At 41.3% G+C, this 71,059-nt stretch overlaps 2 protein-coding genes across 7 annotated transcripts; one reads left to right on the top strand and one right to left on the bottom strand.

Moving 5' to 3' along the window:
• Positions 1–22,203: 22,203 nt before the first annotated feature.
• PM20D2 (peptidase M20 domain containing 2) lies at positions 22,204–39,878 on the top strand. Of its 4 annotated transcripts, none has more exons than XM_041412393.1 (8): positions 22,204–23,212; positions 23,288–23,436; positions 26,997–27,139; positions 30,221–30,375; positions 32,743–32,878; positions 34,431–34,537; positions 37,149–37,256; positions 37,804–37,936. In XM_041412393.1, exons 1-7 carry the CDS (start codon positions 22,775–22,777, stop codon positions 37,224–37,226), a joined length of 1,206 nt encoding a protein of 401 aa, XP_041268327.1. In that variant the 5' UTR covers positions 22,204–22,774; the 3' UTR covers positions 37,227–37,256; positions 37,804–37,936. The 4 variants fall into 4 exon arrangements, 2 of the variants coding, with proteins under 2 accessions (XP_041268327.1, XP_041268326.1); XR_005953249.1 differs by lacking the exon at positions 34,431–34,537 and adding an exon at positions 34,616–34,751 and having other exon boundaries at positions 22,209–23,212; positions 37,804–37,824; XR_005953248.1 differs by lacking the exon at positions 34,431–34,537 and having other exon boundaries at positions 22,208–23,212; positions 34,616–37,256; positions 37,804–37,844.
• Positions 39,879–44,949: 5,071 nt separating this feature from the next.
• LOC121340045 (gamma-aminobutyric acid receptor subunit rho-1) lies at positions 44,950–57,627 on the bottom strand. Of its 3 annotated transcripts, none has more exons than XM_041412425.1 (9): positions 57,392–57,627; positions 55,984–56,051; positions 53,967–54,190; positions 51,645–51,704; positions 50,572–50,654; positions 49,256–49,396; positions 48,642–48,794; positions 46,744–46,940; positions 44,950–45,918 (listed from the first exon to the last, which is right to left on the bottom strand). In XM_041412425.1, exons 1-9 carry the CDS (start codon positions 57,408–57,410, stop codon positions 45,631–45,633), a joined length of 1,233 nt encoding a protein of 410 aa, XP_041268359.1. In that variant the 5' UTR covers positions 57,411–57,627; the 3' UTR covers positions 44,950–45,630. The 3 variants fall into 3 exon arrangements, with proteins under 3 accessions (XP_041268359.1, XP_041268360.1, XP_041268361.1); XM_041412426.1 differs by having other exon boundaries at positions 51,645–51,701; XM_041412427.1 differs by lacking the exon at positions 51,645–51,704 and having other exon boundaries at positions 57,392–57,625.
• Positions 57,628–71,059: the final 13,432 nt, after the last annotated feature.

Raw genomic sequence — 71,059 nt, 5'->3', positions numbered from 1 at the left:
AGTGTTTAAATAAGATTAATACTAGGAAATATGTAACATTTACATAAGATAGAAAAGCATTCTTGAGTTTTTGGATCCACCAAAAAAAAAAAAAATACACTGTCTGTACGTGGTGTCCTGGGAGAGGAGAGGCAGGTAGGAAGAAAAGGGCTGCTTGTGTCCGGCTGAGGTGGCTCCCCAGTGCGGGCAGCCTCTCCGGAGATGCAGACTGAGCAGTTAGGTGTGTTCAGGCTGCACGTGCTGCAGCTTTGGTCCAGAGCATCGCTGCATTCCACGTGGGACAATTGGCAGGATTCATTAGTACAGCCCTGACACGAGCTTGGACAAAAGCTTAAAAACTAAGGATTTTTTGGCTTGCTTGTGGATGTTGGTTATGTAATTGTAAAATTAGGCTATTTAGTTATAGATGCTCTAAACTAAGGGTTGATAAAAAATTTTTGGTTTACCTCAAAGAATTAGAGGTTCACTGTCTCGCAAAAGAGGCTGGTATTGGTGTACTCGAGGTCAGTGTGTGGCTTCAACAACCCAGTTTCCTGCCTAATCTAAATACTCTCTAATTTAGTGTCCCCCATCTTCTATTCTAAAAATGAACAAAACCCCTCCTGGTTTTCTGTTTGTGGGATTTTTTTAAATAAACAGTATTAGGGCGAAGAAAAATACCACTGGAATCTCGCCGAGGATGACTCAAGGAGACTGTAAGTCCGAGTTTGCTATATTTGGTAAAGGCTGTATTGATCTGCCGTTGTGCTTTTTTTTTTGTTCCCTTTTGCTTGAGTGTCACCCATGTGCAAAGCAAAATGCCTAAACAATCACCCATAGCTTTAGGCAATGGTTAGTTTTGTCTGGTCCCCGTGAATCTTGCTAACTAGCTTGACAAGAGGGCGTTTCCATCAGCCAGTGGGTTGGCATTGTTTGGAAGGATGTGTCCTTTATCCCCCTGATTATTATCTCATTGCCAACAGCCTCTTCCTTACCTTTCGGAGCTTACTGAGTGAATGCTAGCTCTGATCCTGGATAAAATTTATCAAAGTCACATACCTCTTTGTTCCTGCCCTGATTTGCCAACACATCCCTTAGGGTTAAGGAATTCATTAAATGTTAATTGCTAGTAGTTCTCAGCTCCTTAGTCAATTCTTTGAGAGCTGGTGGTTGAGACTTCTTAAGCAGTCGGGAACTTAAAACTTCCCATAACTTGTTGGACCGTAAAGGGTAAGATAACAATCTGGTCTTTCTGAACAGTAGCAAAAACCCTGAAGCTTATTTAGCACATGTCTGTGTCAATGATCCCGCAGAAGTGTTGGAGCACTTAATGTTTCTGTCTTCCTGGGATCTTTGGGCTGATTCCCTTCCTGCACAATGGACAGGTTTGTCTATTAGGCCTATGGGCGACATGCACTTCAACATGACCAGCTGAAAAGAAGAACGTGGCCATCATTTAGGACCGTATTCTGGACCTTACTTGTCACTTTCCTGCTTTTTTTCTTTTGTGTTTCCACAATATCATCTTATAGGGTTTTTCACTCTCGAGATTTCCTTCACTTTTACAGATTGCTTATCCCAGTTTCCCGAAAAGGAGCCACTCTATTACATGAACGTACTCTTTTTTGAGTTCAGAGCCAGCAAAACATTAGTGTCATATTTGGAGGGCTTGTTTGCAGTGTAATATAAAATTATGGAGTGACACTTAAGGAGTGACCAGCCTTTAAGGAAGAAAATGAACAAAATTAGTGGATGTGTTATCAGCTACTCATGTGTTTGCTGTACAGGAATTAAATAAATACCTTATTAAACTGAGGTCATTAAGGAGACTGAACATTATCTCCTCAGATAATGGAAACCCTTTCTGTTTGAAAGCCTAGTGAAATGCTGTGCAGAACTGCAGGGGAATCTACTGAGAATTAACTACCACCTTACTTTTAAACAGTTAAATGTTATGCGTTGATGGTCCTGAAATTTAGCTCTCATGGAGGACAGAAGTATCTGTTGTTGGGTTCTCATGCGTGGCTAAGGCTCAGCCCATTAGGCAGCTTCATTAATAATGGCTGGCTTGGTGCTCTAAGGCTGAAATGTTTCTGCCTCCTAATGCAACAGGAGCTAGAAGTCCTATGTGCATTTGAACTCTGTTACACCAGGATCTCTTCAGAGATTTTGCTGAATTCTGCTGAATACTTAAACAATCTGCATATGAGACTGTAAATTTAATTTAATTCTGTCTGATTAATATTTTATCCAAGGCATGTAATTTTACACAGTACTTTAATTATTTTCAGATTATTTTTTTAAGATTTTGCATTATAAAACTTTTGATAACTGTCACACGAGGATTTTTTTTCTTATTTAGACAGTTTTGAAACCAAGTAAAAAGCTGTGTAGATTATATAAAGCCTGAAGATTATAGATGATGTTCCATTGCAATTTTGAAAATAAGTTTACCTTTATTTTCTACATAGAGTCATAGAATCATAGAATGGCTTGGGTTGGAAGGAGCCTTAAAGATCACCTAGTTCCAACTCCCTTGCCATAGGCAGGGACAGTCCTCTAGACCAGGTTGCTCAAGGCCCCATCCAACCTGGTCTGGAGCACCTCCAGGAATTGGGCATCCCCAGCTTTCTCTGGATAATCTGTTCCAGTGCCTCACCATCTTTATAGCAAAGAACTTCACCCTAATAGCTAATCTAAACCTACTCTCTTTCAGTTTGGAGCCATTCCCCCTTGTCCTGTCCCCATATGGTCTTGTAAAAAGTCTTCTTTCCATCTTTCATATAGGCTCCCTTCAGGTTCTGGAAGGAAAGTCTTGACACTTCCATTGTGCAGTTAAACACATTCCTTATTTTCTCCTACAACTTCTTGTGCTCTTTGAATTTTGATTTTACAATGTGTTCTTTAAATATTTTCTTTCATATTATATGCTTGACTGAACTTTTCAAGGGGATTTTATTTTTCTGTTGTAATTTCTAAGATGGCTTTCTGTTAGGAGTCTGCTGTGTTCTGGGTACAGTTCCTCCAAGACAGTCATTGTGCCATTCTTAATGTCATAAAGCAAAAGGTTTTGAGGAGATTGCTGTTTGTATTAAAGATGCCATGTGCTTCTTTAATGAAGCAGTGTGCTTTCATCAAGTAGGCCTTTGAACCCTTTAATTTGCCAATGTCCTTACAAGTGATGGCAATGGCCATCAAAATAAAATTTACTTTGTTTTTCATTTCCTGAAACAAGACCTAGAGCTATATTTAATAAAGGGCTTAATATAGAGAGTGAGGCTTTCCTCTAGTTTCTCTCATCACCTGATTCTTGTGTCCTTTATTGCCTAGACATAGCTGCACAACAAAGAATAAGGTGTGCCCTTACTTAAAATATGTAATTTGAGATCTGTAATTTGCTTCTGTGTGTATATAGCATGAAGCTTTTGTAAGTTTCATTCCTAGCATCAGGATATACACAAATTGTATGTTATCGTATTTAGAATAGCAATAAGTTATTGTGGGAAATAATGAAGTTGTAAATTGATGGACCTTGTCCAAATTTTAGACATTCTTTGTATGCAAGTAATAAAAAAGGGATGATTTTTTGGTACCCTTTCTCCTGTGTACTGGGAGTGAAAAGGGGGGAAAAAATGGTGAGACAGGGAGAAAAAAATACCCTGAAAAACAAGGTCAACTAAGACATGAGAGAAGCAGCGTAGATGTCACCATTATTTAATGCTGGAAGAAAACATACTGCAAGAAAAGATTATCTTCTGAGGTAGCTGATATTACTGCAAATTTAAGGAATTTTAATGGCTAGATGTATCTCATTTTGCTTCTACTTCTTGACTGGGACCATCTGGAGAATGACCATATGAGATGGCAGATACTGTAACTGACTTTTTCTCTGACTGCTCAGTACCTACTGTTCATCTCTAGAAATTACACCTTGGTGCAGCATTCTTAATGGTTAGCGCTGCTTCAAGTGTCACAAAATTCTGCAAAAGTGCTTACTGCTCTCAGGTTTTCATAATTTTTTAGAAGTAGCCAGATAAAGTATGTACATTACTGTATGTTAGAAGCCTACTGTATGTTTTACAGCTGGGAATACAGGCATGCTAGAAGGGAGCTAGCTGGCTTGAGGTCCCTCAGTAGGCTGTTCATTCACCCAGAAAGTGAACCACAGTGTCTGGAGGTCCAGCCATGTTTTGCCTTTGCCAGTACATATGGTTTGTTGTGTGTGTGATCTGCAAGTCTTCCTTATCTCACTGTATAGTATGTAAAATGCAGTTAATACAAGGTTCTGCTTAGAAATGTTTGTAGTTTGATAGGGCTGGTGAGATAAATCAGGATGCACCTAGGTTTCGTGTTGTATACAGTTTTATTACACAATAGTTTTAGTAATTTGCACAATAAAGATGACTATTACACTTTTCTCTACCGTCTTTTTGGCCCTTTAATGCAATGTATAATCTATACACACCACTGTCCTCTCCCCATGACCAGCAGTGGGGTGGCTGATGGTAAGTCAGCAGTTTCTGTTCATTAGCTGCTGCTCTCCACTGCTGCACAAACATGCTGCAGCCATGGACATGCACAGTAACCTCATAGTTCCTTGAGTTTACATTTGCTTTATCTTTTGCCTTTTATTAGATCCTGGAAGAAAGAGAGAGGCCCAGTCTTTCCCAAGACAGAACATTTTCCACCAGGAGGACAGAACATGCAATTTGCAACTGATCCAGTTTTTGTCTACCACCAGCCAGTCCTTCTTAACACCTCTAGTCTTCCCATCACTTTCCCCAACTGTTTTCTTTACTTTTCACTGCAGCTGTGTCTTTTTTCTTGTATTTCCTCCCAAATGCATTTAATTGTTCTCAGGTTCCCTCACTTCTGGGCAAATGTTAATACATGTAGTTTTTTTCACCCGAAAAATCAAATTGAGTGTGCCACATTTAGTCTGCTGTGTTCTGGGTACAGTTCCTCCAAGACAGTATGCACTTTTTCCTAGAGGATAGTTAGATTTTTACAAGAGGCAATGATTCTCTTGAGATTTCTCCTGTCAACCTGATATGAATTGACTTGTCAAGCCTTGATAACTATAACATACCTCACTTGATATCCTGGAGGACTAGAAACAGCTGGTGTACTGGTCCACACAGATACCACAGAATTAATCTGTCAAACACAACTCAAAACCCAAAACAATTGAAGTTTAAGAAGACTTTCCTTAGAGATCAGAAAGTCTAAGAGGTCTGACATGGACTGGTCACTGGCAGGAGGACATACAGGAAGATGCAAATGCAGTCTGCAGCTCTGACCTTCATGAACCAAGACTTTTAATCTAATTTTCTAGGCTGGGTCTGCTGTTTGAGAGCCTGCCACATGTACAGTCTGCTTGTTGCATGTGTCCAAAACTCAGCCTCCTGCTGTAGGACAGTGGATGTCTGAGTGTTCAGTGGTAGTTCCATGGTTAGCCAACACATTTCTGACCTGGTTGTGTTGCAAGCAATTCAAGGTAAGAGTTTACACTTCTCCTTTGTGTTTTCTCTCATTTTGGTCAAGGGTAGTCTTTCAAATTTATAACCATTGAGGCTGAATTCAACAGCAGCCCTGTGACTTCTTGCTGCATGTAAGTTAACTTTAATAAAGAGAAACTGGTAACACAGGTGCTATTACTTTGTCCACAGAGATAACTCTGATCAACTAACTGTGCCTGTGCACTGTTAGTTCAACTCAACTCCTATTTTCAACACTTTTCATTTTCCCTCTTTTCAGTTATGAATTTTTATTTCTTTTATTTTTCTGACTACAATGCTGTTGGGAACACATGCTGAAGCTCTGGAGAGCCATAGCTCAATACACAAAAATGAACAAGCAACATACATATTGAAATTTCTGTCTTTAGGAAGTGTTGGGGTTAAAAAGGGTTCAGGTTAGGACCCCCAATTCTGGTGAGCCCCCATCTGGATCACATAGCCACCAGCCTCAGTAATGTTCTGAAACATGCCAGCTTTGATGGCTGTATCAGTGTATTTCAGAGTGTTTAAAGAAGGCAGCCTTCCAAAACAACCCAAAAACTGGTTTTCCCTTCACAGCCCCAGAAGTAGCACTCAGTGAGAGGGCAGCCCACACCCCTAAATAGCCTTCAAATGAAACAGGAACTTCTACACGGGCAACACATCCTGATTTTATCCCCTCCCTGTGGCAACACTGAAGACTTAACGTGTATTGCTGTTACAATTGGTTATTTCCAGTCTTCCAAACTGTTATATGTTTGTATGACTTTTAACACATATATGACCTACTTTTCAAATACTATGGGAAAACAGTGTGAAGATGTGGGGGAAGGGTAAAAGTAATCTTGATCAAGTCTTGCAGCCTTGATCCAAATGCCATCTTAGTCACAATTTTCTTAGGAAGGGCTTTGCTCACTTTTAACACTGCTGAGATGGTGATGTGGGCAGTGCTCTTGGGACTGGGAAGGATGTGCTTTGCCTCTGGGCTTCAGTGAGATATGGAAGAAGGTGAAGGAGTGGGAAGCTGAGACCTGATGAGGAAATAGCTCTGCTGACATAGAAACCAGCCTCCCTGACATTGCTTTTTAAGGAACTCTAGCCCACCTCCACCCTTCCTTAATTTCCGTGCCAGAAATGCAAGAGAATGCATTTTACACACAAAGTAACCACGGACACAATCAGTAACTTTTTGGTTCACATCCAGGGAGCATTGACACCGGGTGGACACAGAGGTGACAAGGAAAGAAAAGAAATGACAGAAGTTAAAAACCCACATTACTGCTGAGAGAAAAGATGAAAGGCGCCCTGTGCATACGGAACGCAAAAGAACACTGGTACGTTTGTTCAGCAGATGGAGTTACTGCCGCAGGTGTCTTTAAAGCACATGCATATAGCTTCATGTGTGCTATGCTTAAGGGTCCAAGGAAGTGAGTAGTAGGGAAAACCCAGAGTCAAGGCCTCGTAGGGCATAGGCTGAGTTCCCTCTAGTGGCTTGCTTTGGCATTCCACAGGGGTGGCCCCGAAAGGACCCATTTGGGGAGCAGTAGCTCATCCCTCCTCATTACAGCCCTGCCCTGAACCCATGCTTGCATTAGGCAGCTGGAGGGTATAATCACTGAGTAATTCTTGGTGAGGGCCTAATTGCAAGTTAATTTAAAGTCAGTTATGTAAACAGATTAAATCAATCCTTCCCTGTATTTATTTTTCATCACAGGCAGACTCAACCACTCTTAAAAATTCTCTATCTGCTTTACTCTGCTGTTTCACGGAGTTGATGTCCACTGCTAATATTTGCTGCTGCTAATACCTGCATTAGGCAGAGGCTTTGTGAGATCACAGTGAGTCAGAATAATCTAAGTGATGTCGTCAGGCAGTTTGGAGAAAGGCTCTGCAGATGGAAAACACAGCCAGCAGCAGCTCAATCTGTATTTGTGGCTCAGTGTAATGTATTTATTTGTAGCAGGCAGTAATTTATTAGGCAAAAATATTTTTGAATTATTGTGATACTGGTGTGTCAGAACAATGAAAGAATAGCAACGAAAAAGAATAGAAGAAAACCAACAAAAAAGTTACTGTTTTTGGTTTTGTTCAGCTTATGTTTTACCAAAAAGGCAGCTGGAGACTAGAACAAGAATTAGGCAGGAAACCTTAATTTCTAAAAGAAAACATCCAGTGCACTTTTGGCACCATGTACAAAATACACTAGAAATAGAGTCTTTTGTAAAACACAAGCTCATGACATATTGACTGCATCCCTGGGGTTTTAACAATTTAGAAAAATCACATTTCCTTCTGCAAACTTATGAACTTTGGAGGAAATTTCAATAAATAAAACTGTGTGATGTTGCTTTCTATCCTGTCCTTTTATCACAGGATAAACAGTGTAGAATATGTCATAATTCAAGGGCCTAAAAGTTAGATACATTTGTCTAACCCTAGCTTCAACTTAACAGTCAGCAAACAGGAAGGGACATGTATATTTCTGCAACTATTTTTACACATTTAGAGGACATTATAAATAATTCTGTTTTTCAGAACTTCACTAGTTTATCTAGGCTGGTACACATTGTCAATACTAACCTAGTCAGAGCATAGAAGAAATAGGTATCAAGTCATATATTTCCAAAGAAATCTGTAAGCTATTAGAGAGTACTGTAAAACACAATGATTTTCCATTTCTCTTTCAAACTTGCAGTTTTAAAAAATATTTGCAATTATTTTGATTAATTATGTTATTTATAAATGTAAATAAGTTACAGTACTTTTCAGGCCTGATGGATTTGAACTTTAGCAGCATTTTTCAGCAGTACATTTTGTAGACTAGATGTCCATTAAGTGACAAATTGAATATTCACTGCTACATGAATGTACAGGCAACTTCATGGCTAATGAGAGCTATTGCTCAATTGGCAAAAATATTTAAGAAAAAAATGAGGCCTTTTAAAGTTTCTTTTTTATTAAAAGCATCCTAATTGTTGAAAACAACTTATTTATGATATACCATCTCACTGAATTTAGAACCAATCAAATTGTATGCTTGGAGTGTGCTCATACTTTATAACCAACACCAGTTAAAACATTTAACATTTCAGTTAAAAGCCTAAAAGCCATACATTATCACAACTGAAAATACTCCTCCACATACGATAAAACCAAAAAAAAAAAAAACAACATTACAGCTTATCAAAATGTCCCTAATACTTTTAACTGAATATACTTAATTTTGACTTTTAAAATAGAATTTCTATATGAGATACCAGATGATTACTTGTCTAATTTACCTGTGCATCACCTTTCACTGTGATTAACCTAAGCCTTTTAACAATACCCCATGAAAGCAACCCAACTGTTCACCTGACCCAAATGAACTCATTTCATTGCACTTCAGAGTATGGATCCTATTTCATGCTCACTCAGCCTGGCCTTTTGTTTTTTTTTTTTTTTTTTTTGTTTTTAAATTAGCAAAGCTTTTGACAGGTTTTGTAAGACTTGACAGTTTAGCCTCAGCTTTGTTCTGGAGGTGCTCATGACATCACTTGAACAGCATCTAGGTGCAGAACATCAGAAACTGAAGTTCTCCTTCTACTCTGCTTCCTCACATGAACAGTCACTCTGATTTAATGCAGGTCTTGGTGTGTCACTGTACCAGGACAGATTTTCTCTTGACAATGGAAACACCAGTTCCTGAACCTGACAACCTTTCCTGAGAGCTTGACACCAATTTTTCCACATTCTTTGGGCTTTCCTGTAATGACTCAGACTGTGACTTTGCCCTTGATTACCCCATTAATATGCAGCATCTTGGAAATGATCTGGAGTGGAACTGAGACTGTCATCTCAGTTCTCAAATCTCAGCTGTGGAAGTGTCACCTATACTCTGACAGGCAAACCAAACAGACTATTATTACAGCACTTCTTCAGGAAAACTAAAGTATTTTTTATAGCAGAAATTACATCTTAGTCATGCATCCTTGATCTGTCTTGTCAATTCTGTAAACAGTGTTCCTATATATTGCTGGGTCTTATATCTAGGTACCTCACAACACTGTTTTTCATTTTTAAGGATAGTTTTTTTGCATTCAGATTTCTGACAACTCTGGATTTGTGCTACCAAATTAGTCATGTGAAGAATAAAAATATTGCTGTGAATAGAGTTATATCATCAGCAGAATAAATATAAGAAAACATTTAAAAGACAGCATTATCCATACCATCTCCTCAAAAGAAAATAGTGCTGGCAGGTTTTTGTGAATCTAGGCCTTTGTTCAAAGTAATTTCATAAGAATTTTTCTATATTCTACATGTAAACTGTCTACATGTCTACCTGTCTACATGTCTACTGCCTACTACTTTCCTGTCTAAGCACAGAATCTGGAGGAGATAAAAGCAAATGAGATATGTAACAGATGAAAATCTAGGGACATCCTGACCAGGAAGCTAAAAAAGCCTCATTAAATATTTAGTCCTTCATAATAATGGATAAAGTGCACCTCACACTGGAGCATTTACCATGTGTCTGGACAGTTCTCATTCTTTAGCTTTTTAACTAAGTGTGGGTCTCCTGTCCAGACAGCAGCACTTCTGCATTACTGAGGAGAGGACATTCAAAGTGCTGGGAGAGATTTCTGAGAAAAAGTAAGTACAAACATGCACACCAAATGAAATCAGTCACAGAAAATGTCACCATGGGTCTAAGACCTGACTTTACAAACACACTCATGCTTATTTTTTCTATTAGAGATTAGTGATTAGACTTAGTGATGTGACAACTCAGAACAAAACTGAGCAGGTACTAAACCTGTGTTCCTGCTCAGGGCCTTACCAAAGGTCCATGTTTGCACACTAGCCATGAAGTTACTAATAATTTCCCCACAAACTCTACACATACCTTCATAATTTTCATTCCCTTACATAATGTGTATCCCACTAGGAGCACTAAGGAAGCAAACAAGATGGATGGTGGTCACCCCATGGACCAGGGTGAGACCTGCCTCGTGAGAAGGACGCGTTGTTCCTATACCATCACCTCAATGCTGTGATCATCCAAAGGGCTGTTTGTGCATCCTTTTGAGGCAGGAAGAAACATGTTGAGTGCTGTAGGCCATCGAATAGATGGTCTCTAACCCTCCCCAGCCAAGGAGGTGGCATCAGATCTGCTGCCAGGGGAGGGCAGCAAGGATTTGTGCCTGCTTGATGGGAAGGTCTGTGCATAGCACGATGTGGTGGCAGTGCCCATGTGCCTCCCTGGGACCTCCAGTGGCCATGGCTCATGGCTTGTATTAAGTGAAGGAGCAGAAAGAGATGTCAGCTGTTGTAGGAAGTGAGATGTATATTTTGAGGATATCAATGAGTTATAAAAATTTCTTCTTCTCTTTCAAGGCAGGTGTGTGGCTCCAAGGTGGGGTACCTGAGATGTTTCTCATGTAAGCTGAATACCTACACCACAGGGAGAGCTGCAGGTCTATCTGCACATTTGGAGGTTTGGAAAGTTCCTCTGGCACTCCAGAAAAATTGCTTTGCTAAGGCTCGCCGTATTAAAGTCTAATGCAAACACTAGCTCCCAACACCTGACCATAGGTAATGCAGGCTGGAAGGGACCTCAGGAGTCTTCTGGTCCTGCCTCCTGCTCACAGCAGGGGTGACTGCTAGGTCAGGCTGGGTTACTCAGGGCCAGTTCTGATCATCTGAAATGGAGCCTGGCAGAGGGTTGAATGGCTGAATGCCTTCAGCCTTTCCTGTCACACGGGATTCTCCCTGTCAGACAGTATAAATATATCTCCATAATGCTAACAGGTTGGGAAAGCTTTAAAATCAATCTGTCCCTGTTACCTGTATATTGAGTTAAAAGGGCTAAAAGATATAAAATGTTTAAGAATGAACAGGATTAAAAGAATAAGCAGATTAAAAAAATCACAATGGGTCTTGTGTAAAATGTTTTGATTCTTCAACTGTCATCTAAAATCAAATGGTTATTTAGTCTAGTGTCCCTTGAGAGGATTTGTCCCAGATCGATGGGAAAGCATATCCTTATGTTACAAGCAGGGTGTCAAGAACACACACTGTATTCATAACTGAACTGAATGTTTATATGCATTTAAATTATAAAAATTTGAACAGATTAAAAAAACTTAAATTATCCATACTACATAATTAATTGGTTATATTGTTCTACAAACACGGTGCTCAGTGGGCTTAGATAGCTCATTCTCTTTGCCAGGTAGCAAATGGCAGTTTTGCTTTAACTGTCCATAAAATCAAGTGAATACATGCTGGAACTGTGAGCTTCACATGCATGTTACTCCACAAGCAGAGCTCAGTAAAGCATCTGACCTGTCTGCACATTTTGTCTCACAATAGACAATGTTATCCAGTTTGTTTGGGTTTTTTTTTCTTTATGCTTTTAGAAGGATTTATATGCTCCTTTTTAAAGGGACATTCTGGAAAAGGCTGGATACAATAATGAAGACAGGCGAAATTTATAAAATAGCAGATGAGGAGATTGAGGACACTTGATGCTATAGAAATAACACAATTCAGAGATGTTCCCATTGAAATTAGCAGTAGTAATAATAGATGGTGTATACCTTAAAGCAAATATAAGAGGAGAGTTTAAAAATCTGACAATCACTTTTATGTGTGCGGTGCTGATTGAAAGTACTGGGCTGTATTCTTTTCTTTGGAAAATGAAGTCTTTTATTGTAAGTATCCTTTAAAAGAAAAAGGTGATACCATAGAATCAGTACCCAGCCTGACTCCAGAAGAGACATTGCTAGGGCTGGAAATTTAATTTTGCTATTTTGAGTCACTCAAACCTTGGACTTTCTGCCAATCTGCAAAGTAATCAGGCTAGAAAATCTTATGATAGAGGCACCTGCTGCTAGGAAACCCAGATTAATATTACCAGCACATATTGAGTAGGCTACTGAACAGCAAACACATACTAATGATGCCTGGGCTGCGAACTCAGCTGGCAGCCTTGAGACACCCCATTGTTGGTCCCTGAGCTCTGCAGCTCCACAGCTTCCCAGTATCAGCACAGACCCTTCTTGACAGAGCAACTTTACCCTTTCTTTTTAAATTTATTTATTCCAAAGTAGGTCATGCCATGCCATCTGCTGACACTTAAAACCCACAGAGGTTTCCAGATTCCCTGTGGTCTCCTGCAGTTTAACATGTATTTTTAATACCCTATTGCTCTGCCTAGCTGCTGGATGTACTGAGACTACTAATCACAACAGCTTGTTCAATCACATAGTGCAAAGGAGTGCAGGTCTTGAAGTAATATACTAGAGGTGAGTATGGCTGACAGGGGAGGGAACACAACAAGAAGGGCCTGGGTTTTTTTGCTGATGGTGAATCCTAGGCAATAGGGCTTTCAGCAAAGAGGTGCTCATGTCCACCTGCTTTCTGCTTCTCCAGCAGCCTTGTTGAAAGCTTAGGAAAGCAGTCAGTCCCCAGATAGGTATATAGTGGGTTTTTTTCAGGCTGCAGTTAAATTTGCTTCTTTTGTTCTCTAACTGTGGGTATGTGAATTGAAGAGTATTTCACATCCACAGGTGTCTTTAAGTTCCTTGCACAGCACTCTCAGGTCTCTGCCATGTGCCTGTTCCTTGTGAATTACCCACACACTGTGAGGATGATTTTTAAAAAACCCAAAAACTAGTGCTCCTGATTTCAAGTAATGACATTCCAGTTATCCACTGGAAGATTTCTGGAAAGGCACATGTCCATATGGGCGCAACACTGGCATGGCACACAACTCATACAAATATCCTTGGTATGTGGTACAGGAAGCAGCATTGGTAAGGAGAAGGGAGCTCACGTACATGTAATATAAAACCTACATAAAACATTGTGCAGTGTACACAGATATTGGTACATGAGCATTGTGCCTGAGAATGTAGGACACGGGCATTTAACTACAGGAACTGGCCCTGACCACCTTGCTACTAACTGGATGTTAGTAAAGCACCCCAACAAACTGCAGCTCAGGGTCTCTAAAATGCGCTTTAAAAACAAACAGCTTAAGTCTAGGCAACAAGAAGCAGGCTGAGGTAGCTAAAGATCAAGCTCTCTTGGGCTAGAAGCAACTAGAACACATTACCTGAGTTTGCCAGACATCACTGGGCAATGTATGATCACCTCGAAATCATCTTAACCATTAGTGGAAACCAAAATGGATTGGACTAGCTTGTTCAGTAACACAGTTTGACCTCCACTATGTGCAATTGTCAGTTCTTGTTCACAAGTTTCTGGATATACTGGATGCCTTTTTTCCCTTGAATTTTAAAAATACAAAACTTTGTTTCATTTCACAGTGATGATTTCACAAGTTCAAAATGACCCTGAAACTCTGGCAAAGTTCTGCACATGCATTACATTGATTTGAAGAAATCCAACTCTCATGAGTTATTTGTACAAAATTAGCAAAGTTCATAGTATTGTAAATTAGAAATATGATTATTTCGAGTAGCCTTGTAGACAAATATATTTTTTCCTTTTCACCTTTCTGCTTAATTTTTCCCAGAAAACTGATATAATTGCCAACAAACCTGCACATTCATTATACCCATAAACCTCTTTTTGTCAGCAGTAAACCCAGAAGTATACATGGTGAGAGCAAACATACTCTGTGTTTACTTATATTTGTGATACTACGAATTGAATTTTAAAAAACACTAAAAAAATCATAGTATGCTATAGTAGTTATAGCTACTGTGTTATTGCTTCGTATATTCCCACTGTGACTAGATAAAGTATGGGTTAGAATGTATTTTTTTGAAATTAATTAGGCAAATAATTATTAATGAGCACCCTTAAGGCTTGTTGTGTTTGTATTTGCATAATTGGTACAAATCGAGAACAAAAATAATTACTCTTTTTAATGTAATTTCCCAGGGTATTGTGGAAAATGTCACTACTTAATACAAGTGTTTTTATTATTATGCAATATATCATACTTCTGATTTTTAAAAAATAATAACATAAAATCTTTGAGGGTAAAGGTATTTTCAATTAGACACAGTAAGCTGCTGGTTCTGTCTTAAGAGCTCCTCAGTACCACTAAATCCACAACAAAGTATTTAATAGCAATTTTGATGTCTAACAGATGTAATCCATTTAAGATTCCTGTGGATTGCAAATATATAATAAATTTGCTGTCTATCTGCAAAATAGTGTACTCATATGAAAAAACTAGAGGCTTTTACATAAATTTTTTGAGAAGAAAATGTCCATCTATATTTAAATATAAATTTTAAATTAGAAAATTGTATATTGAATTGTTTGAATTGAGTAGTCCTCTTCTGTATGTTTAACCCAGAAATACATACTGTCTGTGAACAAACAGCTGCAATACTTCAAAGGCTCACTGTATTAAAAATAAAGAACTTAAAGAGCTGCAAAGTACGTTCTTCCTCCAAGGGAATAAAAGAGCTAGGACCTAACTGTGGTTCTGTTTGAATCAATAGCAAAATTAAACTATTTCTAGCAGTATAGAATGTAAATAACTAGTGGCATAACTAAAGGGTCATTTTAACATCAGGAAAGGTAAGATTTTTTTCATTACTTTGAAAAGTTTAACACAGTCTATATTTAGTTTTTCACTCACATTTTCAAATACGAAAAATGTTATTAACCATTTTTAAACTGGGAGCTGAGAGAAGTAATTAAATGCGTGGAGAATTGTGTAACAATTTTTGACTTTGTTTCAGCTCCACCAGGATTTAGCAGGGAACACATTTTGGTCTTGTGTGTGCAGGGATGGATTAACTCTCTTTGAGAGGTGGTGGGGGGGCAGCTAACACCAATGGACAGAAAGGCTGCAGTTTGTGGCCATAACACACCTACCTGTGTTCTCTGTCTGTTTTCTGTGCTGTGGTCTATGAGTCAGCCAGCACACGCACAGGGGGAAAGCTGCAGTCCCTGCTCATTGCCGTGCTCCTCTCCTCCCAAAGGTGAGCTACCTCAGGCTTTCAAGAGGAGTTGGCAGCCACAGAGACTTAAGCTATCCACATCTCATCATCAGTTTTTCCTTCCACTCTGGGCTGTTAGTGTTTGTTGCCCAGTTAGTAAGTCATGCTGATGCCAGAATAATTTTGGCTTTTATATTTCTTATATATCTATTCATAGCTCTGTAGACTATTGTTGGATATAGTTCCTAGCTAGCTCCAGTACTTTTCCCTACCCTGACAGGCAGAAAGACAAAACATACTCCAGAGGCTCCAAGCCCTGAGGGGTCCAAGGCCCCTATCCTATCTTGATTCTTTATGGGAGCCAAGGTTGAAGATCTGAGCCAGACATATTTTCATGTACAAAGTTTGGCATCTTGATTCTTTATGGGAGCCAAGGTTGAAGATCTGAGCCAGATCTTTGAGACATATTTTCATGTACAAAATTTGGTTCCTATCTAAAGGGAGGGCTACAGAAGAGGTGGAACCAAAAGGGAGCGATTATTTCATCACTTGTGCTTCTAATTGGGGATTCTTGTCAATTATGCTAATTTGCTAAACTTATAAAACTGTATTCACCCTGTGCAGGGTATGCATTTTTCTATATCTGTCCCTCAGAGGCCTCCAGTAAAGACCAGTCTTTATATTACTCCTACACTAATACTGTCTCAAAAGTATATTATTTCTAGGTCTGTAAGGCATCAATGCTATGAAATTAAGCATTGAATTTATCTGACATTAAATAAGAAAAACCTGCTCTTAGAGGAAGAAAGGAGCTAAGCATCTAAGCTACAACAAAATATAACAAATAATATAATACTTAAATAAATAAAATGAAAAAAGGCTTATATTGTCAGTAATGGACCTGATTTAGCATCAAGTGTCTTGAAGAAACACATATGTGATCAGGCTACTTTCATCACAAATCTTTTCAAACTGGGGTAGCAATATGACTGCATTGATGCTGCTACTACAGAAATGATACAAATATAACAATTGACCTATAGTATAATGTGAAATAATTACCATATCACAGATTAAAATACATATGAAAATGTAACAGTGTAAGAAACAAAAGAGCATAGTTGAGGCAGGATTTTTTTATTGGAGGAGTGAGGATTCAAAGGCATTTTCTGCTGAGGTAAGATCTTTGATATTTGACACTTTTCTTGCTGTTACAAAAGTAAAATTTGAGTATGAAAGAGAAAGCAAGCAGTCAGTAAGTTTGTGTGTCAAGAGTCTTGGATATCAGTAATTTAATTCCCTGTTTACATTAGGCTGCGCATACTTCTAAGAGCCTGGTAGTAGCTGATAAGTTTTATGTAAGTCTTCACAGAGACAAACCAAAAAAAGAAATCTAAGTTTATCTAGCTCTACCTTTTTTACTAGAGCTATCTGCTCTAATTGGCAATGTTTAAGTCAGGCAATTTTTGAACTTTTCTTGGAGTTAACTGCTGTTCCTTGTTGAAATAATCTCACCCCAGTTGGGGAAAAAAAAAAAAAAGGCAAAAATAGCTACAGCTAAGCCCTTGCTGCATTCTTGCGGCTTTCAGAGTGCAAATGAAAATCTGCATCAGATAGAAAAGTACTGTTTGTTAAACCAGTCTAAAACTGGCAAAGCTTATACAGCCTCTGTGGCTAATGGTGCATGAAAGTGATTGTTTTGAAAATAACTGTGTCGGTTTAAAATATTATTGCCTGTCTCCCAGAGGATACCACCCACATAGTGGAGTCAGCAGACTGAGAACACAGATAACTCTTAAGCTGCTTCAGGATAAAATCCAGTGTTAAAAGCATAAAATGCCAAGGGGGGTGGGGGCAGCTTGAACCAAGCTTTTGGACTTTGCACTGAAACAGCTCGGAAGCAATTGTGTCTCATTCTGCCACCAGAGCTGGGGCAGGCATCTTTGGCAGGCACAAAGAGCTGGGGCAGCAGCAAACAGCCAGAGCTGCCTTCTCAGTGAGGGTGTCTGAGCTCCCAGCACCTCTTACCTTTCTGCTACAGGCTCACAGCATTTGGGCAAATGAGGCCTTACCCACTAAGTTAAATAGTTAATAAAACACACCGTGTGAGGGGTTTCAGATTTAATTCTGAGTATTGTGCATGATGTAACCAGACATTACGAAGGAACAATAAACTCATGTTTTCTGTCTCAGTCTGCTCTGAGTTTTTGACTTCACTGTGGTTGACTCTTAAGTGGTGGTAATGATATGTCTACAGGGAGAAGATTTCACTTTTCTGAACCCACCTACCCTGCATTTTTTCCCTTAATAAGAAATGTATAAGATGTGTAGTGGCATCCCTGATCCAGTAATGGTTAAAAGAGACAGTATGCTTCAGTGACTCAAGTTGTTTCTCTTCCTGAGTTCCTAAAAATTCTTCTGCTCTGTGTTGATATTGATACTGTGATCTAACCAAGGAAGCCCTTACCATGATTTCTTTTTAAACACAGGATTCACTATTGTAGCATTGTATGTCTTGATACATACTGCCTAATATAAAGGTATTTGTATACCAGGCTGGAATGTTATCTTAGGCAGGTCAGTGTATAGCTCCTACACACAGCAGCAGCCTACTTTTGTTTTTAATACTTACTGTGCTCTTGTTTTTAAAGCTTTGGAGCTTGGCTTCAAATCCAGGCCACCTGGAATTTAACAGCAAAACTTTTGCCGAGTTCAGTGTGATCAGGATTTCAACCTCAATGCCTAATGTTGCTAATGTGGGATGTGGTAAACTTGATCATCCAGTTTTTTATGGCCACAACAGATGTTCCTTCTTTTAGACCAATGGAAAGCTACTGAACTTCATCCACCCTCCAAAACAAAAATACAAGCATTTGTTTACAGCCTGATTCCAGGAATATGAATTGAATTAGCAGCTGTGAGGTTTGTTCTTGTTTATTTATGAACAAATATATGCACAATTCTTGCTTTTCCCAAAGAAATGTTTCCCAGATTGTATTTCCTCTATATGTAGTAACAGTATTTTAAACAGCCTAATGGTCCATTATAATTTGTTTAGCACAATCAAAATATCATAATAGTATTTTTTACTTTGTTTTTTAAAAATGGACTAGTAATTTTCCTCTGTCTTAGAAAACAACATGTCATAGTTATATGTTTTTCATTTTGTAGACTTATAATTTAGATTGACTGTAATACAACATTTATGTAATCATGACCCAAGGCACAACCTATAGAAAACAAAGGCACTGAATATAAATGTTTTTTTCCTCTTGAACATATTCAGTGAATTTTCAAACCAGTATAAAAAGTTAAAAGACTGATGCCTTCCCCTAAATTAGAAGAAAATACATGATAAAGTAATAACTGAGACCTGAAATTTTCTAGTATAAGGAGCAAGAAAATGATTGCCAATTTGAAAGGTACCATCCCATCTCTGGGGTAAATATCCAGTGGTTCTTCCACTCGAACAACAGAATAGGAACAAGAATGGGAGTGTAAATGCTCTTTATTAAAGGAATGGAAGCCTATTAACATGCATCTGTTTCTTTAATTAAAGAATTTTACACCTTTTCCTTTCTCCTTCCTGATTTGGACTGATTTCAGGAGTCACAGCACTATTTTTATTGTGTCAGATTAAAATTTCTTGTGGCCTTGCTTAGTCTTCAGCTTGTGTGAAGATGTTTCTTTGCTTTGCTCACAACCAAGGCCCCCACTTTGCTTTAATACGTGCTGCAGCTGTGTTTATTTTTAGTTCTGTGGGCTGTCCTTGACAGTGATGCTCCCAGCAGCTCTCTCAGGGTAGGATTTATCAGGGTGGCTGAGCTGACTAAGCAGTTCATGCTTCCACACATCTAGTCTCACTACAACTTCCTTGTCCTGGCTCTTTGTGGACCTTTGCCCAATGGTGAGCCTTTGCTCACTAAACCAACAGGAAATTACCTCATTTTTTGAACAAGCCTCTTTTGGTGCCATTTTAGTGAATTGCATCAGCTCAGGTAAAGGTCCCACAAATACCCAAAGCAGCCTACTGAGTGGCACAGATTCTTGGCTGGATGAGGGAAAATCATGATGGAGCTGTGAACTTTTGGAAGCAGAGATCTATTGTGTGTCTTGCAAAACTTGTTTCCAGATGAAAAATATCCATTTTTCTTTTCTAAGCATATTTTTACTGACTGAACTAGGTCATTGAAGACAACACAGTTGCTGGACCCACACAGGAGAAGCAGCAGCAGGAGCACATTCCAGGAGGTATGGAGGGAAACTCTCCGGTCAGCAAGTCCCTCTCAAGGAACCACACTTGCAGCTTGTACACAAAGTGTGCAAATTATCTGGAGTTGTGAAGTGGAACATACCAAAACAACATACTCATTATTATGTTAACTGATGTTAATGCTCATTATGATATATATTACCCCTTTTCAGACATGCAAATTTGAATTCTTAAGCTGGTGTAAACTCTGTAACGCTTAAATTTATAAAATTGTTGGCTATCTTAGTGCTGCATGCTTCACAAGTCCTCACAGGAGACAAAGAAGATTCCAACTGTATTCTAAAAGTTAATTTCAAGCAAATGAGACAGTGGTCACATTAGTATTCAACCCTCTGATTATCTGAGATCTCAGTTGGAAAGGAAAACCTCAAGCTGTGAGCAGATAACATAATCCTAAAAGTAATTTAGCTGTTCCCCATGAGTAGTAAATTTTCCTGGAGGAACCAGTGCTAACTTTGTCCCACTTTCAGATGTTGGCATTCGTGTGCACTCTCTACTCTTTCTTCAGCCCTCCAAACAAGCAGCCAGCTTGTTTGGAGGCAGCTGCCACAGAACAATTTGGTCCGTGGCCAAGCCTCACCATTCCTGTGAGCTGTGGCTCTGAGGCTCGGCATTCTCAGCTGTAATGCCACACACTGATCAGATATGCAAAGATCTGGAGTGTCCTGAATGAATCTGTGCAGGTTCAAAAGGACCCTGGGTTTTTATTGAAGAAATACAAAACTATATAATGAACAGTAGTGCCTCAAGGAATCAGGTACTTGGGAAGCAAAAATACATGAGGGTTTTTTTTTCCCTCCTCACTAAAACTTCAAGTGGGAGCCAGCTTTTTCCATGAGTGCAAAAGTGACTGAGTTTGATGTATGCCTACAGTGATTATTCCTAAAGAATGCTGGCCTGGCACTATCCTCAGGAACACTCTGCCTGCTCCAAAGGGTTTCCAGCCCTAAAAATCCCTTGGCAAACAGATCTGAATTACGTGACCTTCTGCTGAGTACATGCCCCCTCAGCTGCTGACAAATACTTACTGCATGTATCCCTAAGGATAGTTCAACATGTGTCCAGAGTTCAAACTAAGTTCAGCATGTTTTGGGGTTGATGGCTTTATTCCACTTGGAAGAATTTGGGGGTGGAGGAAAGAACCAACCATAGCCACAATACTTGTCAACATACTTGTAGTATGTTTCAAGGGTAAAAATAGCTCATGACAAATGTACGGCATGGGAGCCTGAGCTCGTCTTGGAGTGACTGAGAGTCCTGTAGGGTTTGGGTGTCACTAGGAAAAGAACCTCCCCCATCTTCTGTGGAGAGGGGAATCCTGCAGTTCAGCACACCAAGCACCTCTCCAGTTGACAGAAAAGTTGTGGAGAAAGAATACAGTGGATAAACAAATAAAGGGAAAAAAAAAAAAAACAAACACACCAACCAGAATTTGTCATTTTCTTCCTGTTGACTTTAATGTTTGTCAGGTATGGGTTGGCTCAGTAGGCAGGTTCCTTGCTACATAGCTTGTATCTAAAAACTCCTGACTAGCTGGCTCTCACAGGCCTGGCCTGCAGGAATACCAGAGAAATGTAAAGATGTAACCCAAATCCAGACAGACAGGGCTCCTGGTTGGGAAAAAAAATGAAGATGTCAAAGAACACAGAAGACAAGCCCAGAAGAGGTCCAGCACACCTGGCACTTGAATGCAATCTCTGGGTGTTGTGATGGTAACACACGTAGGTAACAAGGCATGTGCTCCATCAGCATGTTGTGCCAAATTAGGTTCTTATACCCAGTGTGCAAGGGGCCAATCCACACTCAGAGTCAGATGTTTGATTTATTTACAGTTCTGCAAAGAAAGGCATGCTGGGTGGCACATCCACTATCAAAACATTTCACTACTTACACATTTAGCAAAGGCATGATTTTTCCTTGGCTATAAGATACATAGCTCTCCTGCTACTTACTGTTCTATTTTTTATTGGTTAAGTGTGCCCCCCTCTTCTTGTGCTAATTAGTCCACACAGTCTTTTCCCTTCTTTTGAGTCAGGGGGCTATGAGTTGGTGGTTACGATCTCCCTCTGCCAGAATTACATTTCACCCAGTTGGCGCTGATTTCAGCACAGTTGCTGAATTGGCTTTGTTAGTTTCTTCCTTATCGTGGGAGCTCTGCCAAATGTCCTTGTGGTCTGTAAATTGTGCATTCTTTTTACCCGCTATCAGCGGGACATCCTTCTTGCTAAGCTTTTTTAACACCACCCTCTCCCCAGCAGGTCTGAGATCACTGAAGCACACCAAGCCCTAAAGTTTAACAAGGCAATTCTTCCAACACTTAACTTATCTTTCTAATATTTTATGCTGGTTTTAACTGAAACAGAGTTAATTTTCTTCACAATGGCTGGCAGGGACTGTGTTTTGGATTTGTGCTGAACACAGGGTTGACAAGATAGAGATGTTTTTGTTATTGCTGGGCAGGGTTTACACAGAGCCAAGGCCTTTTCTGATTTCTGTGCTGCCAGGCTGGTGGGGAGGCTGGGGGTGTTTGGGAGGAGACACAGCCTGGAGAGGTGACCCCAAGTGACAAAGAGACATTCCAGACCATGGAACATCATGCTCGGTATATAAGGCAGGGGAAGAAGGAGGAAGGGGAGGACGCTTGCAGTGATGCCGTTTGTCTTCCCGAGTCACCGTGAGGTGTGATGGGCCCTGCTCTCCTGGGGATGGCTGAGCACCCACCTGCAAGCAGGGAATTCATTCCTTCCTTTGCTTGTGTGCGCGGCTTTTGCTTTCCCTATGGTACTGGCTTTACTTCAACCCGTGAGTCTCCTACCTTAACCTTTTCAATTCTCTCCGCGATCCCGCGGCTGAGGGAGCGAGCGAGCGGCGCCCGGCAGCACAGCCGGCACGGGCTGCGGGCGGGCCCCGAAACTCCGCCGGGGGGCCGCGCTAGGCACGCTGGGGCGGGGAGTTCCGGCTGGGCGCAGCCTACAGGCCAGACCGTGATTACGAACTACATTTCCCACCGAGTCTCGCGGCGAAGAGAGGCGATAAAAGGGGGCGGCAGCGCAGGTGCCGCGGCGGAGGGCAGGTGCGCGTGAGCTTAGGAGCGGTGCTCCTGAGGCCTCATGAAGCCGCAAGAGCCGCCGGAGAGCGGCCCCGCCGCCGCCGCCGCGCTGGAGGCGCTGAAGCAGCGGGCGTGCGAGAGCGTGGATCTGAACGCTGCGCGGCTGGGTGCGCTGAGCCGCGACATCTGGAGCCGTCCCGAGCTGGCGTACGCGGAGCACCAGGCGCACGACGCCCTGACCCGCTTCTTCTCCAGCGGGGACCTGCCCGGCGCCGCCTGGGCCGTGCAGCCGCGCTACAAGCTGGGCACAGCTTTCCGCGCCCTGTGGGGCTCGGCGGCCCCGCAGGACCCGCTCCGCCTCGCCTTCCTCTGCGAGTACGACGCCCTGCCCGGGCTCGGGCACGCCTGCGGCCACAACCTCATCGCCGAGGTGGGAGCCGCCGCCGCGCTGGCGCTGAAGGCCGCCCTGGAGAGCCTGGCGGAGCCCGTGGCCGTGCAGGTGGGAGCCCTCCCGGGGGAGCGGCGGTGAGCGCTCCCTGACAGCCCTGACTGTCTCTGTGCGTTTGTGCTGCAGATCACGGTGCTGGGGACGCCCGCGGAAGAGCAAGGAGGAGGCAAAATAGACCTCATCAAGGCTGGAGCGTTCGATGGCCTGGATGTGGTTTTCATGGCGCACCCCTCGCAAGAAAACGCTGCTTACCTGCCCGACGTGGCCGAACATGAGTAAGTGGGTGGGTTCAGGTGGAAAGAGGTGGTTTGTTATGAGCTTTTTGTTCCCTTCTTGAGAAGGGGATCTGCTTTAGCAGTGGCTGAACCCGGAGCCTTGCAGGTGCCCTTCAGACAAAGGTATTTGCTCTCAGCTCAGGTTAGTGTTAGGGAACGGCACTCTGAGCCATTCTTCCAAAGTGCTGTGTTCAGCCTAGTGCTCAAATCCCTGACTGATCTGAGATAATCTTCCATGTATCCCAAAAGTCCATCTTTTGTTGTGGTATTTCTAGGTGTTTCTTTTAAACATTCATGTGATTATGCCATCTGTTGAAGTAGAATTTAAAGATACAACTGCAGGGTCTCAAACGTCGTCATTCTGTGCTTTCCTAGATGCCAGTCATGTGGTCCTCTATGCATTTTTAATCAGTTTGGAACGTGTTTCATGTTTAGCTTCCTCCTTTTGAAAAGAACTGGCCAGCTAAGCCTGACTGAAGTTTGAATTTGTAGTAACTTCCACACTAAATTTAGTCACAGCCATGTTGTGTGTCGCATCAACTTTTTGGTTTTGATCCAAAGTGGTACTTGTCTTTCCTTCATGTTTGCACCCAGTGTAAGGATGGACAGCAGTCCTACCCTCACACTGCTGCCTCTTCTGCCAGCCATATAACTCTTTGAAATTATACCTTGTCTTCTGATTTTTCAGCCCTGATGTTCAGAGACGGCACTGGCTCGCTTGTGCTTTGAGTCACTTCACTTGTCTTAAAGTACACCTTGCTGGCTGTGCATCCCCAGAATTGTACACAGTACATGAGGTGCAATTGCCTTAGATCTTACTCAGCTGCTGCATGGACCATAGTGTTTCCTTATCATTTTGGAGACAGCTGGCATGTTTGAGACTTCCTCTTCAGTAATTTTCAAGTAATCAACTCTTAGGCAAATGCTTGGTCTTTAAGTACATGATTTTTAAAAAATACTTTGGAGCTTCATTCCTTTCTTGCTCTGCCAGTCTGCAAGGTCATGCTGTTCTTCCTTTGGTGTTGTAAATGTCTGTTTCCACAGTGTTCCAGCAGTAGTCTGCCAGCAGGTTTTGTTCCTGCGTTTTTTGTCACATCCTTCTATGTGTTATGTGATTCCTGATCCCAGGGTCTTACCTTACAGAGACTCCACTAGTAAACTCCCTCCAGTGCAAAAGCTTTTACAAGTATTACATTTGACTGCTTCAGACTAAATTCTGAATTATTTAAATAACTAATTTTTCTTATGATTTGTACTGGGAATTGTGTTCAGATTGGTTTTGCTACTGTCCAGCCTCTGATATGCTTGATTTTACTGACCATTTTGCTTTTACCACCGCTATTTCCAGTGGGTAATTTGCTTCTGTTACTACCAAGTTTCATGGTAAAAAGGCAAGGGTTAGTCTTCACCACCTGGCCAGTTCTCTGCTCCATTCCTTCCTCATGTTTCTAAAGAGTCTTAACTGGTTGTTGTAACGTCCTTCAAGACTTAGCCCAATTTGCCTTTGCTTTACTTTAAGACTATATTTATAATCTTCAAGGTGTAGTTTTCAATGATAGCTTTGTCTTTCTGCTTACAATAACCTTTTGAGTTGGATACAATAAGATTTGGAAATCTCTCTTCAGAGGTCAGGGTCTGCAATAGGATGCAAGTCCTAGATAGCCTTTAAACCTTAGAATGTGGAGGAGGCATGGAATTGAAGTGCTGAGCGAAACAACTTATTACCTCCAAAAGCTTGAAATACTGAGTTTGTCATATTTTTTGTAATTATGAGGTTTCAAAGGCAGACAGTTTTTCTAACTTTAATTGGTCTTTGGTTGTTTGCAGGGAGTTTAAGGACTGATGATCACTAAGTTGCTAGTATTTCTGTGTCTGCAGTTCTGAAAGCTGGCTTGTGCCTGAAATAAGATTAACATATTGGGATAACTGGTGGATACATGCCAAAGTTTGCTGATTCTTATTCACTTACCCTTCACTTAATCAGCCTGTTTATTATTGGACAAAGAGGATCCGCATTCTTCTGCTGGTGTTCTTAAACTGGCTTAGGGTGTTATTATTCTGCAAAATCTGTTGGGTTTTTCTGAGTGTGACGTTTGTGTAGCAAAAGTAGTACAAACAAAGGAATGCTGAAAGAACTTTTTTTTTAAATAAGAAACACATGTTCCTTCTGGAACAGAGTACTGAAGCATGACTTTTTGCTGTACTTTGCCTTCTTTCTGTTTTTTTGAGAATGTCCAGGCATCTTTGTGCCTGGATTTGAGGCGTTGCAGTCTAATACTTGGGATACTAATGGACAAGTTTCTTGCATTTCTTAATGACAATACATTTTAAATAAAATTCCCAGTCTAGAGAATGGGTTCTGTGATTGTCTTGGAAGATTAGTGGGGATAGAAAAAGGCAAGCTTAATTTGGATTGCAGCAGTAGTAAGAGAGGTTTCCTGTTGCAACAGTACACTTCATTGTGTCCCTTTTTGCCTTCCAGAATTTAAGTGCTGGTGTTAACTTGCAGCTGTGGCATGGTTCTGAGCACAAGGGGTCACTTCAGGATAACTGGTTAAGTTGGCAAGACAGAGGGACAAGCAAATTAGGCTGGTCGTGGCTGGATAAGAGACAAGTTTTGTGTCTTGGGGGTGGGAGGAACGCTTGAAGATTGAGTTTTTTCTATAAAGGAGTGGGTATGGAGTACAGATTGTTTTGTGTATTTTATCAATAGTGAGACCTTATAGGTAGATGTCAGTATTTAATGTTTTCCTATTTTGTGAACAGTTCTTGTAAACAGTCTAAAATACTAAGTTATTTTGTTAGGCTAATATTAATGGCCCTCAGATGAAGCAAAGCCTGAATTTTTACTGGATATGTTAAGGTGCAATATTTTATGACTTCTGTGAAGTTGGAGGATAGCCTTTGCTTTAGATTTCCTCCTTGTTGCAAGCCTTTCTACCACTTTTTTAGAAGGGTGCCAGGAGAGAACATCCTTGCTGTAGCATAATAATGTGTATTTTACAATAGGCTGTGCTTTTCCATACTCGTAAAACTTGACTTTTGTTATTTAGACATGGGTTATATGTGGTCTTACGTGCTTTTGCTGTCTTACATACTGTACACAGTTTATTTGACAAGAATTAGGACACTCACCTTCCAATTTTAAATCAGAGAAAAGGAATTGTTATCATCTGAGAAGAGTCTCAGAAAAGTCTCAAAAGGGTCTCAGAAGAAGAGTCAGGCAGTATATAAAAAAAGCGGTGGAGAAATTTAGTTAATATGTGAAGCATGTACTCTTCAGGAAAAGGCTATATAATATGTTACCAGTAACTCCCTTGCCTGACTGGCTCTTGGTATCATTCAATTCTACTGGTTTTCTAGAAATCTTTCAGTGTATTTTTGCAGTCAAAGATAGTTTATCTATGCAACGGTCTGGTGCCAGGTAAATTGTTTGGTGTTATGCTGCACAGAATTTAATGACATATATTTGTGGGAACGAAAGGATGTTTTTCATTTCAAAGATTTTTTTTTTTTTTCAGTGAATGAGAAACAAATAAGCAATGCCTTTTATTTCCTAGTGTGACTGTGAAATACTATGGAAAAGCTTCTCATGCTGCTGCTTATCCTTGGGAAGGAGTTAATGCATTAGATGCTGCTGTTCTTGCGTACAACAATCTGTCTGTTTTAAGACAGCAGATGAAACCGACCTGGAGAGTTCATGGTGAGATCTTTCTTAAACCTAATGTCCAGCAAGTTAGAGTTTAGGCTGTTGAAGTACTAACATAGAATATCACACATTCCAAAGTATTGCACTAAAGCACTAAATTAGTATAGTCACTTCAAATACTATGAAACAGCACCACTTCATTTAAATGGTGTGTCTGCAATTTTTGCAATCATGTCATTGTCCAGAACTAACTGCTCAAAATAGGCTGGGAGGTCAGATTTGAAAGGGGACTGTGATGCCCAGGTAAAGGCTAGACCAGTCTTGAAGTTGCAGTTCAGAAAAAAAAAAATAAAAAAAATATTTTGGTACATGGCATTAAACTCCTTAATATATGGTAAAGGCTAGACCAGTCTTGAAGTTGCAGTTCAGAAAAAAAAAAAAAAAATTTTGGTACATGGCATTGAACTCCTTAATATATGTGGATTTGCTAAGGTGTAAGATTAAATGCTTCCAAAAAGTGAAGTATTACTTATGGCATCACTTTTTGAGTAGTCATTCCATTAATTAGATAGCATTTATTGGAAGGGTCTAGTGGTCTGGAATGAAATTTATTTGGTGAAGTACAAAAAACAAGTGATGGCAGAAGATCATAGTTCTGGTTAGTAGCCCAATCAACTAGATGTTCACTGTATTCTAGTATTTAATATCTAGTAGGTTTTGGATTAGGAAGGCCATTTTGCAGTAAGACATGTTAACCATCAAGCTTGATTTGTCCTACTTCAGCATCATTTATTTCTGCCTGTACAGTGAGAAAGGTTCAAAAGGTGAGGTGAAGCTGCTCTGTAGCTATAAACCCAGGGTTCCTTATTGCACCCAGCACAAATTTTTCCAAGTTGAAATTAAGAAACTTTGTCAATTCTACAGGACTTTTGAATGTAGAGCTGTTTATTTGGAATATTTGTTATGAGCTAAAAATCCTTCCAGAAGTTCTGAGCTGATCATTATGAGTCTTGTCTGCTTATGCTACAATGTATATAATACAAGTGTGCATTTTTCTCCAGGATATCTGGATGGAGTCCTACTGCTTTTGACTATAGATGAAGCTCTTTGCAGTTCTGCTGTGCAGCATGCCCAAATGAATTTCAGACAGCAGGCACAGCCTCTCTATCCTATTTCTCTGTAGAAAACAAGGCACATAATTAAGAGTTTTGGTGTCTGCGACCCATGTGTTGCAGGTTTAAGGCTGAAGAAGCCTAAGTTTTCTGTTGAATCTAAGCCTAAACCCCTGAATACAGCTTTCTTTGTAGTTTCTAGAGGTTACATGGGTAATGTTGGCAAAAAAATCTAAGTACCTAAACAGACCTTCTAGAGGCAATGTTTCCTGAACAGCAGCAAAACTGAAATTAGCAGTTGATATAACTCCTGTCATAAACCTGGTTTTTCAAAGTGGAAATGTTTAAATTACTTCTGGGAAAGGACAAGCAGCCAGAGTGAGATTGAATTTTAAGAATGCTTTCTTTACAGCATTGTGTAGGACACCTCATGTTGTGGACTTTCAGTATAATCAGTGGCTGAATTAAGTGATCCTAAAAATAGTAGTGCTACCCCACTTACAGAAATAATTTCCATTGCTTGAAGTCTAGAATTTCTAACCAATGTTTCATGTACTGAAATATTGTTGTCTTGAGTTCTTCTGAGATTTTGATGTGATCTTTCTTCCCTAGTTATGAGTGGAGTATATGTTGCCCCCTTAAAAATGGGAATGTAATTTTTTTTTTTTTTCCTGCTCAAGAAGTTGTATTAAACAGGTTGCAAAAAAATGTTTCCATCCAGAGGGGCAAATTGGGTGCTACTAATAGTGTGCAGGTAGCCTACTTGTAATTCAGGTGTGCTGTCCAATCCATATTGCAGTTGTATTGAAATTTAACTGTAGACCTGTTCAGACTCTCTCCAGTTCCATTTACAATTGTGCTGGACAAGACAAGTGAAAACTGTTTACCCATGAAGCTACTTGTTCTGAGAAAGCTTAATGTGGGTATGTCATGCAAATTTGCATGAATACTTACTGCTTGCTTTCCTGTGATGTCTGTCCCTCTCGTCTGAGCTGTTCCTGTTGTTATGGACAAATACTGATACTGGATTAATTCAACACTGTTTTTTATTTTGATTATTTTTGAGACTGGAGGTGAAGTTCATAATCTTAATAGGTTTTCTGCACCAAAAGAAATGTTTTATTGTCTATTTGCAACAAATTAATGCTGTCTCTTCAGGCCTCAGTGACACACATCAGTAACTTCTGCAATATTTCCATTTAAGGTAGAAGTTTCTCAGGTTCTACAGAAAACAAATCTAATTCCACATAAAAGAAATTGAGGGTAGAAGGCCAGGGAAACACCCTGTAGGAAGCAACTAGCTGTTAGTGCAGTGACATCTAATGTGGAACTGGGATCTATGATGTATTCTTGTTGAAATGTCTAAATATTTCTGTATTTTATGGAAATGCCTGTGATGCCATAATGGTAAAAGCTGTAGTTAGTCACACATTTCCTCGAGGGAGCACTTTCAGCTCAAACTTGTGACTAAAGCTACATGTATTACGCATTCCAACATTTCTGAAGAATTAATATGAGCAATCTAAATGAACTTTCTGTGCACTGCAATACATATATTATTCCAGTATTGCTGAGAAACTTACTCAGTTTTTCTTCAAGCTCACAAAATAAGTTGCAAACATTCTAATTGAGGAAACATTTAAAAGTTGGAATCCAAGTTATCCCTAATAGCAGGTTTTTTTTTCTTGTTGGCAGGCAGATTGGTTTATGACTCCAGTGCATTGAATTTTAGGGGATTAATTAGAAATGCAAGTTTGGCTTGACTCTGGGATGTAAAACGGATGTCTAAGCAAAGAATGTTGTGAAATTGTGCTGAAAGACGTACATGTTTCATGTAATCTGACATGATGAAGAAGCTTTGTCCACATACTGAGTTTTTAACATTCTTTGTATTTCATGCTCAGCTGATGTTTTGTTGTTTTTGTTTACATGCTTACAGTTCTTGACCCAGGAATTTTGTGACAGGGCTGAAGATTGAACAATTGCATTTAACACTGACAAAACAACTTTTCCCTTTCTGCAGGTGTAATAAAAAATGGTGGTGTGAAACCTAACATCATTCCTTCTTACACTGAACTAGAGTTTTACTTGCGTGCTCCTTCAAGGAAAGAGCTTTCTGTTCTGACAGAGAAGGTTGAAAACTGCTTCAAATCTGCAGCAGTGGCCACAGGATGCAAGGTAAGAATATATTCATTGTCATGTGTTTCTGTTACACAGACCAGAACAGGAAATCAATGTTGACTTTATTTGTCTGCATAGTGTTTAACTGAAGTAAATCTAAATTACTGTTACACTTTTTGCTCTTCTGTTGCTTTGCGTCCTGAAAGAAAGCTTTGGTTTGTAAATATAATGCCACAGAATCCTAGAGGAATCTGTGTTGGGAGAGACCTCTGGAGGTCATCTGGTCTAATTCTCCATTCAGAGCAGGACTAGTTAGAGCAGGTCGCTGAGTGTCATGTGAACTTTTGAATGCTTCCAAGGATGAAATTCTACCACCTCTCAAAAAGTGCTGTACACATCTCGTGGTGAACAAGGATTTCCTAATGTTTATGCTGCAATGACTTGAGCAGTGACACAGGTTTCCTGCAGAGATTGCAGTGTTTCCATCTTTGGAGATACTCAATATGGTTCTGGGAAACCAGCTCTAGGTGACCCTGACTGAGCAGGGGAACTGGACAAGATGACCTCTGTAGGTACTTTCCTGCATCAACCCTCTGTGATTCTGTTGTATCCAACGGGAATTTACTTTGTTGCTTCTTGTTGCATCACTTTGACATCTGAGAAGTCTGGTTCTGCCTTCTCTGTACCCTTCCCATGTGGTAACTCTAGACAGCAGGGAGATGCCCCACTAACCTTCTGTGAAGGCTCAGCAGATCAAGTTTGTTCAGCCTGTCCTTGTACATCGTGTTCTCCACCTAATCATCCTGGTGGCCTTCCCCTGGCCTAGCTCCAGTCTTGATTTGAGGAGAAACCAACCAAACACAGCACCAGATGTGGTCTCACATGGGTTGTCTACATCAGTAATAAAAATACTAAAACACTAATGGCACCAGTCTCAGTTGCAGATGAGTGCTACAAGTAACAGGCAGCAATGTGGTGTTTTGTGCCGCTGATTATAAAACACTTGGAGCTTGCATGTCTTGTGTCATCTGAGCCAGACATGTTGTCATGCAAAGCTAGGCTTGGTCATGCACTATCTGCTCTTAAATGAGTTAAATCTTAAATCTTGTGTGGTGGATCTTCACAATCACCTTGTGATTTGTGAGCCTGGGCATGAGTTCTAGGAGGATTTATTTGCTCTGTAATCCCTCTGGGAACTTGAGGCTAGGATGGTCTGAGGAGTGTGTAGTTTTCAAGGACCTCCTCTTGGCCCTTCAAGAGGATGTGACCTTTAGCTGTTGTTCAGTGAGCTGGAACATCCCTCAGTTTCAGTGACACTTAAAAAAATAATAGCTCCGAGTCTGCATTTCTGCTTCTCTTACTCTGCATCCTTGGATGCATCCTGCCTGATCCCATGTGCATTCAATTTCTTTAAGTGTCCTGTAATTTCTTTTTGTTTTGCTGTGGGTGATGCTTCTGTCCTACAGATAGTGCTGCTAGGCTCAGAGACCTGGGAGGCTTGATGGCAAACCTCACCTGTAGAAACAAGCAAAACAGGTATTGGGTCTTCTGTCTGTTTTTTTTCCCCATATTATTGGTTGTTAGGTCCATTGCCTCATTAAACAGCAGGCTCATGTAGCAACTGAGTGATTTTTTCAATTAGCATTCTCATTTGTTTTGCTTTTAGTAAATGGAAGTGTGTCTTATCTAGGTGGTTCAAGCAATATGATTACCTTTTTGTGTGGCTAAGATAGATGGTTGTACTTGGCTCTGTTAATTACAAGTTTATGACTAATTCAGCTGTGAAAAGAATGTATGTGGTCATCAAAACAAATAGGTATGGAGTATGTGAATGTTAGCATGTCACTTTTATAGTCTTTTTGAGACATTAGATGTTGTTTTCCTATGTCCCCTTCACTATATCTAGAAAAGAGTTTCAGAAAGTGCACTTTATGCAGAATGAAAGTTAAGACCTCTTTTGAAATTTGACATTGATAGATTTTTTTTTCCATTTGTTTTCAAATTTCTTACCTGTATGAAGCCATTTCATGAATGGGGCTGTTGTTATTGGAAGCATTCTAAAAAAAAGTAACATACAGTTTGATAAAAGCCTATGTTTATTTCTATGTAGTTTAGTAGTATCTGCAGATAAAATCATTAGACACTGTTACAGGAAATATTTATTTCCTATTTTTGGAGAAAATTTTGAAATCCTTTCTTCTGGAATTTGGCTGTCTAGTGCAAACTGAACAGAAGACCAGCTGTGTTTTGATGGAGGGTAATATTGGGCAGAATGTTGTATTTTTGAAAGAAATAGCACTTACGTCTGTTTTGCCTCAGGCTTGAAGTCTGCATTTGTAGGGGTTTTTTTTGGCCTTCAGATTGTTTACATTGAACTGGCTTACACTGGAGAAAAACTTACAATAATTTGGGGTTTTTGTCTAGGTGGAAATAAAAGGTGGTGAAAATGATTACTACAATGTGCTTCCAAATAAGAGCCTGCAGAAAATTTACAAGGAGAATGGAAAGAAGCTTGGAATAGATTTTATATCAGAAGATGCTATCTTGAATGGTTTGTCAGGTAACTCCAGCTGCATTTTTCATTGTGTGTTAAGCTAAGATTGATCAATCTTCAAGTGTATAAAATAACAAATTAGAACTGTGTATAAAATAACAAATGAGAGCTAAGTTAAACACAGTTTGGTCAGAAGAAAAAGCCAAATTACAAAGCTAAAGCTCTGTAGAAGGTTTATATCTCTGGACTGTGTTTCTGTATTTGTTGTAGGAGCTAAGAACAGGTAAGAAAAGCTGTAAACACCTTCTTATAATAGCTCTGAAGATATTTCAAGTAATAAACAGTTTGGATGGGGGAAGGGATGGAAAGCTAAGAGCAGTCTTTCTGAGAACATGAGGATGTGTGATGAATTGTCTCTCATTCTGTGGCTTTAAAATACAGAATCTTGATTTGCTATAAATGGGGATGAGATTTTGTTTTCAGGAACTTTTTTTAATAATATTGTCCAAGCTTACATATAAACAAATCTATTAGAATCTTAACAATTATTTTAGAGGGAGTTTTTGGAGAGATATGTAACTTGAAGTTTAAGTATCTCACTAATTTAATCTTTTCATTAACAACTAATTACATGCCTCTAATTTTAGTTCATGAGTTCAACAGATTAGTTTTCCAAAGGGTGCTCTTCAAGTAGGTGTTCACTTTTGGGTCTTGACTCAAGCGATTTAACTTTTTTGGTCTCTGAGCTATAACAGAAATGGGAATTCTTGAATGCTTAGGTGGGTTTCTTGTTATCCTTAACACTTTTTTTTTTCATAATCTTCCTACAGGAGCTCTTTTCAAGTCTCAACTTCTGCTCATACTTTTAGCCTTCACTTCTGATCTTAACTGTATTTATGAACATTTTCTCTCCATTCATGCTAAAGGTTTTTCGCTTAGAAGGAAGATACTGTTCTCAGTAACAAGTTATTTTAATTAGTTTGATTGTGGTACTTGTCTTCTCTATATTAAATGCAGATTATCTTTGGAGATTGGACAAATCTGGTGTTTAGGAGCAGCTCTCCAAACTTCTTTTTGTGGGTAGGGGAGACATTGTATCTAATGTTATTCTTGATATCTAATGGTGAAGGCATTTTTTCTGTTTCTTACTTCCCTTCCAAATTAAACAGTGGTTCATTGTCTTGTGTTTAAAAACAAGTTATAACTTAAGGCAGATTCTTCCTACTTTCTTCAGTGTAATACAAATAAGATTTACTGCTTTGCTTGTTTACCCAAAGAAGGGGACTGAGGAACCTTAAAATGTTTACTGTAGTGCAACTTTCTGGAGCTCTGCTAGTTGGTTCCTTCAAACCATGGTAGTAAGGATGATCATGAATATCAGTGATTTTGCTTTTGTTCAGAGGTTTTGAAGTGAACTTTTCACAGACACCCTGCAGCAATAGGGCTTTCATATGTAAGTTATATGATATGCTCAATGTTAACCATTAGCTTGCTTAAACCAAAACTCCCTGTATGGCTGTCCTGTCCTTGAATTATGTGTCACATGTCAAAATGTGCATGAGAAATTGCTTTTTTTATCTCATACTGCAGTAGGGTTTACTGAATTTTCTTTCCACAGCTTTTCCTCTGAATTTTTGCAGTGGGAATTCAGGAGAGATAACAAAGCACAGTCTCCAGAGCCATAGGAGTGGAACTTTGTATGCTACCCTTTTCTGGGTGGGGGAGGTTGAGTATTTCTTGTCGTCTTTTTCAAGACCTCTATTTCTGTTTAGTTTTCATGTGGTTTTCAATGTTTTCTTTTAGGATGTCAGTTTCTTCTGTTGAAAGGGAAGGAAGATAGCTCAGTTGCTTCTCCATGTCTGTGCAGCAGAACAGTCGTTAAGAGCTGAGCGCACTCGCTGCCACCTCTGCATGGGCATTAGTGTGGCTCTGCTCCCAGGTATCGCTCTAGGCAGATAAGCGTCCCCAAGGCTTCCCTGAGTACCTCAGATCACAGGCTCTGGCTGTGCCCCGCACAGCTCTGCTCGCTGGGCACACAGCCAGGGGGATGTGACTCACTGTGAGACTGAGCTAGCTTGGACCAGGTGCCAGGGCCTGTTTCTCCTTCTACTGTTTGTAGGGTAGCTGTACTACAGGATATCCATAACCTCCTAAAGCAGATGGCTTAGTCACACGTGTCTTAGTTGGGACACTCACGCCTGTGGTAACTTAATCTAGTCAAAATGTAGTATTCATGGGGTTCATTGGCTTCCTGCGCACAAAACTGATAAAGAAAAATCTTAAGAAGGTCTAGTATATATTTGAAAATTCCACTTTTGAATCTTGGGATTGTATATAAATGTTTGCTGGAATCTTTTGTGTTTCCCCTCTGTTCTTCTTGGTGGTAATACTGACTCCATTAAATATGCAGTGACTTGAAGAGGCTTCAGGATATATTTTTGAGAGGCTGGAAGTCCAGTATCTCTCTGTTGAAGATAGCACAGGATTATGTAAATTGCATATACTGCAATTACTTATGCTTCCAGAAATAATCCCAATCTGTATGTGTCTAGCAAGCACACAATTTCAGATGTTTTAGTGGAAACTGTTGGAACACCTGATGTTATAAACATCCAGCTATGTTATTCCCATAAAGGGTGTAAGATTTTGTCTGATAGAGGGGAAGATTTAGCTGTCACATTTTTAATAAAAGCTGCCTGGATTTTGCCTCTCCATGTTACTAGAAAATACCCAATTTAAATGTCTTCTACTCAGCAAAAATAACATGTCAACTGGTAGTACATTGAATATGGATATAAATTTAGGAGGAATGGCATGACTGAGAGCTATGATGCAGTGAAATTTCTAATATTTCATTTGCTAAGTGGAAGTATGAAAAAGGTCAGCACAGTCTTTGTAGCAATTTGTGTATTGGGACTTAGTAAGGCAGGTCTAGAACCCTTGGTTTAGTCTGGAGCATGTAGAACTTCTGGTTTGTCTGTCCAGATTGACCAAAGAAGGAATCAGTAGTGCGGACTACTGGAAATTAAAGTAACTTATTGCTGTGCCAAGAGTTGGATTTTCTTCAAATCCATCCTGAATTTGTGGGAAGAGGTGTTTTTGAGCAAGCTTTGTTGTTTCCCTTATCTGTAAGCAGAGTAAATAGTAAACTCTTGTCCTCGTAATGTAGGCTCTGTGGACTCACTTTCAATAACTATAGGCTTCCAAGTAAAATCTGTATTTTCCCATCATTTAATTACTAAATCTTAAGGCACTAGCAGTACCTTCTCTTCATAAAGTATCACAATATAGAGGCTACCTGATGTGTTAACATTAAATTTTATACACCATTGCTAAACAAACAAATTCTTGCGTCTCTGGCCCCAGAAAAGTTAATTGGGATCTTAATGGGTCATCGCTATTTTTCCCTGATAAAAAACAATGCTTCCTCTGGTACCTGATTTGACAATGACTGGTATATTGATTTCTCCAGCTTTGAAATGTCATTTTAACAAATAATGAGTGGATTGCTTGTTTGGGAAAAAAGCAAAACCAAAACCACTTGGCATGTAGTTGTAGACTCTTGGATGATTTACTGTGAAGAATCTTCTACTTTGGGATGATATCATTCAGTAGATAAGGCTGTGAGATAGGTGCTAGATAACATACTGAAAATGATAGGCATGAAAGAATCATCATTAAAATTTGCAGCATTGCTATCAGGTGTTTGTCCACAAAGCCCTAGCATTTTGTCTGGAGTTCAGTTCTGATTTTATTTCAGGGGTGCTTGTGCCGTTGAGATTTCCATAACTGAAAATAATCAAAACACATGGGGGTAAAAACAGTTACCCTCTATCCGTTTTTGTTTAAAGATAAATAGTTTCTACTTTAGTCCCCTACAGAATGCTGAATATTTGCATATTGGTGAGAAGCAGGAATTGTTTGGCCTAGTTCTAAAGGGCTTTAACAGGAAAATAGTTGAAATGCTTGGCACTCCCAAGGTTTGCAGCCTTCCTGTTTCTGAATTAACAGCTTACTATCAGGAGATGCTTGATAAAAATGAACAGTAAAAGGGATAAGAACATGCTGATACATCTTCCTTGCAGTCCATTAACTGGTCATTGACCAGAAGTGCACTGGAGAGCAGCACCTGAAGATGGCTAGTTAGGGAAAACGCCTTGGTGACAGGACATATTTGTATGGATAATGGCTCATTAGAAATGTTCTTATTTTAGTATTTGGGGCAAAGGATACTCCATTTTAGATATGGGCTGGAGAGAATATCTATCATGCATTTTCTTACAGCATTCAAAACTGCCCAACACTTTTTCATTAAGAAAATCTCTGCTGCTTCTAGGTTCCACAGACTTTGGAAATGTTACGTTTGTGGTCCCTGGGATTCATCCTTATTTTTATATTGGCTCTGATGCATTGAATCATACTGAGCAGTATACAGAAGCTGCAGGTGAGTGGAAGTGAAAGCAATGAACATTAATAGTAGAGCTGCAGAAAAAGCTGACAAATGTAGAATTTCTTGGTTTGTGGTTGAGGCTATAAGTATATGGGTAGGATATACTCCTCATACTAAAAGGTGATAACATCCAGACAAAAGAAATTAGAAGGATTATCCGTAACAACATATTCAGAAGATTTTCTAAACATGAGCTGAAAGTAATTTTTACTCCTAAAATACAGAAAACCTAACAGTGCTAGCTTATAAAACTCCACATTTTCTGAAGAGCACAATGTGAACACTCAAATTTCCTGTTCTCAGTCTCAGTTGTTTATATCAGTAGCAGAAAATTAAGTACTTGCAAAAGAAAAAAAATGTTTTGAGGCATGGGAAAATAGATGCAAGTAGATTTTTAAGAAATCATACAAGTAGATTTTTAAGAAAACGCTTTTGCAGCTGAAATGTATAATCTTACTTTATAAAATATTCCTTGTGCAGTAAACAAGTGGTTTAGTATTGGTAATCTAACCTGAAATTCCTCTTACTTTTTTTTCTGCAGGGTCGGAGACTGCTCAGTTCTATGCCTTGCGCACAGCAAAAGCTTTGGCAATGACAGCACTGGATGTCATTTTCAAGCCAGGTCTCTTAGAAGAAGTCAGGGAAGACTTTAGAGAAGTGAAGCTGAAAGAAGAGGAACAAACAAATCCAGTAGAACCTAAAAAAGAATCTGGTGTTGGTGAAGGAGCATGTGCATCACACTAAACTTGATTAAAACATTCTCAGTAGCACTGACTTAATGGAGATGCTCTATTTAAATCCCAATAGGGGCTGGATAAACACATAGCTGAAGAAATTATGATTTTATTTAATTTGGAGAAGTAAATAGTATAATTGCTTTCAAAAAATGTGAAATTTCATCTAGCTGTAATGTTTGTGTTCACTATGGTGATGATTTTCATACAGAGATCTCAAATATGTTCTTTTTAATTTGCAGTGTTGAATAAATTATAGTGTTTAGATCCCTTGTCAGTGATTTTCTATGTGTGCTATATTAATATCCTTATAGAGGAAATATGGCAGTTTTCTGTTCTAAAATAAGCACTTTTCATTTAGTGATCATACGCTGAATCTGATCTGTGAAGCTTTTATGAAATTTCTGGTCAGTCACTTTTCTTGGGACAAGATGGAGACTTAAAAAATGAACTGGTTTCACTGGAGAGAAGGGGCTATGTTTGGAAATATAATAGTTAGGCTATGTTTTTATAATAGTAGCTTCCAGCAATGGAAGAGGATTGTTTGGATAGGAATGCAATCTGTAAAGCTTGATTGTTCTGAAAGACATTGATTTTCCTCCTAGTAAATTTTGGAGGTGTTGTGGAGAAGTCATGGATCACAAAATTGAAAAGCAGCTAAATGTTTATTTGATTAAATCAACACATTTAAACTACTGCAAGAAAAATTCTTGCAGGTGTCCACACAAGGTGTTGCATTAGCTTAACTGGTCTGAAGGAGGTGTATAAATTTAGCTAAATCAATGGAAATCTTTGTCACAAAGCTACAAGTGTGGTGCCATGAAGCAATAAATAGTTGTGTGCAAGTCCCTCTAGTAAGCTCAGAGGAGCTTGCAGTGAGCACTGCTGGCTTTTTTAACCTGTTTATTCCCGTGTCCTAAGCAGCAGATCTGTGTTAGATACGTGTGGTTGGTCCATTTAATCTTCGTTATTTTGCTTCCCAGGGACATTGATGCTGCAGTTTTATCAAGGTGGTGTTTTGTGTGCCCAAATATGTTAGGATGTCTTTTGGTTCACTGGTTTAAGGATCTTGTGAGTACACAGAAAAGAAGTCAGTGGACAGATGGAGTGAGAAAGCAACTTATTGATTAATGTTCTCCTAAGCACAGGTATTACTGTAAGCAACAGAAAGGAAGGCAGGCAGGCTGTATTCTTCAGGAAGTCAGAATAACTGTCTTTCAGTAAACTTTTTCTTTTTTTAACAGTCTCTAAATGGTAAACTCTAAAACTCTGTTCAGCATTTATAGTTTATTGATTTCTATATTCACTTTACTATTACACCAGTATCCTTGCTTTCATTAGCAAACAGTTTTCACAGATGGATATGAGAAACAGGTGAAGGTGGGACTCTGAGCTATACACGTGTCCAGGATAGTAAGGAATACTAAATCTAACTGAAATTTGTTCTAAGGTTTGTCAGAGGAAGTTTGTCCTTAACTTTTATTTCACAGTCTGCCTTGCTGGTTCTCGGACACAATTGCAATTCATCAAGATCTACTGGGTTAACAGGCTTGTGCATTGATTTCCTTAGCACATGTGGCTTTTTATTTCTTCCTGCAAGAATTGCTTAACTCATTTTTTTGCTGATTTTAAGATGGAGTGTTTGGATCCCTCGTAGATAGCACAGGCTGTGTTGTTATGTTTCCTACAAGCTGATATGCATTAAAGCCTTCTCAGTTCTCTTTGTTCAGACTTCTTAGCTGCATCATATCCAAGATCAGTTAATTAAACTTCTCTGAACTAAAAGTGTGTCTTCATTTTGTTGTAATCATTGCTGGAATTAAAATGGAATTGAAGTACTTATTAAGGATGAGTTGATATTAATAAAGGAATTTAATTGTGATGGAATTTTCTTGTCCTTTGCTTAATATTGGGATGCTGCATGATTTTGAGTAGCATGTTTGATTTTTTCTTTTTCACCTCTAGTTTGTTATGATTATGTAAGATAGATTGAGGGTGGTTTAAGCTTTCCATTTTGGTCTGCATTTGGTTAATGCTTTTCAAATACAGTATTTAATCTTACTCTTTATAATCTTATGGCTGTTTTAACTGTTAAAACATGCTGGAATTTATACAGTAAGTCAGAATGTGAGCTTGTGAGTGATCACTGAAGGATCTCTGTTAGGCTAAAGCTGGTCTAGCCTCCAGTTTGAGGTGGGAATTACCACCAATACTAGGCCAGGTGATCTTGGCTTCATTTGCCAAATCCTTGAATCCTCGTTCAGCCTCCTTTCTCAACTCCCCATGTGAGCTAATTCCAGTTTGTCTCAGAACGTTCATTCTTGAGGTCCAGAACTAAAGCAATCTTGGATTTAACCTTGCAATTTTAATATCACAGTGATACTATGTATGGGAGAATTTTAGTTCCTGTGGGAATAAAACTTTGATTTTCTGTCATTTACGCTCACAAATCATGGGTATATGAAAATATCCAACATGTTTTTCAAGTTACCTTAACTACAGTCTTCCCCAAGCTGTTTGTAATTTAAGAATATTGGAATATTTGTCAGGATTAGTATTCTCAGTAATAAATCAAAATGTGTGGGTAATGGACTGTAATGCCTGAAGTTATTCTGAATTGCTGATGGCAAATGACAGCTGTGAAAGAATGAGGTGGTGATGTCCAGATGTTGTGAAGCCTCTGCCAGCTTACCAAACTACTGTTATTTTCTTATTTAGTATCTGTCTTAGAACCTGAGTAAAAGATACACCTTGTTTGAAGCAAAACAAAAAATGAAGCATTGAATGTGATGGGTTTATTTTTTATGAAAAGATTTGAAGGAGAGAACTTGCAACCTGCTGTGTTCCTGGTGCAGAAGAGCCCAGCAGTCTTTCTTCAAGTGGGATGCAGTTTTATGTTCTTGTGAATCTTATTTCTCTAATTGCATCCCCCTACTGTGAGTGGTCCCATTGCAGTCACAAGGAGCAGGACCATGTTCCTCTGAGGAAGAGTCATGACACATTAGCTGTTGAAGTTTCTCTAGTATTCATTGAATGATCTCATAGCTTGATAACAGCGTTCCTGAGAGCAGTCTTGTATTTAGAGCAAAATGTTTAAGAATAAATAATTTTGAAATAACAAAGAAAAAGTCATCCTACATTATTTCTTTTTTACCCCTGAGGTTTGCAATTTTTTTGTCCTACAAGTAGCAGCCCTCCACAGAAGTTTTGTCCGCCAGACTGTTTCATTGACAGCTGCTGCCACCCACATTTTGTTCTTACTAGGGAGCAAAAGTGCATCCTGCATAAGTGCTCATGTCCAGACTACACTAAGCCAAAGTTGGATAAGTTTGCTGCTGGTTTAGATTCCTCTAGGCACTAATGGAAGCCAGAAGTATCTGACAAACTCACTGAGGATTTTTCTTGAGCTACAACTGCATCTAATGTTGCTATTTAAAATTAAAGTGAGAAGCCCTGTGCTTCACTCCTAGTGAAGTCCGCATGGTTGAGAACAGTGTAAGAATATGGAGCTCTTGTTTATGTTTCATAGAGGTAAAACATTATAAAAGAAAGGCCTTATAAAATCAGGCCTTGCTCAGCTGAATTAACAGCTAGCCTCTTAAGTTCCCGTGAGAAAGAATTCTAGGAATGAAAATCAGTTTGCACAACAATCTATTATTGTGAGAAAAAACGGGTTGCACCTGTGAGAAATAAAAAGTCTATCCCATGAGAATCCGCGACGAAAATATGTAAACACCTGTGTGAAGAGGAAGTCTTAGCACATTCACACACAAGCACCGTCTAACCAAAGAATTGAGTGGCAAGAAAGTTACTAACCAATTAGAATTAAACAGGATGACTTTGAAAAATCAAAAATATCAAAATCAAAATAGGTATTTGAGTGGCAAGAAAGTTACTAACCAATTAGAATTAAACAGGATGACTTTGAAAACGGTACCAAAATAGGCTGTAACATTCAAGTGGGGCTTTTTGCCACTGAAACTTTGAAGTGCTGTGCCTGTTGTTATTCACTGGCTATTGTTGCAATAGCTCTAGAGTTTCAGAGAATCACAGAATGGTTTGGGTTGGAAGGGAGATGAAAGGACCATCTAGTTCTTTATGCCTTCTCACTACTAGAATAATACCATTTCTTTTCCTACTCCATCTTGGCCTTGAGCACTCCCAGGTATGGGCTATCCGCAGCTTCTCATTTGCAGACTGAAGTTTGCTCCTTGCTGCTTCACCCTATCAGTAATTATCATCATCCTTAAAGACTACCAAAGGCTTCAGCCTCCAAAGCTAGAAGTGCTCACAGGCAGAACCTGTGTCCATCCACAATACACACAGACCTGCCTTCTGTACATAGCCTCATTCCCGGCTGGGCTTTGGGTTAATCTAAAGAAATTGCAGAGTATCACCCAAAGCAAGGAGAGTGAGGATGGTAACGCTCACAGTGACTGTGTGAGATGGAAAGCTGAGTGTCATCATCATGGTGATCTGGAGTTTGCATGCAGGCTTCTTATCAGAGCCCTGCTTGTGAAACTCTGGGACTCTCCAGCCCTAGCAGCATAAACAGATTTAAGGATGCATTTGGTATTCATCTGGGTCAGGTCCTGCGCTCTCCATGTATAAACTCATGGAGATCATGCTTTTGAGGGTAGAAAACACACGATGCTGTACAAATGTGAAGTTTTATTGTGATTTTGAGTGTTTCTATAAATAAACAAAAGCAAACAAACTTCTCTGATTTATTGTAGAAGTGGAAAGGAGCAGAGTGTTAATGATTGGATACAAAACCTATACAGTGAAAGGTTAAAAGCCAAAAAAGTGCATATGTAAATATGTTTAATGAGTGCAGTTGCTGATAGCAAACACTGACTGTATATAACATATCCTGGAGTTATAGAATACATGTATATACACATTTATATAAGACTGAAAAGGCACTAGAGTTTCCCAAATAAAACACAAGTAAATTAATAGTGTAAATCAAAACACTGAGGTTAGGGGGTTGTGCTTTAAGGGAAATTTTGAAAAATCATATGGGAAGTTGGAAACTAGGTTCCCACTGAAAGCCAGGGAATTCAAAAGTCCAACTCCCATTTGTATCTTCAAAATCTCCTTTAATATACTGATCAGATGCCAAATAATATATGTAGTACGAGATTAATGAGTCTATAAAGGAATGCACCACACTGCAGAAAACTACAGAACATTAAGCTTCTTATGGAGCTGAAGAGCTTACTATAAAATCTGGCACTCTTGTTCGTGCTATTCTTATATTGTAGAAATAAATGGGTTCTTGCAATACTGAGAATCTAAATACATTCCTGTGCAAGTTTGTCCAAGAAATCTCTTTGTGGGGAAAATTGTCATCAGAACAAGGAATAAAGAATAATGTAGGGTGGGCAAACCTGGTAGTCAAATTTTATCTGCTTTTGCCAGAGTGACCTTTCTACTTTCATTTGACTGAAATTTTTACAGGTTAAAAAAAAAAGGCATTTTTTTAATCTCTTGTAAAAACTTACAGAAGAATAATATTCTATGAAGGGGACTTGATAAAACAAGGTATGATAGTACATGTGCATGTAAAAAAAATCTCTGTAGAAATAAATAGTAGAATTCTTATGGGTGGGTGTGTTTTTCAATGATTTTTAGCTTTTGTGATTTTACTGCTTTACCTATGGAGTGTAGGCTGTGTAAGATAAGTGTAGGGAGTTTTTCAGGTCAGAATTTTAGCAGCTGTAAGAAATGCTGCGTATGTTTATTTAATAACATTTATTTACACAGGAAATAAAAACAACAACCAGCAGAGTTAAAACAACTGCAATGACTGTGTCACACACCTGTGACAGGTGTCTACACACCTGATGGTAGAGTGACAGAACTGGCAGGCCAGGGCAGGTGTCATGTAAGTCTCCTTTTGGAGCCACAGCTGCTTTGGTCTGATGCTAGAGCAGCTCCGCCTGTAAAGAATATCTGCTGTGCAGACAGTAATGAATTCTGCAATTCTGTGTGCAAAAGCGTGTGGTGTTTGAAGTCCTGTGAATGCAAACCTGCAAACCCTCAGTATGTAGCCATATAACCCAAAGTAGCTTTGTGAACACAGGTGTATATAGTGTAGCAGCAGAAAAACTGAATGATCACAATTGTGAGACACCTTTGGTGCTGCTGGTGTTGTAAAGGCCCCTGATTCCATTCAACTGATTCTTGGTTTTCTGAACTATTTTATCACTTCTGTATTACAGATTCTGCCTTTTCCATATGGAGTGTATTCACATTGATTGGCTGCTCTGCAGACACTGTGTTGGAGAGTTGGGACTTAAGTCAGAGCCAAGTGGCCCCAGCTCCAGCTGTGTCCCCTTGCTCTGCCTTGGAAGGTGCTGAGCCTTCTCTGAGGGCATGGTGGGCTGCAGGATGCTGGGGGACCATGCAGCATGAAAGCAGATTCTGTCAGTTGAACCTGTGTCTGCAGTGGAGCTGCTGTCTTATGGTGGAAGCTGTTTTCTTACTTCATTCCAAAGGTTTTGGCATGGTATCTCTTGTAAAGTCCTTACTACTGCTTTGTCAGCTGTTGAGCACCTTTCTGTTATGCTTTTGCTACAAACAGATGAACCTGGATTTTCCTGAAAGCAAGTGCAACTACTGCTGGCATTGCAGGCTGAAACAGGTTTTCAGGCTTATACAGGCTGGCAATGCCCAGACTATATCAGAGGAAAGAGGCTTCTCCTGAAGTAGTTTGGGGTTTTTTTCATAGACAGCAAGTTGTCTTCATGGGATCATTTCGCAGAGAAACCCATTCCCAGGAAACTCAAGAGCAAAGTTACCAGTGACCCAAATAAGCACATCCAAGGGGAGTTCCCGTGTTTCCCAGAGGATTTGGCTAGCATTACAGGAAGTCTGGCTTTTTTTCATTCCTTGTTAAATGTACATTTAACAATATGTAACAATATGTGTGTTTTGTTTATTCCTTGTTAAATTACAACACATTTTAATATCTTAGTCAAGACAGTTTGAAAATATTTCTGTGTTTTAAATACTATTAAGACAGCACAAGTCTGAAAGTATTGCTACACTGACCTGCCAGTGCAGTACTGCTCATTAGTCATGTATGAAGCTGTGAAAGCTGTAGCCATCAATAACCTTGCCTAAGCATTTCCCAGTACTGGACATTTTGTGTTTGTAATTACAATTTATGACCTCATTCTGCAAACATGCAAGTATTTGCATATTCTTGTATTAATTGGTATTGAATGTGGTCAGTCTGCTGAGCTGAGAGATGCATGCGTTCAGGTACTCAGAGAATTAGGATTTCAGGGGCACAAAATGGAGGATGCACCATATATAAACAACTGGCAATTATAGTCACTTGTTAAAATAGTTTACAGTGGCCTGTGAGGCACAAGAAGGAATATAGCACATCTTTAAATAAGTATAAAATTTTAGATTGTGTATCCTATATTTTGCTGACATGTGAAACTTCCACAATTATTTATGCCACATGTGAGTTGCCTCTAATAAAAAAAGTTAAATCCTGGAAAAAAAATCAATCTTCCTTCCAAATAAAACAATTCTCTATTTTCTTTCTCTTAGCCTATGAGACTGTACTTTCATTTCATGTCACAATGCTCTGTGACTACAGAAGTTACGAATCTCTATGAAAAAATGGACCAGTATATCAAATTAAATAGAATGTATGCCCCAGGGAATATTATCCTGGAGTACTTGTCGATGGCGTGGGTGTCGATGCGCATGCTGACGTATCTCTGGTTTTTCCTCCTGGCCGAGCCTCTCTCCGAGCCCAGTGCCAGCTGCACCATCATCCGGTCCTGCTTGTCCCCATCCTCGGACATGAAGTGCCCCAGCTCGTTCACGTCCCCGTCGTTGTAGCTGCCGTCCACCATCATGGTCCGGGGCTGAGGTAGGCTGCATGCACAGGCAGGCTGTGGGCACAGACAAGGGCAGCAAGGGTTGGAGCTATGTCCACACATTCACAGACACCCCTTTCCTCCTTCCATCCCATAGAGGTGGGGAAAGGCCTGGGATTCAGGCTGCTGGGATGCAAAAGGGAGAACAAAACAGTGGAGCTGGGCAGGAGCTTTTTCCATCTCCACTTCCATGTCTGTGAGGCACAGGTACTGTCAGGGAGAGAGCAGGGCTGTCTGTGGAAAAGCTCCTTCGGTTTAGGCATGGGTACCAGGGTACAAATAAAGGTTGGACCTGTGCCTTGTAGCTGAAAAAATCAGAGGAAGACAGAGGGAAACAACAAGAAGGAATGAAGCCTGCCCCATTTGGAGAGAAACCCCCTGACGATGAAATTTTAGTTTAAATTTAATGTAACAAGGGCAGAGTGGGAAAAGTGGGACCACTGTATAAGTTTAGACTGCATAGACAAAAGTGGGTGATATCTCTCATGTCATCTGAAACCCTAACCACAGAATTCTGATTCTATCCACAGGTTTCAATCTACAGTATAAAAAATATTTAAAGGTAAAATCCTAAGACCCATCACATCTATACAGGCAGTGGAGGATAATACCTAAATTAACCCACACAGACTCCAAAGAAAGAGCAGTGAGCTTGGGCATAGATTGTGTGTGGCAAATCTTTACAACCTACAATACCTCACTGCTGGTGTCTTTTTGCATGCATTGCATTTTTCCCAGGCAGCTGAGAGCTGCAGCTATAAAGCTTTGAACATTTCCAGACCATTTTGCCATACCTTTTCCCGGGGGCAATAAAATGACATTGGAGGTAGAAAACCTCACCTTGTCCCGCAGTTTCCTCTCCTTCCGCTCTTGCACCGTTGTCAGGTAATTCACAGCTGCGTATTCCAGCACCGAGAGGAAGACAAACACAAAACTGACCCACAGGTAAATGTCCACTGCTTTGATGTAGGAAACACGAGGCATGGAGGCGTTTACCCCAGTGATGATTGTGGACATGGTCAGCACGGTGGTTATTCCTGGGAATACACCAGCAGAAGAGACCATAAGATGCTTTCAAGCCAGACTCTTCATGACAAATACAGCAGTTCTTACAATTTCCTGACATCTGAATTTACCTTGCAATACTTTTTTTTCTCTTTTGGGTAATGAGTTTACTGCCTGAGGAGGGTCCAGGTAGCCCTGATTTGTAACTGAGCAAATATATCTTGTCCAGTTTTCTTGTCCATTTGGTGAGCACAGCTCTAATTCTGGTCTCAGGGTGTTGCTGGTCTGGCTTCTCACCATACCACCAGTCTCCCATCCCATGGTCAGGCAGCAGCACTTTGACTCTGTGCTGGCTGCACCCCATTCTAGGCTCAGGACAGTCTCTGGAGGGGTACAAGTACATAGACTTGAACTCAGTGATCCTTATGGCTCCCTTCCAACTCAAGATATTCTATGACTATGATTCTGAGTATCTCAGCTTCTAGTTCAACCTCTCCACAGCATGGACACAAGTGAAGCAGCTGCTTTTACCCCTTTCCCCTGTGTCTTCTGTATGCTGGACTTCTCCTGGGAAGTCCTGCTTCACAAGAAGCCACAGAGTCCCCAGCTCTCATACTTGATCTGTGCCTTCACTGGAGCAAAATCAGGGAATAATGGTGCCCCACAAGGCAGTGCTGTCCCATGTTACACCCTGGGCGAGCACAATGAGCACAAGAGCAAGGGCAGGAGCCCCTGTAGTTCTGCATTATCCTGGTACTGAGAGAGCCTCTCCATGGCCCTCTCATTTCAGGGGCTAATTATGTCACATTAGTGATTACTTTGGAAGATGAAATTATGTATATAAGCACAAATGACTGAATTCACAGGAGTGTCTAGGTGCTAAAAATACTGCTAAGGCAGTGCCTAAATCTTCTGAAAAGCCATAGGCCACACCCTTATTCTTCCTTTAATGATATATTGAGGCAGCGGGTGCTGTTTCTAAATTCAGACTTGAAAAACTGCTCTATTGCCATCTATTTTGTCTCTCTGTATTCTCTCCACTGAGGAATACGATTTTAAGAATAAATAAAATCCTGAGGCGTGTTGCCTGGAATAAGAGAAAGAAAGCCTGAGCTCAGAATCTGCAAAAAAGCAAACAACACTTTGCTGAGAGCAAAGCATCCACTTTAGAAGATTTATGTCCATATCACAGTTCTGCTCCTGTGGTGAACCCTGTGACATATGGCTTCATCTCTCAAAAAGATGCTGCAAAAGGGGAAGCTGAATCCCTCACACTACAATGCAAATTCATTAAAAAAGTTAAACTGCACAGCACAGTTCAGCTGTGTTACCTCCACCCTCCCTCCTCTAGCAAAACTCAATAAACAGAAATTTTGTCAGGGCTGCTGATACTGATTTTCACCTTCTCACTCACTGAAGTCTCTGAAGGATACTGACACCTTGGCTGTACACGTGCCCCGTCCCTGTTTAGAGCAATAAAAGCAGAGTGGAATGTTTGCTCTTTGATTCATTCCAGGTGCATCTTGTGCAAACAGGGAAAGCAATTGTCTTGGCACGAGGAGGCTTTGCACCACAGGGGACACATGCCCTGTCCCTGGGGCACGTGTGTGGCACAGCTGATTTCTGTGCCTTGAGGCAACACGGTGCATGGCACTGGGGATTTCACCTTGATGGTCAAAGCTGTGGTAGCAGCCTTTGTCTCTTAGGTCTGCTGACTACCAGATTGTTTTTACCTAACGGGACTCTGGCAGGAACTGCTCGTCGGTCGATCCAGAAGGACACCCAGGACAACATGACCATGAGAGTGGCAGGGAAGTAGGTTTGGAGCAGGAAGAAGAAGATGTGTCTGCGTAATGTGAAGTTTATATAGAGGCGATTGTACCACCCTGTGAAACAGAGAGAGTGAAAAAGAGGAGTTACAGCAACGCCAGACTACCTTCAGATAGGGTGATGCTGCACCAGGGGAAAATTAACTCATTTTCTCTTCTGAAAACACAGTTAATGGCTGCAGATCATTGCAATCTACAGAAAAAAACTCCTTACTGAACCAACAAATCAAAGTCAAACCATCTCTCAGGTTGATGAATTCCAGAAAATATAACCTGTGCAATCAGAGAGTTTAATTCAAGTGAAGACTTGATGTGACCTTGAAGAGGGATTATCTTTCCAGACTACATGACCATTAAGATAGGAGTGCGTGGCAGGGGCAGCCAACTTGGTATAGAAGAGTGGCAGGTCTGATGGGAAACAGAGAGAACCCCCACTGGACAATCCTCCATGGCCAGGGTCAAGAAAGACAGTTTTCACCCTTCTTCCCCCAGCTCTGGCAGCTGCTCTAGTTGCCCACCTGTGCTGCTGTAAAAGGCAAGCTTTGTGGTGGTGTGAAATTCCTGAATCAGGAACTGGGACAGTGATATCCTCTCATCTGTTTTTAGGGAATCGTTCCCATTCTTCCAGTAGAGCATAAGGTCATCTTCAGTGTAAGCATCTAGAGAAGCAGAGCAAATTCAGGATAGTGCACTAAGACAGTTACTACCACCCCCATGGTCCCGGGCTTACCCACAGAGCTCCCAGCTGAAAAGGTCAAATTCCCAAATGCCACTCACCCAGGTGGTGGGTATGGCTGTGGCAAGGAGTGGGCTAGCTCATGGTCACAACCCTCAGGACTGATGCCTGGTAGGTTTTGTTAACCCTCCTGTTTCTCTAATCATAGTTTCATACACATAATATGTGTGTCAAGTAACCCACTGCATCAAAACTTGAAAAATTCTTTTCTGTAAACCTCCTAAAATCAGAAGCAAAGAAAGGGAGCCTTAGCAGAAGGAACCTGCTTGGGGTGATGAGAGCAATCTGAGAGGAACAATCTGAACAAACAATGGTCTGAGGCATGCAGGAATAAAAACTCTTGGAGAAAAAGATTTCTGCCTATGAACACATGAACATTACTTTGTTTTTTAATAAATGTGGAACATTACTGTTGATCCTTTCAGATGGGTTTAGTAGCAGCTCTTTCCACACAGGAAGAAAAAAATGTATAGAAACATATTAAAACAGAATTAAGAGTGTAATTTCTTATTGCCAGCTTAAGAAGGAGAAGAAAATAACCCAAAAAACCCAAAAGTTTAAAATGTTGCTATGTGAAACCTGGACAATTCATATGTGCATCATACTTGGAACAAAAGGCATAAGCTGGCTTTATCTAAAACAGGCAATTAATATCACTACCCCATCATGGTTTCTATGCCATGGATGAGCAGATGGTGCCCATGAAGGGCATACAGCCATTTATCCATGTGTTTGAGGGCACCTGCGCAAACAGCCTGTGCTGTTGGTGACTGCTGACCTGCGAGCAAGTGGCTTTGGGGGTGGGGTGGTAATGGGGCAGCCTGGGCCCCACTGGGCATTCAGGGCCACTGGAAAGACAGTGCTCACTGCGGGTTTTTAAAACCACTTGATGCAAACATCATCTAATTCTAGTGAAAAAATACAGGCAGGGAGCTTTTCTTAGTGTTGAAGTCTGATGCCTTTGGTTAGAGCTCCCATAAACACAGCAGCAGTTTAATTATTGGTATCATTAATCATTGATATAATTAATTATTGGTATAACACAGTTTGGGTGCCCATGGGGTGCCCTTGGCTCCCCTATACCTCCACTTTACTTACAGCTTTCAATCTCCAGGGAACATGTCTGCGTGTCCAGGGGAAAGCGACTAAAATCCATGTTGCACATTGCTGTTACTGTAACTCTAGGAATAAAAAAAATCACTCCATTAAAAACTTGTCCCTTATGGGACCGTAAAATAGTAAAGCTGTGAGTTTGGTCTTTTATTAAACAACTACAGTACCACTCAACTGAAAATAAATTCTTTCCATTCAGCTAAAGCCATTCCACTTTAGTTAAAGCCATTTCTTCATCTCAGCAAGCTACTGTTAAAAAAGGTGCCACGAAAGTTAGGCCATTACAAATTGCAGCTAGATGGCAGAAGTATTGGAGAAGAAAATGAGAAAGGACAAAAAGGACACTTCCCCCCTGACAATCAGCAAACACATCTCTGCAGACATCTGTCCTTTAAACAGATGCTTTGTACGATAAAATAATTTGCATTTGTAAAAGCCATCACAGTTGCAACTCATGAGGAGTGCAGGCAATTTCCTTGCACACAGTGAATTTCCAGCTGCTCAGTGGAAACTCGGTGATCACACATGGGAATCAGCCACCAGAGGGCACAGAGCTGGAGCTGGAATGCAAGCAACCACCGAAATGCTCTGGTCCATCCATCAAAATCTCTGGCTTTGCCATGGTCTGATTACCATATTTTTAATAGCATAATTTGGTGTTTGAACCAGAAGCAACCATAAATCTCCACTCGACTGGTTTGGACTGCAGAGAAGTAAATGAAAATAAAAGTATAAATTATATTGGGGAAAGAATTAATAAGTTATAGAAGGCTTAGTGGTAGGGAGACATCATACGTGATAAAAACACAGTGCAATCCCTTATATTAGTAGTCCTTCTACACGAGTGGGTTCTGTCATCATGATGTTGCTTTCCCGTCTGGATTTAGCCTTTGAGTGAAAGTGCTTGGCTCAGCTGGAAGTTTAGGTGCCAGTGAGGTCTATGGTGGTTTCCAAGATGGGAAAACAATGCCTGGCAAAGAACCCTAAAAAGGCAGACACCAAGGAAAAATACAATCTGCAGGCAAAGGCGTTCAGCAAGGCAGTCAGGCAGTAACAACCTGTCAGGGAGCCTTTGTCCTTCCCCAGCATTCAGGAAGCATTGCAACCTGCACTCACTGCTGAATAAAACACTGAAACTCAGCCAATTTGCTATTGGAGTCTTTCACCACCACTTTGTGCCCGGCAATTGTTTAAGCACAAGACTGTGCAGGATCTGAGTTTGATGTCCTCCTGTTCCCATGTTCTTTAGATAACCATAAATGCTTGAGTTGCAGGTGATTGGCAGCTAAATGAGTGTGTAGGCACGCATGCCATAGCTGAACAATATGTCATATTCTTGTCCTTTTTTATTGTACTCAGGACCTGACCAAACTTTGCAAAGGCCTAAAGAATACCTGAATCACGTCTAATCTGCTGAGTGAAGAAAAAGCTTTGATAATGAGAAGGTAATGTTCAGGCAATGAATTCAAATGAAGTGTAAGAAAAAAATATCCAAGAACAAAAGAATTCTTGTCAAACTGATGCCCCCTAGGGAATCAAGAATTTCTTTGCTTGACTTTTTTTGTAGAATCATAAAACATCTTGGCAGGCTGAGAAGTTACCCCCTCACCTGGTGGCAGGTTCAGCTTCACCTCTGCCGCTACCAACATTCCCTAAAGACCTCCACAGCCTTCACAAGCAGTATATTCTGCAACTTTCTCACTAGTTAAATCTATGAATCTTGCTGATACTGACCTCCTATCAGCCAGGTTTTCCTTCTTTTTGTCCTTCAGAATATATTATCTATCATCTGATGCTTTGTTTATTTATCAGGTGATGTTGACATTCTTGCATCAGAATATTGTACAGAAATTTCCTTTCAAATAGGTTTTTATGGGTCCTTTGGCAGTACTTGCTTTCTAACTGGATTCAGCTGCAGCCAAGTAAAACAGAAGAACAGATTTTGTATTCCTTTAGAGATTGACAAATTGATTGTCTGGGATAGAGTTAAATTTTTTCACGGTAGCTAGTGTGGGAATACGTCTTGGATTCATCAAGAAAACAGTGTTAATAACATAGGGATACGTTCATCATGCTGAGCAGGGCTTCCACAGCATCAAGGCCTTTTCTGCTTCTCACACCACCCTAAAAGGGAAGAGGCTGAGTGTGCACAGGGAGTTTGGAGGGGACAGCTGACCCCAGCTGACCAAAAGGACATTCCACAGTATATGTCATCATGCTTAGCATATGAAGTGGGGGAAGAAGAAGGAAGGGGTGGAAGTTTGGAATAAAGGCATTCGTGTTCCCAAGTGACCATTATGTGTGATGCATTTCTGGGGCTGGCTGAACACCTGCCTGCCCTTGGGAAGTGCTGAATGAGTTTCTTTATTTGCTTTGCCTGTGCATGGGGCTTTTGCTTTACCTGATTATCTGCCTTTATCTCAGCCCACGAGGTTTTTTTTGTCTCTTACTGTTCCAATTCTCCCTCCCACCAGGACAGAGTGAGCCAGCAGCTGCATGGGGTTTAGTTGCCAGCTGGGCAATCATGACACACATGCTCCTCACTTAGCATCTCCAAGCATGAAAGTGTTACTTACCAGAAATTTAAAAATCCCAATTTAATAACATTCAGACTTATGTCAACTGATGAACTATTTGGAAAATAAGGGAGAAAGCCAGGGCTGGGACCACCCCTCAAGCCAGAGGACAACAAAAATGTTTCCTGCAAGGAGGTCCATGGATTTCACATGAAAAGGGAGCAAAAAGCAGGAAGAGCCAAACCAAGTGTTTGGCTTGCTCCAACAGTACACAGGATTCACCAAGAGCTATATACCCTTGCTCTGAAGCTTGTCACTTCACGTGCTGAAGGATGTTCCCTCTGTTTTTTTCTTATTATAAATTTATACTTCTTCATTATCGCTTTCAAGAATAGAAACTGCACATTTTGCTAAGCCCAGAGACTTTGCTGTGTGGTGAAGTGGGTAACTATAGCTGCCCTGGACTTCTCTTCATTACCAGGCACTACCCTTTCATTTAGAATGTGCCCTGCCTCTTCAGCAGTGCTCCGTGGGGATTGCAGCCTGCTGGCCTCCACTGAGCCTGCTCCAAGGGACTGCCACGTCTGACTGCAGCTTCCCGACAGGGACAGGGGCTAGCCATGCTCACAAGGTGAAGAGACAGTGGTGGAACCAACAATGCTGGCACAGAAACTGGCTTTCTGCAACAGGCACTTAAATATACTCATACAGGCACTCAGATGTCTGTGGATAGCCAGAACATCCATTCTTTTTTATGAAGAATGCCTCTTTTTTGTATGAAGTCATGCAAAAACACAATACAGGAATCAATTAAGCCACTTTCTCTTTCCACTAACAGCTTGCATTGACCGAATGCAGTTTTACCTGAGGCTATAAAGTACCTTCCCATCTGGCTGGACCCGCAGCATGACGTTGTCTGTGGTGGTGTCGTGGATGAAGGAACGCTTGGAGTGGACAAAGAACATGTCAGGCACCCAGATCTTCTTCACCAGTCTGCCATCAAAGGTCATGCTTTGGTTGTTGGTGCTGGGGAAGGACAGCCTCTCATCTTTCCAGTAGTGCCTCAGGTAAAGCGTCATGGTGAAGTCCTGCAGCAAACAGGCTTCTGTCACAACTTAAACCTTATCAGCACAGTAGGGATTGCTCCTCTCTGGGACAAACCATGAATGGTAAAGCACTTCTCCTGAGGGCACATCCACTCCCCAGGCTGCAAAGGGCATCACCAGCTGCAGCTTATTTATTCACCAGGTCAGATACACTTACTGGGCTCAGCCACAACTCACTTCTCAAGCTTAAACTTAGTACACAATGAATAACTCTGTCACTGATGTGTCTTCATTTAAAAAGCAATAATGATCTTGCTGAGCACCATGGCATTTTTCTATAAAACTGCAGGAGTTAAAAAGTATTGATTCTGAAAATGTAAAATCTTCTCCATTATTATTTTGCTAACAGCCAAAATCGACCCTGAGCTTTTTTTTTTTTTAACCTGAGGCCATCTAGTGGTTTTCCCATGTTGATGAGTATTGCAACATGACATTAGAGGAGGAACAGGGGCAGTATTCAAAAGCCATGGGAACTAATTCAAAATCATAATGTTTGATTGAAAAAAAAAAGAAAAAATAACAGGTTTGTTGTTTGGGTTTTGTTTGGTTTGGGTTTTGTTTTGGGGTCTGGGTTTTTCCTTTAACTTCTAAGTCCTCGATGTTCTTCTACTCGGATTTCAAGTCCCAAAGCTTTTTAGGGGCCCTCTGGCCACCTTCACAAGCTTTCTCCTCAGCCAAAACAGGTGAAAGCTCAGGATACCCATGGCTAGCTATCAGGGTGCCAAGAGCACTGGAGTCAGGGAGTCAGCTGGAAGGGTCCCCAGTTCTGGGGAAAATGTTTACCCCTGAGGTCAGATGACTGCAGATATCCCAGCCCACACAAGAGCTGAAATAGCTGCAGTGAGAGGAGCCTGACATGCCACCAGTGTGTCTGCCAACCACCAGCTGTGCTGCCACACAGCCCTGCACCTGGCTCAACCATTGGAGGAGGTCTGGTGCAGACTCTTTATCCCTCTGTCTGTTAATTAGGAGCACAGAGAATGTGTGGCTTCCTGTGAAACCTTCAGGGCTGTTTGCTAATTTTGTTGAAAAGTCAAAACCTTTTGAAAAAATATTCTGTATTGGTGAGCGATTATTTTCTCTTCCAATGCAAAACCTGAGTAATTGAGAGATTCTGTGGGTCATAGAATGTTTGGAATGGAAAAGTGCCCTTAAAGACCATCTTGTTCCAGCCCCCACTAACATTGGCAGGCTATCTTCCACTAAACCAAGTTGTTTAAAGCCCTCTCCAGCCTGATCTTGAATGGGATGGGGCATCCACAACTGCTCTGGGCAGTCTGTTCCAGTGTTTCTCCACACCCTGAGTAAAGAATTTCTTCCTTATATCAAAACCTACCCTCTTTCAGTTTAAAGCCATTCCCCTTTTCCTTGGGAGCTCTCTGGCCCCTGACTACCTCAGAACATGTCCAAAGTGACTATGTCTGAAGCATGTAAGTCCTTAAAACGAACACATTCATTGGTCTCCTCAGAGCTTTTAAGTGTGTTATCACTATATAAGAAAATATAGAAACCCAAATCCTCTGAGACAGTCTTGGCAATGTTTTATCATTTTGTCCTAGAGAAAAGAAAATGACAGATTTCTTCCTTCTGCTTCAAGGGCCATGAAATGGTAGCATGAGGTCAATAGAAGTAATTGTTGGCAGATTCAGATTGAATGTGCATCTGCCTTTGGAGGCTGTAGAGTGTTTGTCCTTGGCAGTATTCAAACCCCACAGACACAAACCCAGGTAGCCTGCAGAGTTTTGGTCACCAGAGGTCCCATCTGTGACTCTTACCATGTCCACCTCAGAAATGCTGTCCAGACTTTCAACTTGGACATCCACCCCGACAGGAATTGCAGGGCCTAGCGGGAAAAAAATTAGGCTTTGAAAAAGCACAAACCTCGTGAGATAAAGCAGTCCTGTGACTTTACTATCTTACAGATAGAATAGATGCTCAGTCTTAAATAGAAACAACAGTAAGCCAATAGAAAGTATAAATTATTTAAATTCACAACAAAAATCTCCTTATAACAATTAAAGTCAGTAATAAGACTGACCCACTAATAATTTTCTCTTTTTATTGTGTTATCCTACGTGTGTCCCTTCAAGATTTAAAAGCAGCTTTAATTGTTTTTAGCTCTAGTGCTTGGGTCTGGGACTGGTGAGAGAGATTACTGGAAGAGGATCCTTTCACAGAGAGACTAGTGGTGGCACAACTAAGGGATATGTGGGAGATTTTCCCTCACTTTTACTCCCCTTTCAGGCTAATAACATCTATGAATGCTACTACTTGCATTTGACTTTCACAAGGCTCAGTATGCAGCTGTGGAAAAGAAAGGGTGACAGGAGGGGATACATTGCAGGACACAGGCATGTGCCACTGAGCCTGAGGCTCTTGTGGGGAAGGATCCAACTGTGACCCCGTGTAATAGGGATTCTGAACTTTTTTCTCTCCTCCAGGCTTTGATTAGTCTCTCATATACCTCTGGCAATTACAGTCCAGGGGAGCTGTCAAGTAAAATAATGCTCACATTTGTGAACTGCTGTGAAACTGAAATGTTTTTAAATTAATTGAACATGCTGGTATTTGGCATATTGAGCATTTAGCGATAAAATCTTCTTTCATCAGAGTATATAATGGTATCCTGGATTTGAATGACCATCTGTCAGCCAGAAAGGGTAGATAAATTACAATATTCTCTAATCCGATGGGCTGAAAGAAAGCGTGTTCTCCTTCATCCATTTCCCTGAAAGCTTCAGTTGCTCTAGCACACAAAACTGTGAGCAAGCATTAACACAGTAGAAATATTTTATTTCGGGTTATAAATGAAGTAAATGTGGTACATCATTTGATTATGCACATGTATGGCCATACGAAGAAAAAAACTTAGAATTTCCCACATCATCCAGGAATAAACATAAGGTGTATTTGCAGATTTTTATCAGAGGAAAGTATCACTAAGCACTAGGATTAATATATTGCCTGTTAATCACATTTCCCTGCCTTTGACTATGCTTTTTGCTCATCCAGAAGGCTATGTCACTGAACCTCCATTCCCCCGAGAATGCCATGAATTCACAACTCAAAAGAATAGATATTAGAGACTGAAGAGCCAATCTGCTTCTCCACTGCTGTAAATGTTACAGTATAAAGAAGCGACAGTATAAAACAGGAACAGTGACAAATGTGCATGTTTCATACCTCCAAAACCTGGTCTCATGCTGAAGTCATGGTCATCTATTCGCAGCAGCTGCTCTGACTTGGTCAGGGGAGATTTGGTGATGTCAGGGCTTCGTTTCAAGATTGGGCTACCAGGAGGAGAGAAGCACAGCTATGAGCCCTGGGCAGTGCCTGTGAGAAGTACGCTCTTGTTTCACTCCATTTACTCCTCAGAACATCCACCCCTTAGAGCATGAGACTGTGATCGTGGCAGTGGTTGGCAGAATGTCATTAAAAACTCATTCCTGCACTCAGCATGTGGTTCAGGCACCTGTGATAATTTTAGCACTGAGCAAACGTTTGTTTGGTGGCTTTTTTTCCCTGTAAAATTCTCTCTGCATACAGCAGTTTGGGGACAGTCATTAAAATGTGGGGCTGGAGGAGCAATATGCATGGATAAGTGGAGAGGGGGAGGCAATCCTGACATTGACTTATGATGGAGTGTGAGGCCAGGAATTAGGGAAACAATATATCAAATAAGCTACTGGCTGCTGCCCAGGAACAAAATGGAGACAGTCTGGGAAGCAGGCCAGGAGGCAGGCCATTCCCTAATTTGGGATAAAATTATTAGCTTCTGCCCCAGATTTCCATCAAGGATAAAAAGCAGCATTACAGGCCTGGGAGGTCTCTGAGCATTAAGGAGCCTGGGAGGGTAATTCCAGAAGCTGCTGGAGCTGCACAGAATGCTGGGCAGAGGAGGCTCTGATCCCCTTCCACATCCAAAGTGCAAGCTGCTGTTCAGTGCCCCAGGGCTGTGGCTGGGATGGTGATGGCAGCAGCTCCTCGGTTGCTCCCTTGTGTAGGGGAAGCCTTTGCTGCCCTCAGAGCCAGCTGCAGACCAGCCACTTGGCAGGCAGGAGGGCTCAAAAAAAGGAGGAAAGGTTTTGCTGGCTCTTGATTTTAGAAAAGATGGTGCACTCAGAGAGGCACTCATCTGAATTTACATAAGACAAGTAAGAAGTAGATTAAAGGAAAACAAGCTGACAAAGAAACTTGATGAGGGAAAAGTTCCTGAGATAAAGTTTCTCATAAATGAGACTGCTTAGCCGTGCTGGACTTCTCAAAGACTCGTTGAAAGTTGTACAAGAAGCCAGATCTCCTAACAGAGACCAGTGGTGTTGTCAGCGACTCCTCACTCAAATCCTGTATCTGGACTTCAAGGTATCTTAGAAAGATGCTTTATCTAAGTTCAACAAAATTGCTAAGAGGTTTGAGTTGTCTACTTCCATCAGTGAGTTCTAGTCATGAATTATCCCTCAGGCACTTTAGAAACTGGCCCCTGCTTCTGCTTGAGGTTTAGTTCAGCCTCTGAAAGACCTGAGGGTGTACATTAGGGAGGGTTTGTGCCTGTCCAAGGCAGAGGCCAGTGGCAAAGCGAACATTGGAGAGTAGGTTTTACTGTGTTCAGAAAGGTTCTTCCTCTCTGCCAGTGCCAGTGGGAAGAAGAATTGGCATGATGGAGAACCCGTGGAAAGGCACTTGGAGGGAAGGAATCCAGAAAGGACTCTTGGAGGGAAGGCACCCACTGACACAGCACCGCAGCACAAACCGCGCATCAGCACCACACGAAGCCTGAGGGCATGTGGCAAATGGCCGTGGCCTCACCCCGCAGCCCCATGAGGGTGTCAGGCAGAGGGGCTTCCTCTGGGGCCCGCTGGATCCCGCTAATGGCACGGCTAACAGCTAAAGACAGCTGGCTTGTCCCCTTGTCCCCCTGCCCCCTTCCCACGGGCCAGTGGCTAGCAGGCCTGGGCCAGCAGCGGCCTCCTGAGGGTTTTGCTTACCTGCCCTGCTTGTGCACTTCGCCGTGGGCTTCCCGTCGCTGCCGCTGCGGCCGGCTGCGTGGAGACAATGGGAAAAGGGAGAGCTGAGACAGGTGGACACGGGCAGGAGGGAGAGGATGTCAGGAGGAGGCACCGGATCCCTGCAGCTTTACCTTCTGTCACATGTGAGAAACGGTGCTTGCCTTTTTTTTCACCCTTTCACCAAAGGCTGGTGTCAGGCTGGGCATGGCAGAGCGTGGGGAGGGTAGGGATGCTCGGGCTCGGGCAGGGACAGAGCTAAAGGAGGGGAGCCATGATTTTTGTAAGGTGGGATGCCTTTTCTGACTGTCTGGCAAAGTCCCCAGGCAGGCAGCTCAGATCCCACCATTCCAGCTTTGGCTGGCAACATCAGCAGCTTCGGAAACAGGCATGCCATGGGGCCTCTGGTGATGGAGGCACGGCCACTCCACCTGCAGAGCAGAGTATGTTCACGAGAAGAAAAGATTTTCAAATTGTTTTGGAGGGAGGGAAAAAATAAAAAAACAGTGCAAATTGTTTCTGGCTTCATACCATCTCCCACCTGGCTGTCAAGAAAGGTCTTCTCAGATTTTCAGCTAATATTTTATTTAATCGTTAAAGGCAAGAATGTTGCTTTTGGCCACATAAGTGCTAGCTTGAGCAAAAGTAACATTTTAAACATTTAACAGTTTTAAGTCATCTTTAATTAAAAGGGAAAAAATTAGCTTTTCTCAGTAATAAACACTAATTCAAATCAAATCTACTAATGAGGCTTTTTGCCCATTAGCATACATTTCAAATCCCTCTGTAGAGACTTACAGTGGCAAAACTCTTTTTGCAGTAATGGTTGACAGCACCTGAGCACCATCGTCCCTTTGGTGTGTGGTGGAGGAACCCTAGACCTGCGGGACAGCTCCTTTCTGGGCTGGGAACATTCCAAAAGCCAATAGTATGGGAGGGAAATTCATCCTGCTGCTGCCACAGAGAAGCAGACAACCAGGTCAGGAATGGGCACATGGGGCTGTAGCATTGACTCACCCTGAAGTGAAGCACTGGATGAGTAGGATTTTTTTTTCCAGAATCTACTCTGTGCTTCCCAGAGGAATTCTAGGAATAAGTGCACAGATAGACGAGTGTTTGGGGGAGCCTTTGGGCCATGCAGCACCACTGCAATTAAAAGAAATAGCTTCTGTGGCACTGCTTGGACCTGGGCATCACAAAGCAAAACACTTGCAAATGCAAAATGCACTTTCTGGAGCCTTCTGCCTTCTGAGACACTCTGATTGTCTCACTGCTGCCTGCTTCTCATCTGCTGGCTGTCAGGAAGTAATTTCTTGTGTTTTGGGGATAAGCAGATTCTGGCAACAAGCTGACCGATTTACATGACTTTAAGTGCCCTAGTAAACTCTTGGCTGTTCAGGAATAATGCTGGTATTTGAACAGAGATGAAGCAGGCCATGTTCTTGCAATTTCTAATTTTCATTTCCCTTGTAGGTCTTATCTAATGCTTCACGGTGGCTCTGCTCCTGTTCTGCTTATCAAGGGAGACTTCCAGGCATGGCCATCAAGGATTCAAGGCCAACTCATCCCCATCCTCTGTACTCAGCAAGCCTGGGTGCTTCCTTTATTTCCTCCAGGTGTTCCTCTCTCTCCTCTAAAATTAACTTTATTTCCCTGTCACAGAGAAGCATAAAATGTCTCCCATGCTCCATCCACTGCAGAGTACTGTGTTCATTTGAGCTTTGGTTTGGGTATTTTTCTTCTTTTTGGCTGTCCTGTTCCCCTTGTCACAGCTCTGTAACGGCAAAACATTTTTATCTGTTACCCAGTTACTCCAATTTGAAGCCCCATTTCTTTCTACTCAATAAATATCTTTTCTGCTCTGGTTCCTGGAGAGTCTTCTGCTGGCTCAGTGATCAGTGGCAGCTCCATCATGGGACCCCATTATCCTGCCTGTCTGGGCTGTGAGTCGTTGGAAAGCTGCTGTGGCTTCTGCTGTTTCTGGGTGTTTGCGATCGACAGCCTCAGCCAGGAGATCCAGCCCAGACATTGTGCACAGATTGCTCAGCTCAACTGGCTGTGAGTGTCCCTCCTGCTTTCATTGGGGTGACAGCTCCTTAAATATAACAGACATTCCTGAGGTAAAATATATTGAACAATGAACAACCCTTTTTCTCCCCCACACAATGTTAATATTTATCTCCTAGCAGCTACAATGCCAAAAGGCATTTCATGTCCCATGAAGATCACAGAGATGCTTAGTGAAAAAGCAACCACTGGAGCAGAGTGGCATTTACTCACAGTGCTCCCTGAGCATTGCTAGAGTAGCTCTTGGGCCCCTGATGGCAGATGGGGTGATGTAAGCTCTTCAAAGTCATTGTTATTGCCCCAGATCTACCCACTGCTTCAAGATCTTGAGATGCCTCTGCCTCAAAGTTTGGGACTTGCTGGGGCTGGGAGGCAATGATGTGGCTGAAGTGTAGGATAGCTGGGGAAGAAAATCAGCCAACCCAGATTTTGATCACTACTGCTACAGACACAGGACAAAAGGCAGTTACCCTTTTTGTATTTCAAGGCATGATATTTCCTATTGCTCTTAATAGTCACTCCAACACTCCAGCAAAAAGGGTTGCAGGGTTAGGGTAACGGTGTCTGATTTTCAGAAGAGACAGTCCAACCCTGACATCTAAAGGTCCCAGCACGCATTTCCAAATGCTCAATGTCATAGGACACGTGCCAGAGGAATGTCAGGTTCACATTTACAATGTGCACCAGGAACCCCATAGTGCTCTTCATCTTGGAATTAAGAGCTATTGGAAGCAACCAAAACAAATGTGCGAGAGGTCATTACCCATTGTAGCATTTTAGTTTGCAATTACTTATGCAACATACATTTCCCACCTATAATCTCACAGATCAGCCAATCCACAGACTTCCTTACAACTGATGCAAGGCAACGGGAGATACAGAGCTTGTTGAGCCAGTTTCCAGCAGGACTTCAAACTGGAGGGTAAAGAAAGTGATGCAAGTGCCCGCCAGCCATGCAATGGCACTCAGCTCTGGCTCCCCATCCCTGTGTGAGCAGGGGTGGACAGCTTGTGCTGTGCCTCCCATCCTGCACCTGCTGTGCTGCACAGACCTCATGCCATGGTGGGCAGGGGAGTGCCAGCACCCACATTCTGCTTGGTCTTCCCATCAAATTACATCTGGACAAGGCAGGAGAGGGGAGCAGAGGCAGCACAGGTCCCTGCTGGGAACAAAGTCTTGGCAGGATGGACATGGGATTGACAAAGTTATATTGGTACTATAGAGATCTGTGAGAAGTGTAAAAATATTATTAAATGCCTAGATGTTTGAGTAGGCTTTGATCTCCCTATTTTATGACTGGTTAGTGACTGGGGTTCATACGACATCAGCATCCTGTTAAAGACAAAACCAGACAGGGGAATGCTGGGTTAGGGAATGGGGGAGAAGGAAAAAGGAATTGGGGATTGTAGGCACAAACATACAGGAGGTTCCTGTGGGGAAAAAGTAGGGCAGAGACAAAGGGAGCTGGGATCTGCAACAGTTCCTGTGCTTTGGCTGAGCTTGAGGAAAAAAGAGGCTGGAGGGACAGAGGTGGGGAGGGAAGGGAAACATTGGGTAATCCCAGAAGATATCAGAAGGAGCAGAGAAGAGAGGAGGCATCAGATTCAAACAGTGCCTCATTATTTTGTGGGATGACTCTTGGGGCACAGAGAGCCTGGACAGTCCCTCATGAGTAGTGGTGCCCCCTCACCACAGAGTGCTGCTGGACAGAGATAATGTCCAGCTCCTGGAGTCATGTGAGCCTTGCTGGGCTAAAGGGCTTCCCAGCCTGTGTCCAAAAGGAAGAAAAGAGTGTTTGGAAGGGAGAGCTCACAGAAAGTTCCTCCAGAGAATGCCTTATGACTTGCAAATGAATTGGGAAAACTTCTCAGCAAGCAGGAGATGCTGGCGGATAGGTGGTGCAGCAGGTCTAGGTGAAGACTGAGAAGTCGTCCAGAGCCCAGGGAAGAGCTTTGCAGGGGGAGGAAAAATGAGGTGGCTGAATGGGAAGAAAACCCACCCAGCACCTGAGGGAGGACAGAGCAAACTTGAAATGGGAGGAAGCTGCTTTTACCTGGCGACATGCACTTCACCAGCTATATATGCTATTGTAATATGTATTATTAAATATATTAAAAGAAAGGTGAAAATAGCTCTATTTTTGATATTTACATTATGAAGTCTGAGAAACTGTGGGATTCAGAGCTCTTCTACCATCTTATTTTTTGAGTGATACAGAAAATTGAATGAGAGCCCCATTTTAATCCATTATTACTTGAATACTAGTCGGTCTCAGAATCCAAAATATGCATTAGACATACATACACCCTTTAGAAGTTGCACTTCTTTTGCTCTTTGCCTGGACATAAACACTGACTAAAGAAAAAAAGGAAACATACATACACGTATTGATAACTCACGGAAATGTTGTGCCACCTGAGGTCTTGACACTGTTCCTGATATTGCAAAAATGGAAGTTCCCCTATGCTGCAGCAATTGCATCCACTGCATGGGTGTTTGTTGAGTTTTGTGTTACATATGTTGGAAGGAAGAGATGGAGGAAGCAGAAGGTCCATCCTGCCAGCTAGGAGGAGGCAGGCATGGTGCCAGGACTCAGCCAAATAAAACAAGAAACAGATGAAGGGAAGAGGAGATCTAATGGGGCAATGCAGAATGTGCTGAAAGGTTTCATGTCTGACCCAGTCTCAGAAGAAAAGTTGACTTGCAAGCACAGTGTAGATCAGGAAAGGGTATTTTAAGGAGTATTTAGATACTTGGAGGTATTCAAGTCAACAGAGGCTGATGAAATTTCCCCAGGAGCACTGGGAGTACCAGCTGCTACAGACTCTGAGCTGTAAGCCACCATCTCCAAGGACTCTTCAGAGATGGGTGATGCCCCTGGGAGAGCATGAGGGTGAAAACAATACTTGGTTTTAAGAAGGGTACAAAAGAAGGAAGTTGGAACTTTGAGATCTGAAAATAAATTGTGACAAACTCAAGTGATCCATTGGTTTGCCCCTCCCCCAGGGAATAATGAGATTATAAAGATCAGTCAATGTGAATCTTTGCAATAATTGACGTCAAACCAGTCTAATGTCCTGTCTGACGGTGTAACTGGCTGCCTTAGTGTAAGCAGGAGGAAAAGTAGATTTGAGTGAGGCTTTTAACATTTCATTACTAAACAAGGGAAACAGGGTCAAGATGAAACTGTGGCTTTGAACATGTCTGAAGTACCACGGTTAATGTGATGCCATTAATTTGTTGCTGAGAGACACTAAACAACATTTCACAGATTTCATCCTGGAAATAGCTGGTCAGTGTTTTCAATAATAGGACAGATGACAACCATAAAACTCAGGCATGAGGGCATGCTTGAAAGAGAAACAGGCATTTGGGGATCTAGGGTCACAATTCAAAGCAGTCACAATGTGTTGGAGAAAAGGTGTGATGTCAATATGACGAAGTGCAATAAAAGATAATACTAAGAATGGCATGGAATATGAAGAAATAAATGTATAAATGATGAAGGGGAATAATTAGGAAAAAAAAAAGAATTGTAATAGAATAGAACAGAAAAAGCAGAATTGTAACAATTCTGTTTTTGGGGCAAAGTTAAGAAACATTCATCTTGGCACAGGACCAGAGATAGATTTAAAGTAAATTGAACAGTAACAAGTCAACAGGCTTTTACCCAGAAGAAAGACAAGTAAGAAACTGTTGAATTAATTGTCATTGGTGACACAGGACTGGAAGGCGACAACTTTCCACTTCTTTGGAACTCTAAAAAGCTACTGACTGTTCCACTGGACTAATTAGCTACAAAGAAAGCAAAACCCACCAAAAGTAGACACCAGATAAATATAGTATGTATTGGCGAAGAGTTTTCTTGAAGGACATTATACCCTTTAAAATTATGGAAACATTACGTTTGGAAAAGACCTTTAAAATCATGAAGTCCAACCATCAACCTGGGACCACAACCACGTTCACCATTAAACCATGTCCTCAAATGCCATATCTACATTTTTTGAACATTTCCAGAGATGGTGACTCCACCGCTTCCCTGGGAAGCCTGTTTCTATGCTTCACAATCCTTCCCATGAAAATATTTTTCCTAATATCTAATCTTAACCTCTCCTGGTGCAACTTGAGGCCATTTCTTCTTGTCTTGTCACTCGTTACCTAAGAGAAGAGATTTGTGCCCACCTTACTACAACCTCCTTTCAGGCAGGTGTTGTAAAATATTGGCCTTCTCTAAAAAGTTAGTGGCCTTGTAGACGAGTAATCAAGATCACACATTGTACCTCAAATTCCAAGAGTGTTGACAGGTTCTTCTCGTAAAGAAATCAAAAGTCAGAAAGAAGTTCCCCACATGTGAATGGTTACAAAACAAGAAACAGAGGAATTATGGAGAGTTTTTACCATGAAGAAAGTTTCCCAGTGTAGTTCCATGACACCTATGATAAGATCACTGTTGTTCAATAGCTTTATAAATTATTTTGGATAAAAGAGTAATTACTGGAAACAATATTTACAGAGGATATGTAACTATTCAAGGTAGTTAAAATCAGAGCTTTGGGTGGAGAATTGTTGCAGATTCTCATAACTTCAGAAAAATTAAGTGCTAGCAAATTCAGGAAAGTGTACATTGATTTCTACTTTGTATTTTTAATTTTTTCCATTTTGCTTTCAGAAATTATGTTAAAATAATGATGGCCTCTAAACCAACTGTTACTGCTAAGAAAGCGTCATTGTGGTATTTCTTGGTAAATGTCAGCTTAATGAAGCACAGTGCTCAAGAGGACAAACAATGGGAATTACTGGGAACAGAGCAGCAAACCAGACAGAAGGCATTTCAATGCTGTTAGCAACACCAAGGCATGTTCACATCTCACACATCTGATGTCCATAGCTAGAAAAAATAGCAGAGTAAGAGGAGAGATCTTGGAGGTGGAGAAGCCTTCCAGGCAGACTGAGCATTACTCTCAGGGTGGGAAAGGAGAAGTTGGCCGAGTGATAATGGCACAAGCATACGAATTCAGGAGTAGCTTGGTGCAGGTGGGCAGGAATCTGTCACTCAAGACTTTCCACAATGCATAGCAAGGAGAATAAATTTGAAAGAAAGTACATAAGCATGACATCACACTGTGAAATTCACTCTGAAATCTGTGAGTGTTTTCACAGAAGTGAGTTTGAGCATATTTTAGAAGAAAAACCATCACCATTTTAGATGCAAACTCAACCCTGCAATGAGAAAATCAATTTATATGCACTCAGGAGGGAAGAAATTAGCTTGTAGCATCTTCAAATTGGTTTGGGGTTGGTTTTTTTTGGGTTTTTTTTGGCTAGGCTTCACACAGCCTGTTATGTCTCCTCACACCAGCTCATAAAACAGGTTGTAGTAATGGTGGGCCAGAAGAAAACATGAAGCTGCTGATCCTGAGCAAGTTGCAATGTTACCTGGAGCTTCTGTCATTAGGGGCCAAGTAAGGTTGCAGAGTACTTGAGTGTATGAACATAGCCACAGAAGTGCCAGTAGAGGCTGTTCTGCCACAAATGAAACAAATAAAGTTAGGAAGCTGTGTGGCACATTGACCTGAGGTAAATTCTAGAAGGGATGAAAGGAGGCTGGTGATAATGATGAAAGTAGAAAATAGAGTTTTCAAAGCATCATCACTTGCCATGAGATGTAGAGGGGGGACAGTTCTGGCTGGTCCAAGAAAAGGTGCCATGCACAATTGAAATTTCTTGAAAGAACGACAGGAGTGGAAAGGCAAAGGAGAGAAATAGTAAAGCACTAATGAAAAATAAGCTAATGTATAACAAGATAAAGAAAAGGAGCACAGTTGGAGGGAAGAAGAGGGTTTGAAGTAAGCCACAAAGTAATATGAAGTTAAAAGCAACAGGGTACATCTCGGCGGATCTGTGTGACAGGGCAAGGTATGTGGCTAGGGAAAAAAAAATGAGGTAGGTGAAACACAGGGCAGACAAAGGGACAAAACAAAAAAAAAAAAACAAAAAAAAAGAGAGAAACAGCTTATCAGCTTATTGAAGAAGAGGAGAAATCTTGAATGAGGGAAAGAAAAGGAATGAAGGAGATGAAGAAAAAAGGAGGAAAGGAGAAGGCAAGTTACTAACTGGGAAGATGGAGAGATACCACTTGCACTGGCCTGAAGTCCACACTGGCCTCTTGCTCTCCTGAGACCCAGTACTGCTGGAGCAAGTGGTGGCCAGACACAACTCAAACTGATCCCAGAAAGCAATGCCTTGGGAGCTGCAGGCTCACTGGATCTAGCTCACCACTGATAATGTGGCAATGCCTTCAAGAGAATTTTACAGTCTTACCATGCACTCCACATGTCTGATCTAAAGACAGCTTGCATTAGCAAGATTTGTTTATGCAAATGGGTTACTATTTGGAGATAAGAATGAGGCTAAATTATTGGTCAGGAAATGGTAGGGACATGACTAACAACATGAAGTGAGTGAATCTCTTAGGTAAGGTTAAACAAACATGATCTCTAGATCTTTTACAGTGGAATCTCTTCTGTTGAGAGCTGTTTGTCTGAAAGGTGGTTTTAATGCTGTTCAGGGAGATTGTAGTGTTAAAAGAGATTTTTTTTTTCCCCCAGCAGTTAGCTCTGGCAGAACAACATGGCTCAGCTCCAGGACAGTTCTTTTCCAATCGCTCATCCTCTCTAGTAGATTCTGCAAGCCCAATTAGCAACACAGGCTTTGGCCCTTTTGTTGGCACAATGATGTTTTGACTTTTAGTGAGCTTTTGCATCATTCTAGTGACCCCCCCCCCCAGAAGCCTGGTGGCTTTCCAAGAGCCTGAGCAGTTGGGAAAACAGCAGACAGCTCTCCTGCCAGTGCTCCGGAACTCAGTTCCTTTCTGTAGGAGTTTTGGCACTCTGAACCCAACAGGCAGAAAAAGCCTTGCAATCTCTGCAGGTTTTGCACATGGCTGACTGCAAACTGTGAAGGGGTCTGCAAGGTGAGAAAGCTTTTATTTTTATATGCTGCTCTTTGAAGTGAAATTCCTTTGAGGTGATTTGTCCTGGAGATTAGCAAAAATAAGTAATTGAGTCTTTGACTGGCAGACAGACATTTTTACAGTGAATTACAATATTTGAAGGCTCTGTAGTAAGTCCCATGCAATAAAGCTATCTACTATGTTGCTTTCACTGTGACTGCTTGCATACTTTGACCTAGATTGATTTGCCATTTTCTTGTCACACTATGTCCTAAACCCTCAGCAGCTTTATTTAAGGAATTACTTGGGATCTTTTTCAAAATTCCTGTCATGCAAAACCAGTCCTTGTAAAACTGTGGTGCATGCATGAACTCTCATGGGCAAAACCTCTTCCGTCTGCTGACTCTTCTTCACAGCTCTTGTGTCTCATGCTAGAATGGGGTACCTGCAGTGACAAAAATTGTGACAGATAAGGTGTCTCACCCTACAGCTCCCCATACGCTCCATTCACCATCTCTAGAATGTGAAGGTTGTGGGTGTGAGCTCAGCTGGATCTGGGCAGCTGAAAAGACAAGTCCTGGTGCTGAAAACTGCAGATCCAGTGATGAGTTTTAATTTGAAAGCAGAGTTCAGTGCAAGTGAGTCTCCTTGGCAGAAACTGACACACCATCCAAAGAGACAAGTTAAAAGCCCATGTATTCCTCCATCAGCTGCACCATGACAATCAGGAGCAAAGCTGGACACGTCTGTCAGGGACAGCAGGAAGCTGGTAACCCACCCCACGTGGCAGGTCTTTACAGCAGGTGTCTCTGCCGTGTGCTAACACCAGTGGCTGGCGCTGAGCCCTGCCACTAGGGCAAGAGGATGATCTTGTTGTTCTGTAGAGATTCTGGGGTTTAGGGAAGTCATGGGTGCAGATCAAGCCATCCTGAGCATCCTGTGATGGTGTGGAGACAGTCTTTTCCACATCACATAGATTTTCTCATCAATCCCCACTGAGATCTGTGTCTTTCTTCAGAAAGAAAAGGCTACAGTGAAGGGATGGATTTCCATCCTGGTCCTTACCACAAGCCTTATGGAGCAAGAGATAAGAGTGTTCAGAGAGGAGTAAAGAGGTCAATTACTCTAACTTCTCCTCCTGCATACAGGCTGTTCAGAGCTGGGTGTTGAAGGGAGGAGGAAACAGAATCAAATCCAAAATGTTCAGGAGCAATGTTCTCTGCAAGTTTTTCTGATATGATTTACCATCCTCTGTTGCTCCAGAGATTGTTACCATCCTCTGGATCCTTTTGAATCCAAGATCTAACTCTGTGGTGGAAAAAGGCATGGACTTTGATTGAAGTGCCAAGGAGCCATGCCTACTTCAAAACTGTTTTATATAACCAACATCTTAACATATAAGAGACCACCCCATGAGAGCAAAGAGGCTTGGCTGAACCTCTGAGATGAGGTGTTCTGCCATACACAGATGCCTGGTAGTGTTGGACAGGCATGGTCTTCCACTGGGAGATCCTGACAGCAGTCCCAGAATGTCAGAGGGATTACCTCTGCATACAGCAACTGCTGGAGGGCTGTACAAATACTGTCCCTATTCCTGATGTCAATCCTGAAAAAGCAGTGAAGGAACAGAGGAAAGCAAACAAATAGCTGGATCAAAGCTTGGGAAACATTCCACACTGAGAAATGCAAGAAGACTTATCTCCTGAATGTATGCAAGCAGAGATGAATGGAAGCTTGGTCCTCCTGCAAATACCTCGATGCAGAGGAGACAAGATAGCACAGAACAGGACCAAATACATGCAAGCCAGAGTTAAAAAATACTTGCAATCCTGTTCTGAATTAGACATTGAAGGTTAGGGGTTTGGTACAGAAGGGTTTGTTGTTTGTGCTTAGCAGGAAATCCTAAGGTCCTATGGTCATCCTATGGATGGCCATAATCACCTTTTTTTACCTTACATGGGTGTCTCACAGGCTGTGGCATCACAGGACAAAGTGGGCACTGTGCTGGGCACCACGCTGCTGATGGACAACCAACCCTACAGCCACAGGCCAGCTTTGTTCCTCTCTCCCCATCAGCTCTTCTCAGCATCATTGTGCCCTACTGAGGAAAAAATAGGCCAGAAATGCCCTCCCAGGGCAGTGTAGGCATGCTGGGAGGGCAGTGGAGCCAATTCTCAGGGCTTTCTGATGGGCCTACCCTGGAACAACTACACCTCATATGCAAAGTATAGGCAAAGAGGCAGCTCCCACATTTAGTGAATAAGTATTTATTTTCCATTTTCAGACATTTTTAACACTTTTCTGCTTTGATTTGTTATATTGTCACTTCATTGCACTGACACTCTTAAACATTTAGTGCAAATAGAGCTTTCCTTAAAGATGACAAGCAAGAAAATGGCTGTGTGTGCACAATCCTCTCATCTGGATGCTTTCCAGCTCACACGGTGGTACCGTGCTTTTCACCCCCTTCATTTGCTGCAGCCAACACATCACCTCTGCTGTCATTGTCATGAGACCTCAACAATAAAAGGGATTTTGTACCTGTGTTGTACCCACACTGCCTCTGGTAATGCATCCCCTGGGGGCTGGTCGTGAAGAGAACACTGCATCCATTTTGCCAGTTATACCTCCATGGAGGTGGTGTAACTGCTAAAGCCATGTCCTACATATAAAATGGTTCATGGATGCCCAAGTAACAACCAGGACACTGCAGTCACTCCGTAAGGTACCCCTCACCTTCTGCAAGGGACTGTAGGAAAATGAGCACTTTCCATCCCTTCCACATTTCAGCTGATTTTTTCTGAAGGCTAATAAGAGTGGTTTGAA

This window comes from Onychostruthus taczanowskii, unplaced genomic scaffold (assembly GCF_017590055.1).
Source record: "Onychostruthus taczanowskii isolate IOZ18803 unplaced genomic scaffold, ASM1759005v1 scaffold39, whole genome shotgun sequence".
NCBI lineage: Eukaryota > Metazoa > Chordata > Aves > Passeriformes > Passeridae > Onychostruthus > Onychostruthus taczanowskii.
Note: the sequence above shows the minus strand (reverse complement) of the source record. Positions and strands in the feature narration are given on the sequence as shown.

Excerpts from the sequence above, each read along its gene's own strand:
- PM20D2 (XM_041412392.1), top strand. The coding sequence starts at position 22,775 with ATGAAGCCGCAAGAGCCGCCGGAGAGCGGCCCCGCCGCCGCCGCCGCG. Across the intron at positions 30,376-32,742 it reads CAGTGGCCACAGGATGCAAG|GTGGAAATAAAAGGTGGTGA; the intron begins GTAAGAATATAT and ends GTTTTTGTCTAG. Across the intron at positions 37,257-37,803 it reads GCAGTATACAGAAGCTGCAG|GGTCGGAGACTGCTCAGTTC; the intron begins GTGAGTGGAAGT and ends TTTTTTCTGCAG.
- LOC121340045 (XM_041412425.1), bottom strand. Across the intron at positions 51,705-53,966 it reads AAGGTACTTTATAGCCTCAG|CAGTGAGTGCAGGTTGCAAT; the intron begins GTAAAACTGCAT and ends TGTTTTATTCAG. Across the intron at positions 49,397-50,571 it reads TTCCCTGGAGATTGAAAGCT|ATGCTTACACTGAAGATGAC; the intron begins GTAAGTAAAGTG and ends CTGCTTCTCTAG.